Source organism: Alosa alosa, chromosome 18 (genome assembly GCF_017589495.1).
Source record: "Alosa alosa isolate M-15738 ecotype Scorff River chromosome 18, AALO_Geno_1.1, whole genome shotgun sequence".
Classification (NCBI taxonomy): domain Eukaryota; kingdom Metazoa; phylum Chordata; class Actinopteri; order Clupeiformes; family Clupeidae; genus Alosa; species Alosa alosa.
In genome coordinates, this window is record NC_063206.1 from 29,177,397 (window position 1) to 29,238,344 (window position 60,948).

The 60,948-nt window shown below is 40.1% G+C and overlaps 2 protein-coding genes across 3 annotated transcripts in view; both read left to right on the forward strand.

Moving 5' to 3' along the window:
- The window catches only part of LOC125311365 (GTP-binding protein 2-like), a 54,243-nt gene extending 45,626 nt beyond the window's left edge, over positions 1 to 8,617 (forward strand). The window contains exons 7-12 of the mRNA XM_048269319.1: positions 3,935 to 4,154; positions 4,325 to 4,460; positions 4,620 to 4,678; positions 6,019 to 6,190; positions 6,314 to 6,478; positions 6,604 to 8,617. Coding sequence (XP_048125276.1) covers positions 3,935 to 4,154; positions 4,325 to 4,460; positions 4,620 to 4,678; positions 6,019 to 6,190; positions 6,314 to 6,478; positions 6,604 to 6,750 — 899 coding nt within the window. The 3' untranslated portion in view covers positions 6,751 to 8,617. The remainder of the gene's footprint in view (positions 1 to 3,934; positions 4,155 to 4,324; positions 4,461 to 4,619; positions 4,679 to 6,018; positions 6,191 to 6,313; positions 6,479 to 6,603) is intronic.
- Positions 8,618 to 23,301: 14,684 nt separating this feature from the next.
- polh (polymerase (DNA directed), eta) lies at positions 23,302 to 58,289 on the forward strand. Of its 2 annotated transcripts, XM_048269016.1 has the most exons (11): positions 23,302 to 23,861; positions 29,646 to 29,795; positions 30,172 to 30,306; positions 35,338 to 35,567; positions 36,018 to 36,190; positions 54,315 to 54,418; positions 54,517 to 54,636; positions 54,760 to 54,883; positions 55,002 to 55,067; positions 55,171 to 55,343; positions 55,467 to 58,289. In XM_048269016.1, the coding sequence occupies exons 2-11, from the start codon at positions 29,647 to 29,649 to the stop codon at positions 55,855 to 55,857; spliced, it is 1,665 nt and encodes a 554-aa protein (XP_048124973.1). In that variant the 5' UTR covers positions 23,302 to 23,861; position 29,646; the 3' UTR covers positions 55,858 to 58,289. The 2 variants fall into 2 exon arrangements, with proteins under 2 accessions (XP_048124973.1, XP_048124974.1); XM_048269017.1 differs by lacking the exons at positions 23,302 to 23,861; positions 29,646 to 29,795; positions 30,172 to 30,306 and adding an exon at positions 34,605 to 35,121.
- The last annotated feature ends 2,659 nt before the right edge of the window (positions 58,290 to 60,948 follow it).

The window sequence follows — 60,948 nt, forward strand, 5'->3', positions numbered from 1 at the left end:
TACTTGCTATTTACCTGACCATTCAGTATTGTCCAATATAGCATACAGAAGGTGAGGGACATTTTGGGGGAAAAGAAGTGGTGCATTTTATCATTCAAACATGCAACTTTTCATGAAAATTCTATAATCCAAGATGGAGCCACCATATGACGTCATAATATGCAAATTAGATATAAACATTTAATCTCTACATAAACTTTGGGTCATCCTTAATATTTCTCTAATTTACAGAAAGTCTCTATCTCTTATCACTTTTAAGATGTAGCCTTTTGAAATGAAGATGTCAAAATCGAACGTTTCGAGAAAAAAAACTCTGGCGCCTGGCTGGGATTCTATTTATAGCTGGGCCTCAGATTCGGACAAATAAAAGCCAGTATAATTTTGTTTCAATTTAACTCATAAAAGAGCTCTTCTTAGTAATTTATATTGTTGGTTGGTTTAATATTGTTGCCAACAAAGTCATTGTCCTACACCATGAGTCTCCAACACGTTGCTCTCAAGCTACCAGTCGCATGCAGCCTCAGGTTAACCATTTAAACACAATTGTTGCTGCCAGGCATCAGCCTACGAATTTCATAAAAAAGTAAATCATGCATCATTTAAAAAATAACTAAATTTAGGCCATCTTAGACCTCTTTGGCTATACGGAATAAGGTTTCCCTTGCAGCACAGCACACGTTCCATGAATGAAAGCGGATGCCTTATCTCACAATAAGCGGATGGACATCCCGACACTCTTTCATACATGAAACTTAATAGTGAACCATTTTGATAGCCTACCGGTATGCTGCTCCAAACGAAAAGTATAGGCCTATGTCTCACAGTAAAACGCAAGAAATAAAGGCCTATAGCTATATCAAATAGGCTACAAGCCATGGTCCAAATAAAGGTGCTGTGCTTTGCCCAGCCATAAATTCAGGATTCACGATAGTCTGTCCCCTAAACATACCTCACCCGTTATCTAGACATGCATGAAAACATTTGAAAACAAAACTCACTGCCATGTAATATTTGATCGCTGTTTTGCTACTAATTCACGTGAATACGCACAGAAAGTGAAAGTAGGCCTACTATGTTCACGTCCGCAATCGATTATAACGTCCCTCAAATGGAGAACACATCCATGTTCTCTCGCGTTATATTATAGGCTGTCATGCTTCTGTGTTTGCGGTTCCTGATCGCTAAACGTTTGTTTTCCTTTCCTGTCGATAGCGGTTGATGTAGAAGCATGTAATAGGCTATAATAATTTGACTTTAGCTGTGACAAATCCTGCTGAGAGAGAGAGCAAAGAGAGAGAGGCACCCCCAAAGTGGTTGTACCTCTGCATGGGGTTCAATTGAAGTCATAGTTCCCCGCATTCAGGCCGCTTCCATTATTAGATTAACGCCAGACAGCTGTAAAATGTGTGGGAATTCCATTATGATGGCGTTCGCGGGGACTTTTATTAGTATGCTCAATAGGCTTCTTAGTAATAACATCCGCTAATCCTGCGCTGAAATTTAGGCCCTGGTTTTAAATGCGATCTTTTTTTTTTTTTTCGCTTCTCGAGGTGGCCTGCCGAGCATTTGTTCTGCTGCCAGTTTGTGCCAATATGCTATATCGTCCAAAATGCTTGATTGCATTGCATTCTCCACATTTTTAGTTAAAATTTAATGTACCACATCAGCATTTTTGTTCAGTGAATCTTTTGTAAATTGTTTTTACAATAGCGCCGGGCACTTGTCAGCAGCCTTCGGCTTGCCTCAGTTTGCCATTATTCACTCCTTCGTCTTCATTAACATTCCCTGTAGAATTTCAATATTTTTTTTGTGTCCAGTTACATAGTGTGTCCAGTTTTGGTCTTGGATTTTGTGAAATAAATTTCTAAATATCACCTGCTTGCTGCAGCTTCGGGTCTGCATGTCCTTTTAAACTTTCTTTTCTCTCTCTCGTGAGCTGTACCACATCAGCATTTTTGTTCAGTGAATCTTTTGTAAATTGCTTTACAATAACGTCGGGCACTTGTCAGCAGCCTTCGGCTTGCCTCTTGCCACTATTCACTCCTTCGTCTTCAACATTCCCTGTAGAATTCTCAATATTTTTGGCCTCAATGTGTCCAGTTACATAGTCTGTCTGTTCTTAGTCTTGGATTTTGTGAAATAAATTTCTAAATATCACCTGCTTGCTGCAGCTTCGGTCTGCACGTCCTTTTAAAACCGCATATTTTTCTCTCTCAATCTCAAGCATTTAATCTGCTGCCGGCTTGTCTCTCCACATCGTCCAAAATGCTTGATTGCATTGCATTCTCCACATTTTTAGCTAAATTTTCATGTACCATATAAGCATTTTTGTTCAGTGAATCTTTTGTAAATTGCTTAACAATTACCGTCGGGCCTATAGGCCTATTGCCTGGCTTGCCTCAGCTTTGGTCACGTCCTTTTAAAACCGTCTTTTTCTCTATCGTGAGCATTTAATCTGCTGCCAGCTTGTGACTCACATCGCCCAAAATGCTTGATTGCATTGCATTCTCCACATTTTTAGCAAAATTTTTCATGTATCATATCAGCATTTTTGTTCAGTGAATCTTTTGTAAATTGCTTTACAATTACCGTCGGGCCTATCGCCTGGCTTGCTTCAAAACTGCATTTTTTTCTCTCATGAGCATTTAATCTGCTGCCAGCTTGTGACTCCACATCGCCCAAAATGCTTGATATTCTCCACATTTTAGATACATTTTGGTGTACCACATGGTATTTTCTTTCAGTGAATCTTTTGCTTCGTCTTCATTAACATTAATCTTTTTGGCCTCAATAATCCAGTTACATAGTCTCTGTTTTTGGTTTTGGATTTTGTGAAATACATTTCTAAATAAATGTGACCTATAGTCCGGTGCGACTTATATATGTTTTTTTCCTGTTCATGACGCATTTTTTGACTAATGCGACTTATACTCAGGAGCGACTTATAGTCCGGAAAATACGGTATTTCAGTCATCATGGTTTTAATTGGTGCTAGTAGTCTCACAATTAGTGAAATGGAGATTGCCTGAGTGTGGCGAATGTGTCTAGTATAGTAGTATAAAAACACCTGTGTCTGGAAGGTCCAGTCACTGGTTAATTTTTAAAAGTATTTCTAGCTACAATTCCATCATGAAGACAAAAGAACACTGTAAGCCAGGGGCACATTTGAATTGAGTGAATGTGAGCCTCCCCTTAGGGTAAATAAGTACAGCTTTTCCTACTGTTTAGTTTTATCTTTTTCTACTCAACTACTTGAACTGCTCCATTTCTTATCCTGGACTGCGACTTACTGGATAGAAAAGGCAACAACAGAGTAATTATGTGAATAACAATCTACAGCATGTGTGAATGGCTAAAAAAAGGAGAAATCATGGGGGGTATACCACACATTACTTTGGTGTTAGGGTACTGCACATGTCATTGACCGTGAGTGGAAACTTCAGTCATTTGCATTTATCATGCTAAAAATCTGACACCAGGCACTACGCTGATGCCTGTGCCAAAGTGAGAGACGTTGAACTAGAAAGTCTATAATGTTGGTTTGGCTCTTCATGGATTCACTCATCTGCCAAAATTGTTTTTAAAATGTTCATAGCAAAAAATGGATGCATGTGATACATTTAGATTAATTATTCACAGAGTATGTAATTCATTTGATTATTTGTTTTAATCGCTTAACAGCCCTAAGAAAACACAAGCCATTACCGCAGGTTTGCTAGGAGAAGTCTGTACAAGTTGATTACCGAATCAGTGCAGCACAAGGGACTGTCAATGCATACCAAAGGAGGAGAGTTCGATAATCAACTTGTACAGACTTTCTTCTCACAAGATGGTGACAACTAAAAGAACAATAGTAAGGTAATGCACTTATTTCACTATATGTTAGAACAGTGCTACTAACTACTAACCTATTCTTTCTTTTTTTTTTTAACAGCTGGCACAACAAGGGAGCATCTGGGCTTGGCCATGGCACTGAAGGTCCCAATCTTCATTGTCGTGAGCAAAGTGGACCTGTGCACTAAAGGAACAGTAGAGCGTACTGTCCGGCAGCTGGAGCGAGTGCTCAAACAGCCTGGGTGCAACAAGGTGCCCATGCTGGTATACAACTCGGATGATGCTGTCACAGCAGCTCAGCAGTTTGCACAATGCCCTAGGTATGTAAAAATTCTTTATATCACCAGCATTCCTAGGCTCACTTGGCTAAAATTAGTAACAAAACAAAGAAAAGCTAATCCCAAGTGATCCATGATGATGACAGTAAGTTTTCCTTCCTGTATTACCTTTTTACAAATCTGTATGTTGATTTATTGTGTTTGTTTTTCAGCATAACGCCCATTTTCACCTTGTCCAGTGTGTCAGGCGAGAACCTGGACCTGCTGAAGGTTTTCTTTAACATCCTTCCTCCCCTCAGCAATAGTAAAGAACAGGAGGAGCTAATGCAGCAGCTTACTGAGTTTCAGGTAGAAACAGCCACCACACAACAACAGACCTAAATGCTTCCCTTCTGTCAAAAATATGTCTGTAGAAATATGATTGAGTAATTGATTCAAATTGTCCTCATCATGCCATTGCTTGATTTGTTTCACAAATACATTTTTAAAAGATGCATGATTTCACAGGTGGATGAGATCTACACAGTACCTGATGTGGGAACAGTAGTTGGAGGAACCCTCTACAGGTAGGCCACAACTGTATACCGGAAGAGAATCTACCTGGAAAGCACAAAGCACAGGATGATGGATCGACCTGTGCAATTAATTTAATTTAATTTCAATTTCGATTTCGTATAAAAACAAATCAAAAAAACAAAAAAACAATTATTTTGCCACGTTCCATTAAGAAATGGGGTTTTTGGAAATAGATACAATTTCAACTCATACAGCATACTGATTCACGCTGCTTTTTTTTTAGCCCCACATTCGACACGCCCCTTCCCTCTGTGCACAGGCCAATCAGTTTTGGGTTGTGTGTGCGTCTGCTCCTGCAGTCGGTAGCATCATGAACCATGCCAAAAATTTTAACTAGCGCATTCTCTTCTACTGTAAGTTTGTTACTATCACTGTCAAACGAAGCGACCAAACTACTCGGAGAACTTATGGCAAGATGGCTAATCTAATGTTAGAACATGCCTATTTTTTTCTTTTTTTTTATTAGCACATTACAGCTTGTCTATTCGCTTTTACTAGTGCAAGAGGATAACATTAGGCAAACGCGAACGCTACAGTCAGATCATTGTTTGCTCCTTCAGTCCCTCCCAATGAATTATGAAATGTATTTTCCAAGAGGATAAGCCTCTCGGTTAGCCTACATTTTAAGTTGCAAACTTTGAAAATCCGTGGGGACACTAAACACTCCAACCAGCGTGACTAACTTATATTAGCTATCCAGCTATCAACCTGTGGTTTCGACCAGTGCTGCTTTGGCAGGTGAAGCAGAGAGCCAAAATTCAGATAACTGAATGAAAAGATTCAGAAGAGGAGAAAGAGAAAAAATGCTAATATGCTATTACGGAGAGAGAGGGCAGCAGCGGCAGATGCCCATGTAGGAACCCCCCTGTTAGAGCTGTCTTTTTTGGGCACTTGTCCCTTTTGCCCCAGCCCACCCTGTACTTGCCAGAGATGTAGGCAAGCCTACACAGAAGTAGTATTCTAAAGAAAAAAGCATTTTTATCAGATCATCAGCGAACATGTCATTGGATTTAATCCAAAATGTATACCACAGTATGTAATCACAATGTAATACATCTGCTGTATAAGCTGTTATAAGTAGAATTTAAGACTTATTTTAATTAACTTCACTTGGTTTCCTTATTTTCCTTATTATAGCCCCCCATGAATAATCGTTAATCGATAATTGTGATTACAATTTTGACCAACATAATCGTGATTATGATTTTTGTTATAATTGAGCAGCCCTAATACTGGATACTACCACTGGATACTTGTTGACATCTAACCTGTATTCAGTGGCATCTGGATACTAACACTGGATACTTGTTGACATCTAACCTGTATTCAGTGGCATCTGCCGAGAGGGTGAGCAGCTGGTGGTAGGTCCAACAGATGATGGACAGTTCCAGAAGTTGACTGTATGCAGCATTCAGAGGAACCGCCTAGCTTGCAGGGTTCTCCGAGCTGGACAAGCCGCCACACTAGCTCTTGGTGACTTTGACCGTTCATTGCTTCGAAAGGTTGGTTTCCTGCCATGGTCCATCATGCATAAATATTGTAGTTGTATTAATGCAGCATATATATGACTGTATCTTTAAGCAGGCTGATTCTCAGAGCTGGAAAAATCTGTTTTAATTCCCCAGGGTATGGTGATGGTGAGCCCAGAAATGAATCCCACAATCTGCTGGTTGTTTGAAGCAGAGATTGTTTTGCTATTTCATGCAAAAACCTTTCATAGGGGCTTTCAGGTGACGGTGCACGTAGGCAACGTCCGACAAACCGCCACAGTTGAAGCCTTGCAAGGGAAGGTGAGGCCTCATCATATTACCCTTGCTGCATTTTTCATGAGTGACAGTCTTCACCTTTTTCTTACTGCATCTTCACTTTCCTATTTTGTCTCAGAAGTTGTCTTGTTCCTTTTCCTGTTTCACAGGAGGATTTGCGCACAGGTGAGAAGGCGGTGGTGCACTTCAGGTTCATTAAGCACCCAGAATACCTGAAGGTTGGTGCTAAACTACTTTTCAGAGAGGGAGTCACCAAAGGTATTGGCCAGGTTACAAGACTACATCCTGTGATTTAAGACCAAAAACAACTCAAAGCCATACCTACCTCAGGTGATTTTGCTGTGGAATGAAACAGGTCAACTCACATCAGATCAGAAGAACAGGGTGCTGCAAGTTAGAGACTTCCAATGGTCCTCTTCTGGTTCTCTTTGTGTTTATCCAAAGTTTTCGATTCTTGTCTATTGTCACATTGGCCCAGAAAATGGACCTGTTCATCTGTTCTTTCTCTCTGTTCTTTCTTAAAATACCTCATATCTAGTTACTAAAATAATTATTATTAGTTTGCTACATTTTGAGGTACTTTTTAAATCTTACATTGGTGCGTACAAAGAACTACTTCTGTTAAAAAAAATATCACCACAATGAGGTTGAATTAAGGACATGTAAGGTTGACTTAGTGCACAAAGATCGTAGCCACCTCTGAAAAATGTTTGGAATGATTACACATACAGCTGACTCATAGGCTACACAATATCAGACTTGAAAGGAAATGTAAACATGCATTTGATTACTTAGAAAATGCACTAAAATGAAAAAGAAGAGGCTTTACAAAACCAAGATTGGTAAAACAGGTTGGTGTGAAAAGCAGTCTATTCCCATGGCAGCTACCCATTCCCCAAGTTTAGAGAGAGAGGAGACAACCAGGAAGGCACGCATGTCCTGATCTATGTCTGAGTCCTACCAGTTTTATTTATTTTTCAGAACATAAAATGCCTGAGTAAGATACATGCTCTGTTGTCCCAAAAAGACCTGACAATCGATTGTTGAAGGGGTGTCTATTCCCCTGCGCTATACTGCTAAGTGGCAGTTTGAAAGACTCAATGTGGCTGTGGCTTGGAAATGGAATGTTTGGCTGAGTGTCGACCATCATAAATGCACAATTGCTGCTGCACTGCCTTTATTTTCATGTCCTTTCTTTCCTCAGAGAGTTTGGGGTCACACCTGTATTTAGTTGTGATGCCATATGCATATCTTCAATGCATACCATTTCGTTTGCCTTAACTCAAGTGCTTTCCTTTGGATTTCCTCAGGATTTTATAGTTCATTAGGAAACTGATTATAGTCTTACACTCTAGTTAAATATGTTTAGAGTTTTTTATTAGAATCTAGTAGCTTCACAACACAATAGGTCCCTAAATGCACTGCTTTTTAATCGATAATGAATATTGTATCCAAACCAGCCATTCAGCAGTTTTCAAGTATCACTTTGTATTGTTTCTCTCCTGTTTTTTTTTTTTTTTTTTTTTTTTTTTTTTTGCCATTTCATTTTTGAGTCATTTTTGCTAATATTTTGTCAATTAAATGATCATGGGGTTTATTGCAGTGCCTAAGTAAGACGTTTAGTTATGCATGTTCATTCACATCTCGGTGTTGTACACCTCATTGAAAAACTGACCTGGTGATGTAATGTTTTAATACTATGCTAATTATAGAAGTCATTTCATGCTCTCAGAAGCCACCAGGTTTGTCTAAAGTATATCAGCAAGGTTTTTCTGGTCTAGTTCATCAGATTCAAAGCTCTGTTTATCATATTCACTCTGTAGTCAATCATGCATTATTGTTTGTTGTGGTTCTAGTTCAGTGGGAGAGAGTACGTGTTTGCACGTGTGTATGTATTTGTGTGGTGACCGTGTATTTGAACCAAAACTTTTAAATCTAGGAACAAAATCTTTACAAGCATTTATGACATATTTGTACACTTTTATAATAACTTCTAGAGTAGATATTTGGGGTTGTCATGGTCTTTTGACCAGTGTGTCACTTTCTATAGTTTGAAGCTTTTTTCCCTTCTCCTTTTAAACAGTGTACAATTTTAATCTACACAATGGTAAAATACAATATGTATATTATGTTATGTATAAATAAATATACATCATAATGGTGTATGTGTGTTCATCATTTATATGTACCTTTTCTTGGTCACTGCTGTTTTTATTTCATGCCATCTGAAAATAATTTTATTTTCATACTTTCCCTTTCATTTATATGAGAATTTGGGTCTAAAATCTAAAACCCAATTTTCTTTGCCAATCTTCTACCCGATTCACAGCTTCCTGTACCCTTTTTATGTTTAAATTAGCCTTTCTACCCCTTTACCATAGACTGACATCATCTGCAGTGACCAATTTCTGGATCCACACTGCAAAACTAATGTATGCATTTCATAAGATCAAGAATGGAATATGGAAGTTTGGTGTACCAGCCAGCTTAAACAAATGAGTATTTGTGTCCAAACTTTTGACTGGTAGTGTAAGTTGGGAAAGAGGTGTGGCAGAATTATTTAGTTTTGGAAGGACTGAATCAGTGGCCAAAAAAAATGAGGGTAGATGATTTTGTCCTGTAGGCTGTTGTGGCCGTCGGTTCCATTGCGGAAAACAGAGGTTCCTAAAGTTGATTTAGAATTACTTTGAATGAAATCAAATAGTATAGATCTGGTTATGGAATTTCATTGTCATGTAAGATTCAGATTCCTTTTATTGTCATTGTAAAAGAATACAATGACATTTCATTGCACCAAGTGAGGATGGATCTCAAGCAATAAATAAGTAAAAAATAAATAAACTACAGGTGCTGGTCATATAATTAGTATATCATCAAAAACTTGGTTTATGTCAGTAATTCCTTTCAAAAAGTGAAACTTGTACATTATATTCATTAATTACACACAGACTATATAGATTATAACTGACAACTAAGAATATTACTTAAGACCAGTACAAAAAAGTTTTTTTAGAAATGTTGGCCAACTGAAAAGTAAGCATGTACAGCACTCAATACTTAGTTGGGGCTCCTTTTGCCTGAATTACTGCAGCAATGCGGCGTGGCATGGAGTCGATCAGTCTGTGGCACTGCTCAGGTGTTATGAGAGCCCAGGTTGCTCAGATAGTGGCCTTTAGCTCTTCTGCATTGTTGGGTCTGGCTTATAGCATTTTCCTCTTCACAATACCCCATAGATTTTCTATGGGGTTAAGGTCAGGCAAGTTTCCTGGCCAATTAAGAACCATTAATTTATTCATTCATTCAATCTTTATTTATTCTCAGAGGTTCATTGAGGGTAGTCCTCATTTTCAGTGAAGCCGAGATTACACAGTAATAATGGAATAACGAGATATAGTATAAAATTGTGGAAAATAAAACAAATAATAAGAACCTACATACCATTATAAAGGAGGAAGGGAAATAAAAATACAGAAAATATTAATAATAAAATAACATTTACATAAAACCGGTACAATTTGACATAGGAAGGTTTGTGATTACAGATCTGAATTGATTATAGGAAAGTAGAGTTCATTTTTATGTTACATTCGAGATTATTCCAGGAAATAGGGGCACCATAACAAAAGGCCGACTTTCCCAACTCAGTGTGGACATGAGGAGTCTTAAGCATCAAACAGTCATTTGATCTGGTCTGATAGGGACCAGAATTCCAAACAAGCATGCTTGAAATATAACCTGGTAATTTTCCAACTATACTTTTGTAAATAAAGAGATACCAATGATTTTGTCTCCTTTCAGTCAAAGATGACCAACCCACTTTACCATAGAGGACACAATGATGAGTGCTATAGCCATCACCAGAAATGAACCTCAGGGCAGAGTGGTAGACTAAGTCCAGGGCTGTAAGTGAGCAAGCAGTAGCATTTCTATAAATAACATCACCATAGTCTAAAACTGACATAAAAACTGCTTCAACAAGTTGTTTCCTACATTCCATAGGGAGGTTGGCTGTGTTTCTGTAGAAGAAACCATTTTTTTGTCTCAGTTTTTTGAGAGAAAGTGGAATAGAACATTAAATATTCCAATATGTGGTTTAATGTTCTGCATTTCTCATTAGTGGGTCACTTTGATACTAAAAGTATGATTCTATGTAATGACTGTATGATATCTGTACTGTCCCTGTGTATATCTGTGTGTGACTGTGTTTAGAGATAAGCAAGAATATTATGACTTTGCAGTGTTTCACTGTTCTGCATGGCTGCGTCAGTAGCTATCTGCTCCGGATTGCCAGGTTGCCACTAATCAGAAGTCCACGTGACATGGGATGACCAACGCCATCTCCTGTCAGCCTGGAAAGATATTTAAACTCTAACTATTTCCTTGTCTAGTTAGAGCAGCTGATGGATCTTTAGGTGAAGTCATGCTGTCTCTCCCTTGATTTTTTAATTGGATGGCTATATGGTAATTAAATGTGAGTTTGTCATCCAGCCATATACCAAGATATTTGTAATAAACTCTATCAATGCTGGAACCATTTATAGTGGTTATTTGCAAACCATTAACCTCAATGTTCCTTGCTCTAGTAAATAGCATATATTTAGTTTTCTTTTCACTTAGTACTAATTTAAGATTGAGAGCTTATTGAAGAACATTAAATGAAAGCTGAAGATTATCAATGGCTAGTTGAACAGAGTCAGCAATACAATACAAAATAGTGTCATCAGCATAAAGGTGGACTTGATAACCATTTAAGGAAGAGACAATATCATTAATATAGATGGTGAAGAGAACTGGGCCCAAAATGGACCCTTGTTTGGACATTTCCTGACTTCACACACTGAAACCTCTGAGATAAATAATTCCAAAACCATTCACATACCTTATCATCCAAACCAATATTATGTAATCTTTGTAAGAGTAAGGGATGATCAACTGTATCAAATGCTTTTGACAAATCAACAAAAAGGGCAGCACAGTGCTTCTTAACGTCTAAGGCAGATATTATATTATTAGTAACTGATGTGGTTTGTTAAAAACCCAGATTGTTGTGGATCTGATGACTTGAGTTGGAGATTGGACGGTAATTATTCAAATCATCCCCCCCCCCCTTTGTGCAAAGGTGTCACATGGGCTAGTTTCCATGCACTAGGAAATATGCCCATCACAATGGAAAGATTAAATATATGCACTATATGCTTTGTGATAATAAGAGCAGACAATTTAAGGAAAAAAGGATCTACATGTAAATTATCTTCTCCAGTAGCACTCCTAGTTTCAATAGCGTGTTATGCCTCAAACACTTCATTTTGAGAACCATGGATACGATCCACACCAGTAGACGACATGGCACCCCAAACCATCACTGACTGTGGAAACTTTACACTGGACTTCAAGCAACGTGGATTCTGTGCCTCTCCTCTCTTCCTCCAGACTCTGGGACCTTGATTTACAAAGGAAATGCAAAATTCACTTTCATCAGAGAACATAACTTTGGACCACTCAGCAGCAGTCCAGTCCTTTTTGTCTTTAGCCCAGGCAAGACGCTTCTGACGCCGTCTCTTGTTCAAGAGTGGCTTGACACAAGGAATGCGACAGCTGAAACCCATGTCTTGCATACATGTGTGTGTGGTGGTTTTTGAAGCACTGACTCCAGCTGCAGTCCACTCTTTGTGAATCTCCCCCACATTTTTGAATGGGTTTTGTTTCACAATCCTCTCCAGGGTGCAGTTATTCCTATTGCTTGTATATTGTTTTCTACCACATCTTTTCCTTCCTATCGCCTCTCTATTAATGTGTTTGGACACAGAGTTTTGTGAACAGCCAGCCTCTTTAGCAATGACTTTTTGTGTCTTGTCCTCCTTGTGCAAGGTGTCAATGGTCGTCTTATGGACAACTGTCAAGTCAGCAGTCTTCCCCCTGATTGTGTAGCCTACAGAACTAGACTGAGAGACCATTTAAAGGACTTTGCAGGTGTTTTGAGTTCATTAGCTGATTAGAGTGTGGCACCAGGTGTCTTCAATATTGAACCTTTTCACAATATTCTAATTTTCTGAGATACTGAATTTGAGGTTTTCATTAGTTATAATCATCAAAATTAAAAGAAATAAACACTTGAAATATATCAGTCTGTGTGGAGCATTAGCATTACCCGCGGCATATTCTAGTTTTTACTGATTCAACAAAGGATCCAGAAACAGGTGCTACAGGATCAGCTTTTATAATCTAAGTTTGGAATGTGGAAACATACAAAATATGGAATGTGGAAATTGTATTCACAGTTGAACTGTAGCCTGTGCTATACCAAAGGGAGTACAATGGACAGAGGCGTTTCAAAATCAAGTGTTGGTGTTGTGACGACCCTGGTTGGTGTTGTGATGGCCCTCACTCTGCTTTTTTGGCGTGCCTGTGCCTTCTCTCCCTATTTATCCCACTGAGCAGGTGACGGTGGTCAGGTGCGCCTGATTGACAGGGGTATAAAACTCCTTCAACCACGACAGTCAGGACTGCTTCCTTCCGGCGTTTGGCTTTCTTTGTCTTGTTTTATTAAACCCCTAGCCTAGAATTCTAGACGCACCCTAGCGGCGGCAAATTAATTTGCTCAGCCTGTACGTCTAGTATCGAACCATAGGGATTTCTATTGGCTTAGCACCGTGGATGTTCTCCAATCACAGCGCTCTATTTTGTTAGAGAGTCTTAAGGCGGGCTTAACAGGATAACGACAGTCCCTGCGACTGTGAACAACAAGGAAGGTGGCTATGGCTAACGAAGAGCGGTTGTTTGAATTGGCGTTGGCGTCAACTTTGGAGGAGTTGGACTTGTGCTTTTCTTTGAAAGTTGAGCAACACAATGCACTTAAGTCATTACTTTCGAAGAAGGATGTATTTGCCGTTTTGCCGACCGGATACGGATATGGTCGTAGCGCTGGCCTATTGCATGCCTAGGCAGTTTGAAAGACAATTCTCTGCCCGCCCCTTGGATTAAGCGAGGTGAATGGTTCGATGCCAGACTATACATCTCAATGATATAGGATGGCCCCGCCAGGCTATTAAACCCCTATACCAACACTGCATGACATTTTTGGTTCCTTTCATTACACTACTTTATCTTTATTATGTAGTCTGTTAATATTACCTTTATTATTTAATAAATGACTTATTTAGTTTGCTTTCTTGCAACATTGACATGATTAGGCTATGCATTTGATTTAAATGACCAGGCTGCCAGTCGAGGCAAAAGCCAAATATCCAACATCAGTTGCAGACTCTTTGCCTGCTCGAACCACAATACCCGATGGCTTCATTTTGTCTCCCTGCAAATGTAGCCTAGGTTTAACCGGGTTTAACAAGCTGCAAATGCACACTGGGTGCAGCAAATATTTCAGCTATCCACAAGTTTCTTACATCCCATATGTCTACTTAATTTTAGTAATTTTCGTTGGCTAGCCTATTGCGTAATACAACCTGTCCAAATATAGCATTTAGGGTTCATTATTGGTGTAGCCTAAAGTGACTCAATATTGATTCGCATTGTTTATCATCACATATGAACATCACATTAAATAACCTAGGACTTCAGAGACAGGGCAAACTTCTACCACCATTCCCAAAATGTTATCCCAACCAATTTAATAAATTTGCGCTTATAACGAGGTGAAGCACGTTCCCGAACAACTTCTTTTCCTCTGAGGGAATGTCCAATCTTCATCAACGACATACCGTTGTACCTTACGTTGTGTCCATTTGACAGTATTGTCTTAGATACTTCCCCAGTTCCTGATTCAATCTTTCCGTCTGACCATTAGATTGAGACTTGTAGACGCTGGCAAAAGGCCCTCCACACTCGGGAAGTAAATTGGGGGCCCCGATCGGAGACAATGTCCTCCGTAACATTCCGCCATTTCCATGGCGCTGCAGTGCTAGGATTTTTTTAAGCAGTGGGGGCAGGCCTGTCCAAATAATTGACATAACAACTTGCCGTAAATTGTCAGTAGGCTATCCTTGCCTATCGATTAGGGTAGGCCACTCTAAAGCACGTGTAGGCTAAGCTGTCTGCTTAATTTGATCTTGACATATAGGCTAAGCATTCTGTCTAGCTCATTTCATTAAAAAACTAGATGTACCGCATAGCGGTACAAAATATGACCGCCGCTCAGTCCTGTACATCCGTTCTGCGAAAATAAATCACACTAATCAATTTGTCTCCATCTTTTACTCCATCCCCCACTCTTGAAACTTTTGTGTATGCTTGTTTGGCATGCCTGTGTGTGTGTGTGCGGCTGCACAGAAAGTAGCCTACTGGCGCTGAAAAGGTGAATAGATTGTAGAATAGCCAAAGAAGTTGTAGCATTGTTATAAAACCTTTAAAATCTCTAAACAATCACAAGTAGGGCAGTTCATCACAGTTCATCCATTGCAACTGGATTGATGAAAGGTCACTTACACCTGTAGGCTACATTGTATTTGGGAAAAGCAAAAGGTATCAGCATAATGTTATATTTGTATTTATTTATTTATTTATTTATTTATTTATTAATTAATAAACAAAAACATCTCTGTCAGTTCCATGCCGTTTTCAACAGCTATCAAAAACAAAGGTCATTTTTGGATGGATGGGTTTTTTGTAAATGTTTCTTCTTCTACATAAGATTTTAGTCATCTTTAGTTCATGTGATGCTTAATTGTCAATGCACAACAGTAAGTAACAGTAGTCTGAAACGAAATGCTCTTTTACATCTAACCAGTGGTGCAAATAACTGACATGTCCAAATGGGCCTTGATGAAATGCTTCGCTAGACTGTTCATACACATTTTAACGGGCCAAAGAAGAGCTTGAAGAGCTGTTGTCCGTTATTTTTCGTGCAAATATAGGCTGATTCATGTTCCCTTGCATTGTGTAATGCTTCATGGCTTGTCTGGCTTTCACCAGACCAAGCTCAATCTTTTAAGAAATCAAAAAATAAATAGCGGGCAGATCAGGCTGGGTTCACCCAGCCTAGTCCATAGGCGCCCGATATTGTTTAATTTTCTGATTGAGATATCCACGCTCTGGCTATTCTAAATGCAAAAATGCATCAGGGAGTTATGACAAAACTGTAACTAACAAACTAGATCCTAATAGAAATCTGTTAGCTTCCCTTAGCTAGGTAGGCCTATTTACAACATAAATTGTCAATATGCTAGCGACACAAATAAAATCTCCTTTGGAAACCAATGGCTTACGCCTTACAGTATCAAGCGGACTTAAACTGCCATATCGTGGCGAAAAGTTGTAATAAAATTCACGCAGCTCCATGAGTCAAGGAAAGCGTGAATGAAGTAGCCACTTCTAAATGGGACCCACTACACAGTAGCTTAAGGTGTGTTGCTAAAGCAGCCATAATGAAATGAAGGTGTCATTGTTTGGATACTTCACACACATGTGCTTTTTAATCTCACAGACTACAACTACCAAGTTGGAATCAAAGCACATCGATTCCCCTCTCACACCCTGCACGCACTTAAAACAAATAAACAGCGTCTCAGTCTCCATGTATAGGCAAAACTGTATCAGACCGGTGCAACGTTGGTAAATCTTCCATTGCACAGAATGATTTTTGTAGCACGTGCAACAAATGACAGTCGAAAGATACAATTACATTGCTGCTATCAATTTGCTTGGTAGCCTATAACCGCATTTATAGTTTTCTACAAATGCAATCAAATTGGCCTCCATCACTCAACCAACGCTAACGGTAACATTATTGTACCTAGGTCCTTATTGATATTATAAGATTAGCATTACCTGCAGTAAAAACCAAGCATGTCGATAAACATTCTCAGATTTATTTCGGCTTCAAGAAGAAATGGGAATTACATTTCATGTGAACATCGTCCTATGCTTATTAGATGTTCTCTGCTGTAAACTACAGTCCTTGTAGGAAGTTTTTCCAACCCACTTTTAACTTCCAACAAAATTACGTCTCACTGCAACGATGCGCCATCTAGTGGACAAACGACTACGTATCGCCAATACTGGAAATGCAGCCATGATGATGATGATGAATATTTGGCTTTCTTGTAATCCTACTGAATTTGTAATTATGTATCGGCTGTTCTAATACCGATAGTATGTGCATGCCTGTGTGTGTGTGCATGTGTATATGTGTGCACCGCCATATTACAGGCCAATGAGTGTACAGTCACTAAATGTACACATAACCTAAATTTTTTAGACCCCCCCATGGATGAAATTCTACGAAACTTGGCATACCCCCAGAGAATGCCAGGTCAATCATACACATACAATTTTTTGTGCAGTTGTGAACATCTTAACTGAAGATAGGGGCGATTAAAGCAGAATGATATTGCATTTTAATTTTTTACCAGGGGGGTGCAAATCACAAATGAGTGATTATGGGCCAGGTTGATGTAGGCCCTTGAGACCAACATACCATAAAAGATTCTTCATCCTCAGTGCCACGGTTCAGGTAGTTATTTAGGAAGAACTGCTTTTTTTGCGGTTCGGGGGGCCCAGCACGGGAGGGGGGGGGAGTGGCCCCCGGGGACGAAACAGAATTTTTCCTTATATAAAAAAGTCTACTGGGGCTACATACCCACCAAATTTCATGTGCACCGGTGTTTCGGTGTCCCGGGTATCGTTGACCAAAAATTCAGGAAGTAGATGACGGAAAAAATAAATAAATAAATAAATAAATAAATAAATAAACGTTTCCGTGTCATACAATACAACTATTTACTTTAACATCATTACATCTATTACTCCATCTATAGACTATTTACAATTTGTATTATATTAGTGACTCACTTACTGTTTTTAATGTTTCCAGATGTTTGATATCAGGACGTGAGCTGTCAGAACTGACAAGTTGAACGTTGTCTTATTAAAACGGACCCACTGCGGTGACGTTTTTGGTGGAGGTGTTGTTTAATAGTGACTCAGAAGAAAGCAAACGTTTGGACAATAAGCACATCAACACACTATGTGGAATTAAACTGGACAGCCCCAAACCTCTGAATAGTTCTGCTTGTTGTTAAATTGCAATGTTAGCGGCCACCAACGGGGGGTGCATAATGTCGGCAGGATCATTTAAAAGGCAACTGCGACTATTGTGCGTCTGCCCCATTTCTGATACCGTGGGGGAAGAAAATTAAACCGTGGCGGGCCGCCACTACCAAATCAACATAGAGGAAACACTGCGCTGGGTAAACCAGGCAGAGGGATTAACTGGCACATTTTTGAAAAGCGATTAACAATCACAAGAATGGTGGTAAAAACTATTGGACAGAGGGAGGTCAGTTACGAAGTCCACACTGATATGAGACCAGGGGCAGTGTGGTACCGGGAGAGGTTCCAACATACCTTTAGGGAGGTCTCGCGAAGCACAAACAGGACATGACAGTATATAGTCTCTCACATCATCCTTTAGAGAACGCCACCAGAACCATCAAGAAATCAGCTCAGTCGTCCGGGTGATTCCTGGATGACCCGAGCTGAGGGAGGAGTGTACCCATTGTATTAATTGAGGTCTCATAGTAGCAGGCACAAATACCTTTTGGGTCGGGGTTTCGGGTGGTGCTGGTTCTCTTTGAAGAGCCTCTTGTATTTGGTCCTCAATCTCCCATCGCACATGAGCCACAATGCAGGATGGATTGGCTCTGGGGTTGACCGTTCAAGTAGACAGGGCATCCGCCTTCCCATTCTTTGAACCTAGGCGAAAGGTAATAGAAAAGTCAAACCGGATAAAAAACAAAGCCCATCTTGCCTGTCTGGAGTTGAGTTTCTTTGCCTCATGGATGTATTCCAGGTTCCGATCTGTTATCAGCACAAAAGGGTGCTCTGCCCCCTCCAGCCAGTGTCGCCATTCTTCAAGAGCCAATTTCACCGCAAGTAGTTCCAGATCACTGACATCATAGTTTCTTTCTGTGGGAGACAACTTATGGGAAAAGTAAGCACACAGAAAAAGCTTGCCAGGATTGCCATGCCTTTGAGATAGTATAGCACCTACCCCTACCTCAGAAGCATCCACTTCAACAGTAAACAGGATTGAGGGATCAGGTTGTTTAAGTATGGGAGCCGAATAAAACAGGGTTTTCAATTTGTCAAATGCCCTCTGAGCTTCCTCATTCCATTTCAAAACCCCCTTTCCATTCATAATTACCCCTTCTGTTCCCAGGATATACCCAAGAAAAGCAATGGTTCTCGGGTGAAACTCACATTTCTCAGCCTTTGCAAATAGTTGATGCTCTCTGAGGCGCTGGAGAACCTTTTGGACATGTTGAACATGCACTACTGGATCAGAGGAATAAATCAACAAATCATCAATAAACACAACCAAAAACTGTCCCAAAAAATCTCTAAAAATGTCATTCATGAAAGACTGAAAAACAGCGTTAGTAAGCCCATAGGGCATTACTGTGTATTCATAGTGTCCCCTGGTGGTAACAAAAGCCGTTTTCCATTCATCGCCCTCACGGATTCTGATGCGCATTTGTTCTAAAGCAGCAGGGATCAAAGGCAGAGGATAGCGGAATTTCACTGTGCTGTTGTTGAGGGCCCTGTAGTCGATACAAGGACGGAGGCCTCCATCTTTCTTCAATAACAAAGTATTATCCGGATGCGGCAGGAGAAGTAGATGGTCTGATGAAACCTTGGCTCAATGCTTCATCAACATACTTCTCTAATCCTCAGTTTCTGGAAGAGACAAAGGGTATACACGGCTACGAGGTAGTGGAGCCCCAGGTAACAAATTGATAGCACAATCCCATAGCCTATGAGGTGGTAATTCAGTTGCTCTAGATTTAGAAAAAACATCAGAGAATGTGTGATACTCAGATGGTACCAGTTGCATCGGCTCCGGGAGAGGGAAAGGCTCAGGCTCAGGAGTGGACAGAGCAGATAATACAGACGCTCCAACAGGCCGTCGTTCGCACAGCAAATTGTCAATGGAAATGGACATTCGTATGTAGCGATCCAGATTACGCACATCAGCACAATTCAGGATTTAACCCCCGACGATATATGGTCAGTAATGCTATTTCATCTCATCCGCTGCCTGCAGCTAGCGTCCTGAACATTGCATCAAAAAACCCTTGCATTTATTCGGATTGCCGTCATATTTCTCAGGCAAGGCAATCACTGAGGGTGGCGGATGGCTTGGACTTACAGGTGAAGGAGATTCAGGTGGTCGGAGGTTTGTCCGCATCAGATCCACAAGCTCCTGTAACATTCGGACCGCATTTGACGCTTGCGCCGGAATTCCTGCTGAGTCTGTCATTTTGGTTGGTCCGGTTTTGAAATTGCAACAAATTTCTACATGGTCTCAACTTTGGGCCAAAATTATAATGTAGGCATTCTCATGTAAACTATTTATAAATGTCAGTACAAACATTTTTGTAAATGGCTTGACCAGAGTAGGCCTATCCCACCATCATGGTTCTTATATTGCCAAATTCCAGACAATCACCTACAAATATCAATATATATTTCTACTGGCATGCTTCCTAGTGACATTAAGACAAAAATATAAAGAAAAAAAATGATGACGCAAATAATTTTTTCTTGAAAACGTCAGGTAAAACAGGTATTATACAGTACAAATTTCTTAAATTCCTGCCCATTCGCCACTAGGCTTCTAGCATTCCACTGTAATAATGGTTAATGGGATTCCTGTCATCTTTCAGGCTGTGACGGTTCACCATTTCCTCTGTTAGCTTTTTCATCACCTCTTCCACAGGCACACTAGCCATGTCCAAATGTGTCTTTGCAGCTTGTACAGTAGTATTATCTTGATGCGATCTGAATGCATAGTTGCCTGGGCAGAGCAGTTAACAGCTTTAATTATAAAAGCTAGAGAATCTCTTATCCACCTGCATTGTAGGCCTATCCACTCTTACTGGGGAGTCGTCCCTGCCTTGTCCTCATGCATTGATGCCTCTTCCTGATTTACCCTCTGATTGGTTGCAGGCCCCTTTTGCTTTGACCTGTTTAACAGCCTCTGCATATGACACCTGGTTAACTAACCTGTATCTTTGTACCTCCTGTTCCTCCTGCTGTTTAACACAACCTTGAAATTCTGTGCTGTGAGCCCCACCACAATTGCAACATCTGGGCTGCACTCCCTCCCCACACTGCCCATAGTCATGATCTCCTCCGCATCTACAGCATCTCCTTGCCCCTTTACAGACCTATGACCTTGTTGTTGCTAATATACCTCGCTGATACCACCTCTTCAACAGCTTCTCTAATCAACTTAGTTAGACGCATTGGATTGGAAATGTCATGTTTAGAGATATCTACATGTTTAGAGATATCTACATTGAAAACACTTTGAACTTGTCTTCCTCAATTCTTCTACCTTTACTAGGCTTTCCCCACCACCATCACCACTTTCCCTTCTCTTTCGTGCCCCTCCGCGCCCACCTAGACCCTGAGATTCCTCCTCCATATCACTTTCAATATTTCCTGTAGAGCCTGGCATTGCGATCAAATGAAAGAAATAAAGGAAAAGTGCCGGCCAGCCGAAGGCCGTCGAACAGACACCCTCGCTCTACCAAAACAAACAAATAAAGCAAACGAAAAGAGCTCACTGACACAAACTTACGACCTTCCTTTACTACCTGACCTAGGAAGTTGTGCTGGCGTTCCGCGTCGCAAATACAGTTTAAAAGAGAAAGAGGAAGTGATTAGTTGCTGTTGTTGCTATTTTTGGGATTCTGATTGGCTAACGTGGGCTTGAGCTTCTCGTTACACTGCCATCTACAGGTTTGGCATGCTATTGACGGCATATATATACACGGGTTACTGTAAACAAAAACTTTTCTGAAAACTGACAGGTGTGCACAATGTTATTTTTTAAAACGGAGAGGGTGAAATGTCCGTTTAAGAAAATAGCCGGCCACGTGTAAACATAGCCTGAGTTTTAGTAGCACTCACCTGTATCCAGTTTGCTCATTATGTTTGTATTTAAGTCCTTGTCGTTTCAGTTGTATTTGTGTGATATTCTCTGTTCTACGGAAGATGCTCTGTGTGTTCTAGCCAAGTCTTTGTTTTTCATCTCCCCTTCCTTGCATTGTTTGCCCTTTGTGGCCTTCTGAAAAATAATTTTGGTTATAATTTTCAGAGCACCCAAACACCTTGTGGGAATATACAAAGATTTTTTAAATATGTTTTTCCTTATTCTCCATGATCCCTTCTTTTTGAAAACACCAATTTGACTTGTGTTATGACATTGACATTGACATCAATATGTTTTATATAGTCACCACACTGCCACCTGTGGTTGTATAGAGTAACCTGTGGTAGCTCTATACGAAACATATTGATGTCAATGGTGCATTTTGCCCATGTTCAGGGTGGAAAGTGAAAAAGAAAGATTTGCATAAGACAAGTCAAATTGGTGTTTTAAAAAAGAAAAGATCATAGAGAATAAAGAAAAAAATATTTAAAAAATCTATATTCCCACAAGGTGTTAAGGTGCTCTGAAAATGAGAACCAAATGTATTTTTTAGACTTCTAAAGTCTGCTGTTCAGACCCTGAAGGAATTTATTTTCTGTTCATTGTTTTTTGTCGGAGTGTTTCTACTTATCTCAGTGAGGAAAATAAATCAAGAGCCTATGTTGAGTACAAATATGTCTTCTGAAGGCTTAAACAGAGCCCAGCCAAAAACTCCAATAAAATTTGTATCAACTTTGAGGGACAGCTATGACCATGCAGGATTATCCAGACCAAAGCGTGGCGATTTTGCTACATACTATTCCTATTTATGTACCAGCATGCAAAATTTGAGCCTCCTACATGGTTTAGTTCTTAGCTGTGGGCTTGTGAACTTTGACAAAAAAAGAGCCGAACAAAATCGACACCCCCTCCCCTGTAAAACTGGCTGTATCTTGGAAAGTATTGATCTTACATAAGAGTAATTTTACAGTGTGTCTCCTGGGTAACATAGGTACACCTGGTAATTTTTTCAGAATTTTTTGAGACCTAAGTGCGTGGGCCCTGGTTGAATTGACGTGGAATGACCCGACTGCAGATTTTGGCATTGTTTTCCTGAAATATTCAAGGTCGTCCCTGGAAAAGACATTGCCTGGATGGCAGTATATGTTGCTCAAAACCTGTATACATCATTCAGAATTGATTGTGCTTTGCCAAATGTGCCAAAAAGATGCCCATGGCACTAATGCTCCTCCACACCATCATAGATGTTGAGTTACGAACTGAGCACTAAAACAAGTTGGATAGGTTGGATACTTAGATAGGCCCTCTCCTCTTTAGCCCAGATGAGTCCATGATTTCCAAAAAGAAACAGGACCTTTTTTCCCGTTACCTAAGTCCATTTTAAACAAGCTCAGGCCCAGATAAGAGGGTGGTATTTTCTGTATCAATACAATTTTAGCTGTTACAATTTTGGCTGCAGTTTTTTTTGAGTATCAAACTGTGCACATAGACAATGGTTATCAGAGGTTTTCCTGAGCCCATACAATGACAGGTCTGGAAACAAGTCTGGTGTTGATGCAGTGCCATCTGAGGTCCAAAAGAGCACGGCCATCCAATGTGTTTTTCAGCTCTTTCCCTTGTTTGCAAAGATTTCTCTGGATTCTCTGAATGTTTTAATAATATTATGTCCTGTAGATGATTAACTCCCCAAATACGTCACAATTTCATGTTAAGAAGCATTAAAATCACATTGTTTCATCATTTGTGCGCACAAGTTTACACAGAGTGATGAATACATTTCTAAGAGACTGCCTCTCTGGGATGCTCTTTTTCATACCCAATCGTGTTGCCACTTACCCTAATTAGTTGTGAAACATTCTTCCTTTTGTCTTCTTTATCATTACACAACTTTTCCAGCATTTTGTTACCCCATCCCAACTTTTAAAACATGTTGCCGGTATCAAACGTTGTTGGGCAACAACAACCGAACCTGTAAGAAATCTAAAGGACATCAGTGCTCATTCATTCAACTTTCGTCCTATAATCCATGTTGAAGTTGCAAAAACTACAATCAAATCTGAGATTTCTGAGACAATCAGGTGAAAGAAACAAATTTAGCCGTCTAGCTCCATAGACCCCCATTGTTTTTGCACTTGTTCGTGATCGCTCCTAGCGGAACTGCAACAGATTGCAGGTACAAGAGAGCAAAACCCTTCAGTGACGGTTGAAGCTTCGGACGTCATCAGTCACGTGCTTATGCCAATTTGATACAAGCTCTGCTACACTGTGTCGAAACAGTTTGCTTGGCGGGAGTGATAGACTACCAGCTTCGGTGCCTCAGTGAACGTCCCATCACTAGTTTCAGGTTTCACGCTGCTGGCAATATTGGAACTTTCGTTACTGTCGCTAGTTTCACGCTGCTGGAGAAAGGGAGCAGAGAGCTTGAGGAGTCATTTTTCACCTGGATCCGTGTCGGTATGTAACCCCTTCACTAGTTCTCAGTACGAGTTCCCTGCTAATGAAATCGACACGGCAGCGCAATTCTTGAAACCGAGCGCTGCTGTGTTTAAAATAAACAATGTGGTTTAGCATGCTATCCTGTGGGGCGTTAACGTAACAAGCTACGGATTATCGTTCATGACCATCTTATTTGTGATACCGGTGTTGTGTGCCTTCTGGTTTTTCCACCTAGGCTACTGGTTTCCTTGTGCGTGCTCGCCTAGCTCACCACACCAGGAGTTGTCAAACATCTAAAACAATCGTTTTAGACAGATTTGAAGTTGCATTTCATATCAACGCAATGAGCACTGCACTACAACCACTCAGACGAAAGACGTTATATATATATATATATATATATATATATATATATATATATATATATATATAATTGCAAATTATAGCATTAATGGTGCATTAAGCTTTGTTGGGTAACGTTACTTCTGTTGACGTTCAAACACAACAGAGAGCTAGCTCGCTACTCACTCCCAATTGAAACTCACAAACGCGCATGCCGTTGTGCTAGTTTAGGGCTAGTCCACACGTATCAAACCAATCTTTTTTCCTCCGTCTTCCCTGGAACCTTATCAAGAATATTTGCGTCCAAATGGATCCATCTCAACATGACTCAACACGTTACTTCATGTCCTAGGCCTATAGGTGGCACTGTTTCTCTTACAGAAATTGACCAAAGCTTGCACGCTGTAGGCTATACAAACAGACAGAATAGGCTAGTACGAAAATGGCTAGTGCAAGGAAACCAGAATTGTTTGTGTGGACTGATGGTGAACTGCCAACTGTAGTCAACTGTAAAACTAATAAACTTAATTTTTACAGTTTGTGAAGGGTACAGTCCCGTCCTTTATTTGGCTAATGCAGGTACAAATAATCTCCTTTACTTTCTTTGGTTGTATGATAGTCCGCGATTCACATTAGTTTTGGCTATCACCGCAAATGCATAGGCTACTAAACGCTAGGACTGTGTCTCAAATCGCGTACTTCTGCACTTACAATACCTAATTTGAGTGCATGAGGGTGTTCACACTGAAAATTCCAACGACACGAAGGGCGCTGCAAGTTCCCGGATGGTGCACTCATAACGGTCAAAAAGCTGAGTGTGCAACGCTGGACACTTTTCGCCCTTAACGGACGCCATCTTGGCCAAATAGCGGAAGGGGAGGGAGCGTTTTCAAACTCGTGGTAATCGCGGTTGAGAAAGCTGAAGCAGCAGCAGTGGAAAACAGACTTTACGGAGGTACAAGCAAGTTATAACATAAACGGTTCATGTTTTGACACAGTATGACCATGTCACTGTCGAATTGAGGACGCCAATAAAGTTATATTAAAATGTTTGCGATCGTCATTTCCGTGAAGTGCACGGAGTTAGTGTTTGATATGAGACAATACTATTTTGTTAAAATTTGCGCACTCCGCCAGTAAGCACACAGTGCACATAGTGTACTACACAAAAGTGTACTCACGTAAGTACACCAATTGAGACAGACTCTAGGTCTACCCAAGTTAGGCTATTCTGTTGCCACATTTATAATATTGCTATAATGTCTTCGTTAGTAACAGTTAGGGCTGTAATTTTTGTGAAAAAAATCCTGTTCGATTTGTGTATATTGAATCGATTGTAAAATCGATTTTTTTTATGTCTAAAGACGTTTCCATTTTCAACGCCAAATATAGGCCAATCCACAAACAACTAACAGGCATTAGGACCCGAACGTAAAGAGGGCGCTTTGTAGGACAAGCTAGCAATATTTCTGATTATTTATTGCGTGAAGTTTCGGTGCACAATGACAAACAGGAGTGCAACATTCTCGAAAAACAATAAGCCGAAAGTGGACTGCCATTCGTCAGTGACAAACATGACTGCAGGCTTCAACGTCATTAGCTGTGTTTGTGTTTACGATTAGAAATGTCAAACAAATTTAAGCCTCATTAGAACTTGATTGCACAGTTTACATAGCCTACCGCTTTGTTCTTCTCCATAGTTTGATATACCAAAAATCCAAAGTACTTCCACATCGAACTCCTCAAGTTATTAGGGCCTATCATTCGTCTCTCTATATGTCGCACAGGTTGATCGTGTTGTCCTCCATTTTTTGGCAAAACACGAGCAGCACAGCAGCTGATTTCCGTTGCGTTAAATTGGTGGGAATTTTCTTTTTAGCTTTCGCAATGCTTACTGCAGCTCGGAATTCTTTTATATTCTTGTTTGTGACTTTTGTTACAGCTATCTTTTTTATTTGTTTAATTCGTTTAAAATTAATAGTGTAAATATTTGGTTAAAATCAATTTCCCTATTTTAGTTTTCGAAACTTGTGGTGTTTGGTCCAATCGATTGTGCAATCGATTTTCGAACGTAAAGTGACAGCCCTAGTAACAGTCGATACTTTTGCCTGCATCAAATCGTGCATTCGCATTTAGTGCGCATCTACCATATAGGCTTAACATGAGTGTGTATGTCTTTGTATGCTCATATCTGACTTCACTAGACTATGAATGCTTTTATTTATGTTGTAAGACATTTAAAATAAATGAATGACACCGGCACTACGCACAAATTAATTTAAACTTACACCGCACTTCCCTAATAACTTCTGACTAGTTCTCTCGCGTCACCGACGATAGCTAGAAATGCATCAAGAAAACACTGTTCAGTCCACCAAGTCATGATAATGATCTTCTCATGAAGTCATGAGAATGAGTCATGATTGGCGCTGCGCAGCACCAGTTGTGATATTTATCCTGAGTGTAATCGTAGGTAATGTCATGTATGAAAACTAGTACTACTATTGTTAGGCAATACTATAAGTGTCAAGTCCAGGGCAGCTGAGGTGTGGCGATGACATCACTCTGCCGCCGCCCCTCGGAGGTTCACATTTTCACGAAGCAGTGAGCGACAGAATATGCAGAAAGATCTTGCCAAATGCGCGGACATCAGCGGTTCATGTAGGCCTATCATGTGGCATTATCCACACAAAATCCTTTACAAACAGGAACGTGTCAAAGTAAAACAACAAAGGTTTTGAAAAAATCCTGTTTGATTTTTGAGACATAAGAATCGATTGTAAAATCGATTTTTCATGTCTAAAGACGTTTCCATTTCCATTCCATTCCATTGGCCCTTGAGCCAAAAAGTTTGGCCACCCCTGGTCTACAGTGTCACAGTCGGATGATGATTCAGAGTCAGAGGTTTGTGTGGCGAAAAAGGCCCGAACCCACCATTTTCAGGAAGACTGCCTGCGAGAATACAGCTGGTTGAGGAGAAGAACTCCATGAGCTGCGAATGTTGCAGTCGCTATCCCAGAACTGAGGGGAACACGAAGTTTGCCGACAGTGCAGGCACTTTGCAGTTTAAAGACAATACACTAGATAAACACAATTTAAGCCTCAAGCAGAGAATATGCCGTGATATGTTAAAAAAGTGCACAATAAAATGTGACACTGAATTTGAAACGGCAAATTGTAATTTCTGCATCTATTATCAAAGTATTTATTAGTAATATAATGTAAATTGGTAGAAATGTGAATATTTGATTAGCATGTTGATTTACGGTGTGTGCCCCTAAATTTCCTGGTTGTGCCCCTAAAATGTTCAGTTGGGGGCCACTGTGCTCCTAGTGAACACATGTAGTCTGGAGCCCAGAATGATGTCCATGTTAACTGGTGATGGGCCCTGCATGATGTCCATGTTAACTGGTGATAGCCCTGCATGATGTCCATGTTAACTGGTGATAGCCCATGACTTGAGCAAACACAGCGAATGCAAGCCTTGAACAATGCAGATTTATTTTGCCTCACATACCAAAACAGCTACAACAAACTGGCATGACCCCACTTCAGACGTTGTTCATTTTTGGGGACAGAAACACACATTGTGATTATAATGGTCTCTCCACATCGACTCTATCCAGAAAAAGGCCCAGCAGAGGTTATACTTCCTGAGAAGAAAGTTTAATCTGCCTAAGGAGCTGCTGACCACTTTCTACTCAGCCATCATTCAGTCTGTCTGCACCTCCATCATTGTCTGGTTTGGGTCTACCACCAAACGGGACAGGGCCAGACCGCAATGGACAATTAGGGCTGCAGAGAGGATCATTGGAGCTGACCTTCCCTCCATCCAGGACCTGTACCGGGTCAGGAAAAGGGCAGCAAAGTGATCAGACTTAACATCGAGGCAGCTTGATCAGGACCATCTCGAAATTCCCCCACAGCAAATAAACAGAATGTAACAGTTCAACACCGCCCAGAACCAATAAGCAGTCCGTAGTATCTCGTCGGCCCCCTCTGCCACTGGACCTTCACAGCCAGAACAGCGCAACAGTCGGTAACTCTTATGTCTGATAACATTCTCGCTTTACACAAGGTGTGATCTTCCCATGCTACCGTCCATAGTATAACACGGTCCATAATGTTATCCATACAAGATATCAGAAAACAGTCCATGTATGAGCTAGCGTGTATGTTGTATATGCATGTGTGGGTACATAACTGCTGATACGGAGGGCAGATGAGTGCCAAAACTGCAGTTTTGGTACTCAGAAAACTGCAGTTTTGACACTTGTAATGCAGTTATTTTTTTTGTAAAGGCTATTATAATTATGTCTGGGATAGGTGAGTTAGCCCACCAGGAGTGTGTGTGTGTGCGCGCGAGCGCGACAAAGAGAGAGGGATGAGTGTGTGTGTGATGAGTTTTTTTGGTGTATTGCTCACTTGAATTAGTTTACTACTTAGAATTTCCACAACTTAACATCATATCGACTCACAACATTAGTCTACTGCCGTTACAAATACCATACGTTCTAACTAGCTAATACATTAAATCAGGGAACATCAGTGTTTACGTTGCCTTGTCGGCTACGCTTCGTGTGCTGGTGTTAACAACTGGATGCTTTCGGCTCAGATGTTGAATCATCGTTGACGTGCTGTAATGGTACGGTAGTTCTGCTTTGCAGTGGACACATTGCACCTTGTCTTCTTTTCTAAGTTTGAAATGATCCCAAAACTTTGGACATTCTCTGCCTTTTACGGACGGTTATAACTGTCCGTGTGAAGCAATAATCCCTGAGCTGAGTAGGCCACATCATTTTCCATCACTTTTTGTAATCGAATTATTTGAATTAGTCGAGTAATCCTTTCAGTCCTAGCCTAAATGAATTAAATTCCATAGCCTAGGTAGGTTAGCATCACAAACTTGAGAGGTGCAAGTCAGCACATCAACTTAACATTAGCCTACTATTATTTGTTGTGCGGCCATAGCATCACTTAAACTAGCTGCCATGTTTCGCTACTTTTCACATGACAGCTGCAGGTTAAAAGCTGCGTGTGTTTGTGAGGACGAAAGACACATAAGCTATGGGATGCGCCGACTGTCATTCTCTAATACAATTAGGTATTATGACATTTCTAATTTCAGGGTATTGCGATACTTTTGTAGTATTGATGCACGGTGCAACACTAATCAAAGGAGAACAAACGCTTAGTTCATGGAGAGACGGCAGATGCAAGGAAAGTCTAGGCGCTGACCCGTATGACCCAGGAAAAATTTTAGTCACACCCTTAAAAATTTTGGTCACACTCTAGAGCCCTGTACTGCGTAGCTACGGACCAGCTGGCTACAGTTACAAATGCAAAGTCAAGAATATAGCTCATTCTCTTGTCCTTTCAAGTGTCTGTTAACTGTTGGTGGGAAGACATCTTAACAGTATGGTGCTCCAAAATCAATTACAACCTCTCTGTCTTTTCTAGAATGGAGCAGTCAATGGATTATGGGAAAGAAAGAGTTGTTGCTCTGGTGGATATGGACTGCTTTTATGTACAGGTAGAGCAACGGATCAACCCGGAATTAAAGAATAAGCCATGTGTTGTGGCTCAGTACAAGACATGGAAGGGAGGCGGGTAAGATTCTATCATGTCTGATTGTAGTGCATGTCCTCTTGCATAACTAGGGTTGGTCAATATGCATTAACATGCCATGATAAAAAAAGTATCCGTCAACACGAGACATTTACATCGATTGTCTGCCGTTATAATTTATTTGCCTCCGGTGTACTTTGGAGTGGGTAAGACTGTTTTTAGTGGCACATACACATACTGACATACTGACAAACACATACTGATGACTTACGCTAGCCTAACAACTGCAAACTCTGCAATTAGAAGGACTGGATGAAACGTGTTGGAAAAACGGTTTCCACTAATAAATGTCTTACTTGCTAACTTTGAAATGAGGTCCTATGCCCCTTTAAGATCCAATTTTGTCATATTTCTTTAGCATCATTGCAGTGAGTTATGAAGCAAGAGCACATGGGGTCACCAGAAACATGTGGGCAGATGATGCCAAGAAATTATGTCCAGACCTCCAGGTGGCAAGAGTCAGGGAGTCTCATGGCAAGGCAGATCTTACACAGTGAGTTACATTTTTTTTTTTAATCTGCATCACATTATGATGCTATCCAATTTCTGTATGTGAAACCATTTTGCCATATCTTGTAATTGCTCCCATCATGAACATGCTGAACCAAACAACTTGTCTCATGCACATATTTAAGTTACTGCATGCACTGGGTTTTGTACACAAGCATGCATGTTGTACATGACATTTCCTGAACGAAATACCAATGCTTGCAAAGCAAAAAAAAAAAATGTCAGTGTGAACACAAAACCAACAAAGTAGCCTAAAAGATTATAAAGGTTAAGTAGTGAGAGAGCGAGATCTACAGGTGGGTCTCAAAAAATTAGAATATTGGGGAAAAGTTCATTTTTTTTTTCTGTAATTTATTTTAAAAAGTGAATCTTTCAAGTGCTTCGTATAATTAGAATATCATCAAAAAGTTGATATATGTCAGTAATTCCATTCAAAAAGTGAAACTTTGATTTTAACTGACAACTAATGAAAATCCCAAATTCAGTATCTCAAAGTTAGAGTATTACTTAAGACCAATAGAAGAAAAGTTTTTTTAGAAATGTTGGCCAACTGAAAAGTATGAACATGAAAAGTGTGAGCATACGTCTGTACGTGGTGGTTCTTGAAGCACAGACTCCAGCTGCAGTCCACTCTGCGAATCTCCCCCACATTTTTGAATGGGTTTTGTTTTACGATCCTCTCCAGGGTGCGGTTATCCCTATTGCTTGTACACTTTTTTTATACCACATCTTTTCCTTCCCTTCGCCTCTCTATTAAGGTGCTTGGACACAGAGCTCTGTGAACAGCCTGCCTCTTTAGCAATGACCTTTTGTGTCTTGCCCTCCTTGTGCAAGGTGTCAATGGTCGTCTTTTGGACAAAATTGTCAAGTCCGTCGTCTTCCCCATGATTGTGTAGCCTACAGATCTAGACTGAGAGACCATTGAAAGGCCTTTGCAGGTGTTTTGAGTTAATTCGCTGATTAGAGTGTGGCACCAGGTATCTTCAATATTGAACCTTTTCACAATAGTCTAATTTTCTGAGATTTTTGAAATGACCGAATTTGGGGTTTTCATTAGTTGTCAGTTTTAATCATCAAAATGAAAAGAAATAAACACTTGAAATATAATTTTGTGTGGAATGAATACATTATACAAGTTTAACTTTTTGAATGGAATTACTGAAATAAATAAACTTTTTCATGATATTCTAATTATATGACCAACACCTGTATTCTAGAATCATTTTTGGGTTTAATCTTGATGATTACAGCCTACTGCTAAAAATCAGTATCTCAAAATATTATAATGAAGAGGTTAGAATACAGAAATGTCAACCTTTAGAAAAGAAATGAACTAATCTGATTATTCTGACTAATCTGAAATAGTTCTGAAATAATAATTTATACACTCAATACTTGGTCAGGCTCCTTTTGCACAAATTACTGCATCAGTGTGGCGTGGTATAGAGGCAATCCACTTATGGCACTACTGGGGTGAAGCCCAGTTTGCTTTGATAGCGGCCTTGAGGTCATCTGTATTGTTGGGTCTGGTGTCTCTCATTTGCCTCTTGACAATAAACCATAGATTCTCTATGGGGTTCAGGTCAGGCAAGGTCAGACAAGCAAACCAGTTACTAGTAGTTTTGGTACTGTGGGCAGATGCTGAGTCCTGCTGGAAAAGGAATTCAGCATCTCTATAAAGCTTGTCAGTAGATTGAAGCATGAAGTGATCACTCGTGATTGGTTGGCAGATCTGTCACCATTGGTCACCCTGGGTAATTGTGAATGGAAACCTCATATTCATATTCATATTATTATAGGCTATTATGTTGTAGCCTATTATTATCCTATGTAGGCTACTAGGCTACACTATTATTACCATCAAGGACACAAATGAATTTAGGTAACTGGTAGCATTCTGTCTGCATTGCCCTGTAGCTACTTCGGAGTTTGGCTCGCTTCCAGCAGCTGTAAAAACAATCAAGAAAGACAATCAGTACTGCGCGATACACTGTGTAGTCTATGGAAACAACACATCTAATGCACCTGAAAAATAGTCCAGAAAAGCGGATCTTACCCTCTTTCTTCTCGATCGACTCTGAGCTCTGAATTCTTCACAGCTTCCGCCTGAGATGCAAGGTCTCATTGTTTAGGCTACCTGCATAGGCGTGGGAAGTGGGGGTGCTGGGGGTGCGGCAGCACCCCCTGCAGGAAAGCATGCGTATTTATGTGTCATACCACTCACAATCAAAAAAAAGAAGCACTCTGTCCCCCTGTCTATTATTCTATTATGCACTAAAAATGTTACATTAGACCGTCAATGTTGGTGTTCATCAGTTTTATATTTCATGCGTTCACCGTCGATTTCGGTGCGAGGCTACAGCAACTTTGTTACCTTACTAGTGTAGCGGCAGATAGCAGGTGGTTACTTTGTTTGCGTTAGTATCAATCTGTATTTTTTTTTGTAGTGTAGCCATAATTTTTTGACAGTGATGTATGCCTGTGCTGTGTGCCATGCAATGCCAGTATGCTGTCCATTAACAGAGAAAGGCGTTTAAATAAAATACAAAACTTTTTTACAATTTCAACAAAGCCTATTTTTCCTGGCAAACTAAAACCACCCCCACCCCGACTAAAGCACCCCCAATCAAAACTCACTTCACATGGCCCGGGCTGCCTGATGCTCCTGCGTAGGCTACTGTCTCGTAAGGTCTTACAGGCAGCTGGAATACAATTAAACGAAAGCGATATGAATGAATAAATGTAAATCACAGTCAAATTAAACAAGCAAGGAGAAAACAGTAAAAGTGACTTACATGCAATGGCGTCATGACTTGCAGACATAGCTCCGAGCAAATATCGGTCACAGCTTCCGCCTGCAATGCAAGGTCTGGTTGTTTACCTGAAGCTCCTGCGTACTGTCTCGTAATAGGCCTTACAGGCAGCTGGAAAACAATTAAAGGATAATTCCGGTATTTAGCACTTTGAGTCCTTTTCTGGTTTGTTTTGGATGAACTAGAGTGGTGGACACCAAAATTTTGACGATGGGTCTTGTCTCGAATTTTCTGACTCGTTTTGAATCGCCTTTAACTACTTCAGAGTAGCTGCCTATGGGCATGCACAAACATGTCCTTAAAAATGCCCTGCCACACCTATTTCATTACTTTATGGTAGTAATTTCTGAAGTTCTACCATTGACTAACATTTTTTGTGGAAAACATGCCTTGGTTACCTTGTTTCAAACCATTCTAGTGTGGTACTGAAAGCCTGCAGGAAGACTTGGCTCGATTTGCGCCAGTTCTCATTAATATTCAACAAGCTAAGCTGCTTGACTCTGATTGGCAAACAGCTAGTAGTTTTTGTCCATAACATGACAGCTGTTATCAACTGATTTTAGCTTCATGGCATGAACTTAGCTTGGCTAGCGAGTGCTAGCATTGTCCAAATGGGCATTAAACCTGCTAGGCTAGCGAGTGCATTAAACCTGTATAACATAGCACTTCTTTTAGTTGACGATAACGTTTTGCTTACGGGCACTGGTCGTAGACTGTTGCGATGGTAGCCATAGCTTACTGCTCCAGGCTTCAACAGCAACCTTTTTGCAAAGCCTATGGCATTGTTCCAAAAAAATAAACTGAAGCAATTTGATCCTCAAGTCTGGGTTCTTGCATTGTTGAAGTTCTATTCGTGCATAGCGCACAAGCCCGTCAACATTCAGCCATCCTTGCATAGGCCTACGAAAACTGTCACAGAGCTAAACGAATTTTGTGGGCACGGTCTCAACTGGGCGAGCTCATGAATAGTAATGAGCTAAATCAATTCCACGTCAAACTGAAGAGCTTTTGCAATTGGCCTAATTTCTCTGCTTATTTCTTTTCAGTGGCTAGAGCTGACAGAGGAGGTAGCTGTTCATTTTCACATTCACGACATAGCACAAACACATATGGACCTAACATATAAAAAAAAGTAAAAACGGTTTTGTGTGGCAGGGCAACCCTTAACGTCCGTTTTTAAAACTGTGCAACTCACCGAGTGGTTAGTGATGTCCGTTGATGTCCCAAAACAAGTAGCGTAGCGAAATACAGTTTCTGTCCTGTTTTATTTGCCATTTTGTAAAATCCCATTGATTTCTGTTGGAAGACACATTGCTCCTTAACCTGTTGAGGAGTGAATTCTTTAAGACAATGCCATTCCCCAGAGAGTGAATTATTTTCCTGGCTCCTTCTAGAATTCTATGTGAACATTCTATAGTTTCAGTGTTCTTAAAATTGTTTAATGGCAGAAAAGTCCCTGAGGGTAATTGTTGCGTCATGTTATAGAACCTTTTTTGAAAACGTTCTAATCACATATTTGTGATCGTACTCCCAGGGGCCCAGCTGCATCTGATCACATATTTATATTTGTGACCGTACTCCTCAACAGGTTAATATTACTGCGCTACCGGAAACGGAAAGGGGGTCTGTTTACGGTTGTAGTCTTTCCCCCGCAAGACCTACTTACTGTCTTTGCTTCAGACTTAAATATTGAGTGGAAGTTTATAGCATAACCATTTGTAGCATAACCATTGTAATCTTTTTCTTGCAGTAAAGCTACTATATATTGGCAAAATTGTGGTGCCACCTCTGTCCCTTGGTGCCCTACGCACAGTGTGTGATGCGTGTGGTGTTAGGGCCAGCACTGATCACTGTGCTTTTAACAAAACTTTAAACTGAAACTTTCCACCTAAAAGCCACTCACCGTTCCTCTCCATCTTCAGCTAACTCTCCGGCCCGCGGCTACCCCTGATATCTGAATTGGGCCCCTCAGTCAAATAACATGGGTAACATTATGTGATATGTCTTAACCTGTGTTATATAGGGGCCATATTATGTTATTCACCCCTGATATCTGAATGGGGCCCATTAGTCAAATAACACAGGTAAAGCTGTGTGCCATTCAGTTCACTCCTCTATTTGTTTGAGAACAGAAGATGGAAATTTGCTTCTCCTGTATGTATATTGCCCGTTATTTCATTACGATTCAATTTTGCCTTCAGCTACAGGGACGCAAGTGTGGAGGTCATTGAAGTGATGTCACGTTTTGCTGTGATTGAGAGGGCTAGTATTGACGAAGCCTACATGGACCTTTCTGCAAGTGTAAAGCAAAGACTTAGGAGCATAGAAGATGTACAGATTGAGCCACACCTCCTGACGTCCACCTTTGTTCAGGGGTACCCACAGGCTACCACCAGCCAGGATAAGACTGAAGATGCTATGTTGGATAATGGTCTGTCTTGAGTTACAACCAGTTTTCTTGGTGTCATATCAGTTGAAATCATATGATTGAATATCTGCAACACAGTCAGAGAACACAACAATTATTTTGATTACAAATCTTTATATCTTACCTTGCCAATGACTATTTAAGCAGCTTGACACAAGTGTGAGTGGTGTTAGTAAAGGATATCACCACGGCTTACCGAAGGCTTACGGAGTACTGAAGGTAACAGCCGTGTTTATCTTTTGCCAAACCACGACCACAAGTGTCAAATTGCTTTAATACAACAGTTCCATTACCAACTAATTTAGTTTGAAGACACAAAATTGTGTTTTCTATTGCTTTTTAGATTTTTTTAGTTTATCCCCCACCCACGTAAATAGTTCCAATCTTATTCTTCTTTGTGCCTAGTTCTTGAGTTGATGTTTTTGATTGGTCTTGCTTTGTTTGTCCCCACAGATGCAGTCAGATTAAAGGGCCTGGGCCAGTGGCTGGCCTCTTTGCCCCCAACAACGCAAATGGATAGTGCAGACCTGCAGCTGGCTGTGGGTGCCATCATTGTAGAAGAGATGCGGGCTGCTGTTGAGCAGTGCACTGGCTTTCAGTGCTCAGCGGGAATATCCCACAACAAGGTTAGTCTCTTGTATAGTACGCTATTATAAAATACTAGTGCAGTGCCCGTTCAAACATGCTATTCCTGTAGAAAATCTGTAGCCCAGTTACATGTCCTCAGGTAGGCCTGATAGTATATTATAATATAACTAGAAAAGCATTTCCTGAAGGAAATACAGTGCATGAAAATGCAAAAAATATGATGTAAAATATCATACAGAGTAAAAACAAACTATATTGGTTGCTAGGTAGATGAGGTTTAATATAGTTGGAATGACTGACCAGTTAAATAGGTGGATAGTTTATATGGTTAAATGATTTGCTTGGTAGATAAGGTTTAATATAGTTGGAATGATTTGATCGGTTAAGTAGGTGTTTAATTTAAATGGTTAAATTATTTAGGTAGATAATTGACGATAACTGACAGTTGGAATGGCTCTGAAATGTTTGCTAGCAGTTATGCTAACTATTAGAGCCCGACCGATCTATCGGCGGGCCGATATTATCGGCCGATATTAGGCCTTTTCCAAACTATCAGTATCGGCATTTATAATGGCGATAAATGAATATTTAAAAAATAAAATAAAAACGGACGAAACACCCTTCAACCATGTCATGAGTGTTGGCGTTGTATAGTTTGTCCACCAGAGGGCACTCTACACCGTCCCTGCTGGCAACACTCGTGTATAACTCGCCACACATCCTGCAACCTGCTGATCCAGCCAGAGTCGGGCAGAGAGAACCAGCTATCCGCGAGTGAGATCATCAGTGTGTTCATGGTGATTTAGTCACGAGACATACATTTCTTGAAATAACAATTAAAAGAACATCCCCATCAGTTCTCTTAACTCAAATAAGCATGACAAAATTCGTGAAAACAATGTCCAGTTTTGCTGCTGTTAAATAAGCCGAGAGTGAAGCGTAATTAGCTAGTAATTACGTTACGTTGTTACAGTGTAGTTGACTGTCTGTCCTTTTAACTTTTGAAAATGTGACTGAAGATGTATTTCTTTAATAGCATGACAGTTATAGCAGTGAAACGTATCATCTCTCCCTGGCCTGTTATTTTGAAAGCGTATGTTTTACAATTTGCAGTATGACGTAATCCATTGCTAAATTAGGGCTCATCATAGACTAGCTAACCACAAAGCTAGCTAATGCTATGAATATCAGTGGAAGACTGCTAACGTTAACATTAATGAGCTTGGAAACCACAACGAACTTATTCTGCCTAAATAAAGTAACGATTTATTACTAGTATATCTGTAGTTACAGTCCCTGCATTGTAAAATGTAAATTAGACGTGAGAGGAGTGAACATTTAGACATAGAGAAAAAGTATTAAACGTAGCTTGTGCAAAATGTAGCTTGTGCATAAAAGTTAGCTTTTCTTTTACACGTGTGTTAACCCTTTCGTGCCCGTGCCGAACATTCCATTTTTGGTGCTGGATGACCTCCTTACACAAAAAACCTTATTTCTTGAGTATAATACATACCATCAATGGGATATACATACCATTGTAATCAGAAGGGTCAGTTCTATCAAATGATGTAAAATACATATGGTAATGTTGATCTAGTAATGAACAGTCTTCGAAAATCCTCTCCAAATGTATACGAAATTGTTAAAATTTGAATTTCATTAGATAAAAATGAATTTTCATCATATTTCTATACGAGATAGAGAAAAATATAGAGTGTATGACATGTTCAGCAAGTTGTGGGCTATTTAACAAAAAAGACTGAATTGGAATATCATTAACCTTTCAAAAGTTATGATAAATTAAGTGATAAGTGTAAAAAAAGGCAGGAAACGGGATTTAGAATGTTGACAGAATTCACATTCTCTTTCTCACCAAAAACATAAAAGTATGCATAAAAACTAATAATGAAGTCAGACACAATGGTTTAGATTTATTTGGTCCATCAGAATAAACCATTTATTTGTATATAAGCAAATGCTACAGTCAACAATAATGATATATAAAAGAAAAACATGTACCTTACCAGTAATACAGGAAGTAAGTATCCTGTATATTTATTGAAGATCAATTCTGAATAGAGACATAGAATACATTTGATTCAACAACTTCCTTATATAAATTAGTGTAATATGAAAATGATATACATCTATAAAATGTATTATTTATGAAAAGCTAGGAATACAATCAACTTCAACATCACTCAAAAATCAATGTGTCTAAACATTTGAAAGTGGATAACATAGAACAAGCCTGTTGAGAATAAACACATACACACATATACACACAAACTCACACACACACACACACACACACAGAGGAGGATAGGGAAAGGTGGGGTGGGGAACCTGAAGGTTAAACACAGAAGACCTATGACTCATAACGAAACGCATCCCCTTCTGTAGAATGCCAAATCTGACAGCAATTTTGTTTACCAAAAAAGCAGTCACCTACCGCTAAACTCCAGGCCATACAAGCTACTTTAGTGTTATTATGTATTGTTTTTATAACAAAGTCAACAATTTTTCTTTGGCTCCTGCTGTACAGGAATATGTACTTGATGAAAAGATGACAGAGTAGTAGTTGGAGCAGCTGAAGGCGAGGCTGAAATGTTGACGGAAATGCCTGCCAGCTGTTGTGATAGATTTTCACCAAAGTCTTTCTGGCTGTAGCTACCAAACCTAGGTTCAACACCAGATTCTGCATTGCCAAACTTGAAATAATAAGAAGCTACTGAAACAGCAATGTCAATGGAGAAAAAGTGTACACAATATGTATTTCTCATTTGGTCAACGCTCCCTGATCCCTTCAGAGACTTGGTTCCCCAGTAGCAATGGATATTAGGGAGGGAAGTGAAGTCCCATGTCAATGATCAATCCCAGAAAACTGTGAAACTCTTCTGGGGTCTCTTCGTCCCATGCCCCTGCACTGTGTGTTTGCATACGACGGCCTACTAAGCACAACCTCCCACCCATTCCGGTTGGTAAAACCACATATGCCTGGGACAACAACATAAAAATCAACATAACAAGTCTATTTCACAGTGTTTTAGTGGCAGTCTACACCACCCTACACACGCCACCTAAATCTATACCTTCTTCCTCCATCCTCACATGGTCTTCAACATTGTGAGCGCAAGCTCATCAGCAGTCAGCTACCTCTTCAGGCCTGCAAGGAGGTCTGTGTAGGTCTTGTCATCCTCCATCTGAAACAACAGTAAAATCATACAAATGTAATACATTTATTAATTTAAAAAATAAAATAACAATAATACAGATGTATGCGTGTGTGCACATACATACACAAGAAGAGGTAGCCTAAACTATTGAAGCATTTTGAGTAACTCAAAAAATATTTAGAAGTATGAAAAGTCATTTTATTACACATGGGTTTAGCTACCCTAAATCTGATTGCCTGGCTGGCATTAAGATAAAGACAGATTACATTTCACCTAGTAACTAACTGATTAAATGCAATAATGACATTTCTGACATAATATGTGATTTCACATCATGTTTTCTATAAAACTACATATTGAGAAGAGTAGAATATCAAGTCATGCCATCTTAGAAAATGTTGAGATAAGCACGTCTGATGTTTGTCATTTAGAAGTTAGCAAGGTAAAACAGTTCACTACAAACTGCCTAGCGAGGTAACAACCCGAGGAGAGGCAATACGTTAATTAGCACCACATTTCTGACAGAATACGTGATTTCACATCTTGTTTTCTACAACTACATATTGAGAGGAGTAAAAATATCGCTCAACTTATTTCATGTAAGAGAAACGAACTTAGAAACGCGGCCCATTGATTTATTCAGCTTTGGTATGCTATACTGACTTGCCAATATAATGCTTACCTAACAAGCAAATTGGTACTAGAAAACAAACTTACTTACAGGTTATATACTAACAGGTTTTAAATGAAACTGTCAAATGAAAATAACTGATATCAAAAGCAAACGAGAATACTGCAAGCAGTTCAGAGTAATGCAGCTAGCTAAAGTTACATGACGATGCACTTAGCCCCGCTATGCCATAATGTTGACGCTTGATGAGAAAGCATATTACTGTCAAATAACATGATTTTATGACTACAAATTAAGATTAACCATAACTAGAAACGATGTAAAATATATATTACCTCAGTTTATCCAGCTGTGTGGTTTCCAGTCGAGGTAAACTCCAACGAAGTGCAGGTGGCATCTGGCGGTCCATGTTAAAATGGACGACTGAAGTGAAAAGTTTTTTTCACGACTCATCTTCAAGTATCCAAAACATTTCGCGCCATAAACCCCTTAACCAATCATATCAAATTGAAGCTTATGTTGTCAGCATTACGGGGAAGATTTCAGAATTAAAATCAGTCATTGGACAGCTGAGATATTAGATGATTGGTCATCGTTAAAATTTTAACGAAATTAGAACGGTCGGGCTTGTAAGGGTTAAATCCAATAACGCCAAGTGTGCGCTTCAGACTGTCGTTCAGCCGCAGCAGAGTTACATAATGGATTTAGATCACTAAATAGTAGGTTTTAGAAGGCAGGCAGCAACTGATGATTGAAAATGGTTTGATGTAGCTTGATGGAAATCATTTTAAAAGTGCAGGTAAAGATTGTAATGACATTGTAATTATAAGGTAGCTTATAAGGCAATAGGGACTAATTATTACACACGCACACTCAAACATTTAAGAGTGACCTTTATCTTGTTTAATGATAATACAAATGATGATGATAGTAATAATGTCATCATTATTTTTTGTAATTGTTAAGTCTTAGTTCAAAGTTATATTTATGAAGCTTCTTGTTGTTATTGTGTTTTTGTTCAAAAAACTAAATTTCATATCTTAAGTTTCTATTTTTATACATTTTATTTATCAGAACTTTAATATATTTCGATGTTCCTCTGTTCCACTGTGACAATATTATTTAAAAATAAACAAGTTTGTTTTTGAAATGCATTATCATATTATTTTAGTCAATACTCATAAATAACTACAAATAACTAATGTTAGGGAAATCTGTTAATGTTTTGTTGCGCGTTTCTGAAAATATATATATATATATATATATATATATATATATATATATATATATATATATATATATATATATATATCGCCGCATATATCGGAATATCGGATTTTTAAATCAACAAATATTTGTATCGTATCGGCCTTCAAAATCCTTTATCGGTCGGGCTCTACTAACTATGTTATCAAAGATAATAATGCTAACCAAGTTACTTAACTTAGTTAACTTAGCTAATGTTTTCATTTTTAGTAGTTATGCTAACTAGCATGTTAGCAATGCTAACATGGTAACTATGCTAACCATGTGACTTAGTTAACCTAGCTAATCATTTTAGTAGCTATGTTAACTAGCATGTTAACAATGTTAATATGCTAACCATGTGACTTAGCTAATCATTTTTAGTAGTTATGCTAACTATGTTAACTAGCATGTTAGCAATGTTAACTATGTTAACCATGTGACTTAGCTAACTTAGCTAATCATTTTTAGAAGTTTTGTTAAAAATGCTAACAATGTTAGCAATGTTAATATGCTAACAATGCTAACCATGCTAACTAGCTACAGTGGGTAGGAGTCATAGTTGATGACAAGTAACAGTTACAATAGCTGAACAGTTAAAAAGTTAAGTAGTTTAAAGGGTTAAATTGTTTAACCATGAAATATTGTAGTGAGGACTTCTAAATAGGGCCTGTTTGTATGCTTAAAGCCTGAGACTGGCAGTTGATCCAGGTGGCCGGAACACCTGCCATAGGATTCTAATTGCTTAACGGCTCTATTGTGATGTCATCAGCCCATGTTAAGTCTATGAGGAAATTTTGAGTAGTTTTTAATTAATAGTTGAAAAAGTATAAAAGTTACAAAGCTGAAAAATACATAGCCCACATGTCCTAAGTAAGACCTACGTAACACAGTTTGAATGAATTTTCTACGTTAAACGGTTGAAGCTGCATTAACTGCGTTAGAAGAAGAAGAATAAGTCAGAAGAAAAAGCCTTGGAATAACAGTACAGTGCATTTTCATGCACTGTAATAAATGCTCCTGTTGGTGAAACGCACCTGAGCAAGCACACATTGCAGTTCCTTGGAAATACTTGTAGTTTATATTCTTCCTTTTTACAGTCATGGAGGTAACCATTTCATTACCTGTTGTACACTGTTCAAGCTGTGTTTGTAATAAATAAATATCTCAATCTCTGAATCTGAAAAAAATATGGTCAGATGCTATTTTATAAGCCTACAATATCCTCCAGAATTATTGGCACCTCTGATAAAGTTGACTAAACACCGGTATAAAAAATAATCTGTTGGTGATTTATTGTAATCTCACTATGAAAAAATGAGGAAAAATCCAACCTTGAAGGGAAGAAAATGTATTTTGAGAAAAAGTAAAATCTCAGTCATCAAATAAATATCTTTAACAAAAACACGTCGCTCACAATTATTGGCACCCCTGCTTGTAATACCTTCTTAAGCCTCCTTTTGCCAATAAAACAGCTTGTAATATTCCCCTATGACACCCCATAAAGTTGGAGAAAACAAAACAAGGGATTTAAGACAGTTCGTCTTAATCTCCCCAGATCTTCCAGATTCCACACTTGTGCATTGACCTCTTTGACTCACCCCACTATTTTTCTATGGAGTTTAGATCAGAGGACTGAGATGGCAACGTCCGAAGCTTGATTTTGTGTTCGGTAAACCATATTTATTTTGATCTGGATGTTTGTTTTGGTTCATTGACCTGATGAATGATCCAATCATGACCAACTTTTAGTGTCTTGGCAGTAGGGATGGGCATAATTAATCGATAGTTGATCATTATGAATTTCGTCGATCACGTTAATTTGTTGTCGATTAAACTAATGCATGTTGCGTTACATAGTGTGTCTTGAAGCAATTAAATGAATCACTGTGTGGCAGCAATTAAGCATTATACCACTCGGGGACAATAGGTCTATTTGACGCTATAGGCTACTCAGTTACCTACGAGTTTCCGTTTTGATTTATGAAGAGTTCACGGTGAAGTGTGGCGTGGGACCATTTTTTCTTTTAAAAAACGATTGTCAGATCTAAGCATTATTATGTTTTTGGTTGTTATTGTTTAACATGATTCTTTTTTATAATTTATTATTTTGGAACAAACGAGGGTCTGTTTAATCTGAACGGCGGCTCGCATTCCGCTGCTTTAGAGCACCGCAGCGTAGCGCTTGATATCTTAAAGTTTAGCCTAACCGAAAGTCCAGTTTAACTGCCACAAGTTATTCTTCTTGTGATAAAGATCTCATGGAGGAAAAACACGCTGTATTTTTGTATTTTCATTGCCTTTTTTAAATTGATAAAAAGTTAAATAAATAATGAATTTTAATATAGGCCTAGAAATATTAATAATTAATCGATAGTCGACCGTTAATTCTCCAGACGATCGACTATGCCCATCCCAACAGATCTCCTTTGAAAATGTTCAGGTTTTTCTTGGTGTTAATGATACCATGCACCTTAATTAGGTTCCCAAGGCCTTTGGGAATAAAAACAGCCCCACAATAGCACAGCCCCTCCACCATTATTCTCATTAGGCATGGGGTTCTTTTCAGTATATCCATTCTTCTATGTATGCCAAACACACCTAAAGTGCTCTGTTTTAATGATCTGAAACGCAAGTATCTTTGCGCAAAACGCAAGTAGCTTTGTGGGCGGATCTTGGGCACTGTTGCTATTTTACAGGCGGGATAAATGACGCATATTTAAAATGGGTGGGTCTGAAGTAGCAGTTTACTCATGGGTGTGGTTTGGGTGAACGTGCAATAAACCAATCAGAGCGTCATCTCGCATTCCCTTTAACAACAGGTGCATTTGTTCCATGGCGGATTGCTATTATGATGGCGGAGAACAGTCAGTTAGGAGCAGTTTGCTATTGATTTTTCTTTTTGACAAAATGTAAATACAGAAATGTCATGAAGACATACTTTCCGATGTTTTGGGCTCACTCTAACTGAATCACTATGAATGCATGGTGATATTTTGCAATGTTCTTCTGTCAGATAACCTCTCCTCTCCCGTGCTGCTGCTTGGGCATTTGGGTTAAATTGCATCGGCATATGCAGTTCAACATCACGTCTCCTTAAGTCTTAATATTTCCTCATTTGTCATCAACACATCCATGATTCATGGAAATGTTGTGTATGCTAGATTTATGCTTATTTTCCCCACATCTTCATTGACACCACAATGATCCCTCGTATTTTCCTTGTAATTATATATGATTTGCAGAAATGGGAACTGCTGCGTCCGTGTATATGAGAGGAGCAAAGTGTATGTGCTTTGTGCACAACCTACATTATGGCCAAGCAGGTGTACGGACGTACGCACTGTGCTTACCATCACGCAACTCAACAACGAGAGACAATTTCCTCTATGTGTGTCTTCACACCAAGTTGACCTACAATAACTTCCCAACTCTGCACAGTATCTCATTAACTGCATGACGACAGGCTATTTACAATATTTTCTGTAAAATAAGTTTGTAAATACGTTCAAAATCAACTTAATGCACGCACAACTTTTGTTTGAGCAGGAGAGAATAACAACACATGGACGCAGCAATTACAGAAATTGTAGGCTTGCTACTTTCTTTTACCATTTATGGTTGCTGGTTATCAGCACACAATAAACTGATTTAAGCTAATTCACTAACTCAAGACTTCAAGGCCATCATGGATATAAAACGTTATTGAAAACAATGAAAGGATGGAGGCAGCAAAGCTAGGAGTTATTTCAGATGGGTAAGGTAGGCAAAATTGTGGTGTTTGTCAAAACATTAGCGTTACAGCTGGAATAATGATTATAGGCCAGGGGTCGGCAACCCGCGGCTCCGGAGCCGCATGCGGCTCTTTGATCCCTCTGATGCGGCTCAGCTTTTGAAATTAATTAATGAGTATTTAATTAAAATTTATTTTATTTTAGTTCGTTCATTTTCAAAATGTAATATTGTAAGTCTATTTGAGTAATTTAGCCTATATAACTTTCCACCTCACTTGACTCCATAACCGTAGCTGCACAATATTGTTACATTCGCTGTTCGTTGCCATGCCAATATCAAACAAAATCACCGATTTCCCTCCATTTCAGTCAATGAGAACACTTTAATTGTTATTGTTGATGTGTGCGCTTGCTGTAGGCTACATAAGGAAAATGTCAAAAAGGAAACGTCAGCTACCACAACTTGCGAGAGTGAACACAAGGCTGAAATGGGAAAGTTTCCATCCGAAGACTGATTCTGAAAACGCGAAATGAACTGCCTGTTATATCGCACACTGCAATGAGTTAATATTGCTGTGTTAACCCTGTTCGGTTCCACTTGCATGTGAGAAATCTTTCTCACATATGAAAAATATAAAGACAAACCTGCGCTTACGTTTAAGGGCAATTCCGCGCAAAACTGTCAACAATGCCATGGTATTTAGTTGCCGTTATGGATATGACCGTTTTGCGTGGAGTTGCTCTTAAATAGTGACAGCCTCAATTCTTGCATGAAACTTCACCTCACTGAATATGAGCCAGCCAGACTCCAAGGCCATCACCAAATCTAATCTCTGGTAGGCCTAATGTGAATTGAATGTTGTGTTGTTAACTATGATGTTACTTTGCATACCAAAGGACACTGGAAAAATAGGGGGTGATGTTTAGCCTACATGGGAAGCCTACATAAGGTATATACTTCTGTCATTCCACTTTACATTTCAAGTTACTTGCACATTAAAACTAGTAGAAAATGTAGGCTAGCTATTTAAAAATCCTCTGTTGAATGAAAGTAACTGTACGTTAAATATCCAAACTTTTTCGGAAAACGGACAAATATTATCAATCTGTGGCGGAATTGTTTTCTGAATCTGCAAAATAGCACAAGGATTAAAGCCCCCCTGTGTAAGAAATTCTCCCATCTAGTGGTTAGGAGTTATATAGCAACCAACCTCTCAAGCGCTGCCTCCTTTAGAACTACGGGAGCCGTCACACATCAAAACTGACACTAGTTCAGGACTCCTAGCACGTCGAAGCATAAACTTCTCTCTGAAAGCGTAACTCTCGCCAGAATGCACCCTAGGGTGTTTTGTGAATGTACACAAGTCAAACTTTTGTTTAAAAGCAAAATTATGTCTGAAGCGCAACTTTCAAGCTTGTCCGTGTTGTCGTTTTTGGGTCAAGTGGAGTTTTGAATGGGAACTATTTTTTGATACATGATCGCGTCAATATCGCTATTTTTAAAACACTAAGAAGGCTCGACACAACATGAAACTTCGATTGAAGTATCATCAGTGTCTCTACACATGAACTCGAGCATTGAGGACATTGTTCGTGTACACAGTGTTCACTAAAAGAAAGGTTTTGAACAACTCACTTGGGTGTTCTACTCGCTGCCATCATGCCAGTCAAGGATTGAGTTGTCCAAAACCTTTCTTTTTTAGTAAACTGTGTGTACACTAACAACGTTCTCAATGCTTAAGTTCATGTGTAGAGACACTGATGATACTTCGATCAAAGTTTCACGTTGTGTCGAGCATTCTTAGTGTTTTAAAATAGCGATTTTAACGTATCAAAATAGTAGGCTAGTACCTACGACTCCCATTCACGAAAGTTTGACTCGGGTAACATTACATTCACAAAAACACCCTAGGATGCATTTTGGCGAGAGTTATGCTTGAATAAGCAATAACATATTCATAACATTTTGTGTACTATTTTATTGCCATTGCTTGTGCGATGCCAATGCAACTCTTTCGGACCAAGCTAGCTAGCTATCGTTAGCACAGTAAACGGAAAGTGAAAGGGAACGGCTAGGTAGTAGGCTACTGCAGCTAAGGACTTTTGTTAAACTATATTGTTGCAAACTAAACTGAAATAACACGTTCAGCAACTTTGTGGTCTATTAGTCCTAGCATAACTATGTTAGCCCAGAGCCTGTTTACGGAGAGCCGGATCACTCCCTATTAACTCCATTGTACCTGCAATATGTTGCAGTTCCGCTAGGGGCGATCACGAATAAGTGCAAAAACAATGGGGATCTATCGAGCTAGACGGCTAAATTTGTCTCTTTCACCTGGTTGTCGTTGAGAAATTGAAGATTCTGCAAGCTCAATATGGATTATAGGTCAAAAGTTGAATGAACGAGTAGTCACGTCCTTTCGATTTCTTACAGATTGGGTCGTTGTTGCCCCCAACACACTAGCTTTCTGCTAATGAATGACGTCATTGACACATTTGAAAGGCTTTTTAGAACAAATAAGTGACTCAACTTACATTGCTGAATGTAGGGAAATTCTGCAGATGAATCCAAGCTAATGTTTTTCTATGCATCCAGACGCCAAAGACTGAGCTGTATTCGCATATTATGTCCCTTGCTGGCCACCGGTATTTTAACATGGCGCATGTACACAGCTAGTCGCCCCTGTGCTATGTAGATTTAAATTAGGATTTCTAAGCCAATTGGTATGCTTCGAAGTGGTGGTGGTGGTGGTAATTAAACATGAATGAGGCCACATTTATGAAGGGTAAATGTTGATTTTGTTAACAAACTGAAAACGTTACACAGGGGGGCTTTAAAGTTCTCTGTCGTACGACGGATTTCCGTCAATTTGATTTTAGAAATGCCATATTTGAGATCGATGCAGATCCGATGAGAAAAAATAAATAAAAAAAGGGGGGGGGGGTCTATCACTTTTTCTTTTGCTTTTCTTAAGGCAACTACAAATATTAAGTCTGATGAATTAATGTGATGTTAAATGTTTAAAGACCTAATGTAGACCTAGTGTTCTTGAACTTTCTGTGTCTCAATCAGTGACAGCGCAAGAAGATACGTCAGCCATGAGTTTCGCTTTGTTTATGTTGTAGCTACACGCTTGTCTAATTAGCCTGTGGAGTGTTTGCTTAAAAAAAAAAAAAACACGTCTGGAGGACTAACGGTCTAAAAGTTGGATTATAGTAAGTATAAGTAAGTATACAGTATAAGTATATACAGTATACTCTTTTGATCCCGTGAGGGAAATTTAGTCTCTGCATTTATCCCAATTCGTGAATTAGTGAAACACACTCAGCACACAGTGAACACACAGTGAAATGAAGCACACACTAATCCCGGCGCAGTGAGCTGCCTGCAACAACAGCAGCGCTCGGGGAGCAGTGAGGGGTTAGGTGCCTTGCACAAGGGCACTTCAGCCGTGCCTACTGGTCGGTGTTCGAACCGGCAACCCTCCGCTTATAAGTCTGAAGCGCTAACCAGTAGGCCACAATCGAGACAGCTGATAAGGTTGGCAATCCGTTTAACTTTTTTGGATACCTTAATTGGCAGGGTAAAACGTCTTCCTGTTTCTGTCTTTCCTGTGGACTTTTCTCACAGGTGTCTGAGAAAACAGTTTAAAAACTAGATGTACCGCAGAGCGGTACAAAATATGACCGCCGCCCAGTCCAGCACATTTTTTCTACAAAAATAAATCACGCTGAAAGGCCTATATGATTCTGTCTCACTAAATTGCATTATCCACACTCAATTCTCACTGGTATCTGCTAGACAACAAGTACCAAAACATGATTAGTTCATAGATTTCACATGTAGAATTCATCTTATACAACCCCACCCCCATCTTGACTGTTCATAATTCTGAGAAATTCTTGAATTGTGTGCATGTGCGCCTAGGCCTTACGGTTCTCAAGATATTCACAGAAAACTGTGTCTGCCCTACCCTCCTTTTGGGGGGGTCCAGTCCAGCGGGGGGCTACAGATCAAAACAAAAAACCATGGTTCCATGCTATCCATGTGGGGTTACATGCCCACCAAGTTTCGTGTACCCCAGTCTTTCAGTGTCCCAGGAATCCTTGTTGGTGTACGGTCACTAAATGTACACTTAAATCATTTTATTGTAAGGCCCCCCATGAACAAAAGTTCACAAAACTTGGCATGCATTCGGAAGGTGTCATAATGATCCTACACTTTCAATTTCGTGCAGTTTTGACCATGTCAGCCAGAGATATTGTGATGAAAACACCTAATTTTTTGCTTTTTAATTTTTAACTAGGTGGCGCTATACATGAAATAAGTGGTAATGGGATGGGTTGACATGCCCCCTTAAGACCAACATACAAAAAAAAGGTGGACCTCCTAGGCTCTACGGTTCTCGAGATATTCACAGAAAACTGTCTCCGCCCACCTACAGGCCAGTTGGTGTATAGTAACATAAATTAATTTATTGTGTGGCCCCCATGAGCGAATTCCACCTAAACTTGGCGTGCATTCAGATGGTGTCATAATGATCCTACACTTCCATTTCGTGCAGTTTTGACTATGTTAGGTCACAGATACCTTCAATTACAACACCTCATTTTTACTTTTTTGTGTTTAACAAGGTGGCGCTATACATGAAATGAGTGGTTATGGAATGGGTTGACATGGCCCCTTGAGATCAACATACAAAAAAAAATGGTCCTCCTAAACCCTACGGTTCTCGAGATATACACCGAAAACTGTGTCTGCCCTACCCTCCTTTCGGGGGGTCCAGTCCAGTGGGGGGGATACAGATCAAAACGAAAAACGATGGTTCCATGCTATCCATGTGGGGTTACATGCCCACCAAGTTTCGTGTACCCCGGTCTTTCAGTGTCCCGGGAATCCTTGATGGAAATTTGGACAAAAAAGAAATCTGACTAAACCTCTTCGCTGCGCGGCGGTCATAATAAATGGATATGGGCTTGACTGTTGGAAGCGAGGGAGAACGGCAAGCCATGGTGTAAAGAAATGCAATAGGAAACAGTTTTAGCACGCCACCAATCAGAAGACCGCCATAAGGTTAATGTTCGTGCTCTTCAGGACATCTTCCCTACCTGGTGCAACTGCCACCACGACAGAGGTAGGCTATGTTTATCTATGGCTTACCGTGTTTGCGCTCAGAAAGTATGCATGTATGTATGTATGCATTTCATAGCACAACACGACCTGTCCCTCACCAGATCGCAACCTCTTGTCAACCTTATACGATCTGTTGCTGAAGACAAAGCGCCATCTCCAGATTGTCATTATCAAATGAACAGACCTCCTGCATGAGCAAACACAGTATTGCTGCTCATTGGAAAACTGAGTTGTCTGTAAAACTCAAAACTACCATGTTTTCATTAAATGCTGATGAGGCAACAAATGGAAATATGGACAAGATCTCGAATGTTCTGATTCGTTACTTTGATGAGGAAATGGGAAGTCTTGCCAACTTGATTTTACTTGGTGTTGAATTGCAAAAAAAATCTCCCCTTTAAACACTTTTGGCCTGAAGTAATTAAATAAGAGTGTAAGTTAAAGCCTTTCTACAATATTGCTGCAGTAGAAAAGAACAGCAATGGCTAGTCAGCAATGGTCAGGGATGGTACTGAAATATTGTTTTGTTCATCAGGAAAACTCAATCTCTATCAAGAACACTCACAATTCGCCTTATTCACACGACACTATTCTCTTTTCGCTGAACCGCCCCCAGGAGCGCAAGTTCATTTAGTAATTTAATGACCTGCATCTGTAGAGGGAAAATTCCGCTGTGCGTTCAATGCAAAATAGGAATGATACAAGCGGCAGTGTATAAAGTCAATTGCGCTATGTGCAAGATAGAGCCCAAAGTGTTTCTAGCCAAAGAACGCAATTTTCATTTCATCTGACAAAAGACCACACTTCCAGACAGTCACCGTACCATTCAGTAACTCCTGCCGTTTACATTGGTAATTAAATGACTGGACAGGCTTTTACCTGGCATGCCCTCTACATCAGCGGTTCCCAAACTTTTTTTTTTCCACGGACCACCTTTTACATCCTGACTCGGTTCGTGTACCCCCACCATCCAACACATAATAACGTAACACATTCTATTGACTCATTCCAGCCATCATGTTTAATTAGCCACCCTACATGATAACAAATAACAAAATAAAAATGTGCAACTGGTCTGAGCTAAAAAAACAGTGTGACATTAGACTGGTTAGATAAATCCACGTGAAGCCTAGGCCTATATGCCTCATCATAATTTCGTTTTCTTCTTTTCTGTCTCGTCCTTTCTTTCATCCCCCTGCGCTCTGGAGCCACCTCCGCCTTAATCATTCTACCCCCATCCCATTGTTACCCGTCTCCTGCTGTTTCTCTCGCTTTTCCTCTTCCATTGCTTTGATTAGGCCTTTTGCACAGTGCCAGTTTTCCATGTTTGCATACCTAGCCTATACTTCCACGAAACTAACGAGCCAGATATTCTGGCTGCCCGCAGGAAATCACGTGCATTGTGGGTAGCTTATTTTTTAATGAAACCATAGCCTACTATAGAGTTTACAAATGATTTCCTTTAATTTTACATTTCCATATCATTATAATCCAATTCGAAATTATGTATTATTTATTAATTAATTAGATTATTAATTAATTAATCATTTTAACACCTTTCCGACATTGTCCTTTTCATCTCGCGTACCCCCTAGTGGGAGCTCGCGGACCACAGTTTGGGAATCCCTGCTCTAAATAATCTATTATCAGTGAGGTCACTTTTGAAGAGTTTTTAGGGGACTTGGTGACCCCAAGATGATACCTTTGTCTGTAACTCTCCAACAGTGGTTGTTTTAACTGTAAATATAGGCATTTTCAACAAAGTACCTAGTTTCTATAGACATTCTCTGACTTACAAATGTCAACACACTAATTTTTTTAAATTTAAATTTAGCGTAATCTTTTGTCTTTCCGATGTTGAAAAATGACTAGAGGATTTAGCTTCTGTGTGACTTTCTTTTTCACTATGGTATGAAAATAAAGAAAGTCCTGAACTACTTCTGAAAGTTCAGACACTCTGATTAACTTAAATAAGTTGAAACTAGATAGGAAAATGCTTTTGTTTATAAGATTTTTCAGGGGTGTCAATAATTGTGAGCAACGGGTTTTCGTTAAAAAAAGTCGTCACTTTTATTTTTATAGCGCATTTAACATGCACAGAGTGCAACACAAAGCGCTCCACAAACAAGACACATAACAAAAAGACAAAAGATGCCGGACGGAGCGACGTAGTCTCCAGCGTACCCGAGACACCTAACGGTAGACATGCAAGACAGACAACAAACAAAAATGAACAAGTAATAAAATAAAAATAAATAAAATCAAAAATAAGAAATTAAAATAAAGAAAAGTCTTTGTTAACTTAGTCCAACTCCGTCCAATGGCAATGACATGGCGCACAGCTGCGTCTTCAGTCCAACCCGGAGGATCCAACGTTAACATAGGCCTAAGTAAGTAAGTAAGTGACGTTAGTAGGCCTACTTGTAGATTGCAGTCTAGAGATCACTAGAAGCATATTTATTCATTACAGTGTGGTGGTCTTTCTGCTGGGCCTTAGGCCTGTCGCACCTCCAACGGTGCCTGTGGTGGACTGTGCATGGCAGGGGTCGTTCACTTCCCCTGAGGCAGGCCTAACCCTGACCGCATACCGCACGGTTTTGCTGCAGGGTCTTCAGCTGGGGACCACCGCTCATTGACTTTTCGCCCCTTAACCCAGAACATCTGGTGGTGGGGCAGTGAACAGGGACGTCTCCCTGACACCCCCTGCAGCAAAACCTAATTGGATGTTACTCCCCAAGCCTTGTCTCGTCGTTTCAGCCAGAGCCAGTGGCTTGCTTTCTCCGCTTCCTCAGAGAGCTCTTTGGTGGATCTGCTCAGTGTGGCTCCACGTAGTCCCAGGTCCTTGAGCAGGCGTGATGTAGTTCTGCCTACAAAGCCTCTGGCTCCCACCTCCACCGGGTACAGCCTCACACTCCATCCACTTTCTCTGCACTCCGCGACCAGGTCTGCATACTTTGCCTTCTTTCTCTCATATGCGGCTTCCAGTCCCTCCTCCCATGGCACTGTCAGCTCGATCAGTATTGCGGACCTCACCGCTGCAGACCACAGCACCACGTCTGGTCTTAAGGTGGTGCTGCATTTCTCCTGTGGGAACTGGAGCTGCCTTCCCATGTCTACCTCCATCTTCCACTCCGCCCCTGGTGTTAATAGCTTGGCGGGTGGTCTCCTGTTGGTATGCACTGTGGGTTCCCCCTGCCTGAGGAAGTGGATACTGCATCGGTTCTCTGATGGACTCTGGTTGTTTGCCTCCTGCCGATTTTTCTCCAGCACCTCTGCCAGCTTGCTAAGCACTTGGTCGTGCCGCCATCTGAGCCGACCCTGTGTAGAAGCTAACTGTCTGAAGTCATGGTCAGATCCCGCAGATCAGCAACTTGGTGGACCCCCAACAGCGACAGCCTGATGCTCTGAGAGACTGCAGAGCTCCCCAATGTCAATAGTAGTTTCAAACGTTAGCAGCTAGAAGCTAGACTGCTCAATGATCAATCCAGACTCCAGGCAAGGCAGATGGCAGCTCACAGGTAAATAGCAGCTCGGCGGCCGCAACAGATCCCTCGCAGAGTAGGCCCAGGTCCAGCTGTCCCGATAGATCTCCTCGACCAGACAGTGAAGTGCAGCACCTCTCACGGATGGATGGATGGAAGGATGTCAGTCCAGGGCAAAAGCTAGTTCTAGCCATAGCAAGCTGCCAATGTACTTGGAAGCAGTAAAAGGGACTAAGAATAACATGACAATTATTGAAAATAACATAAATGAAGAGAGAATACATTTAACTAGACAAATAAATACAAAAAATTAACATGACATTACATAAAATTACGAACATTACATAAAAACAAACAAAAACATGATGCCAGACGGAGCGGCGTGTCTCGCCAGCGTCCCTGTAACTTAGCAATAGTGGGTGGAAGGGTGGATTTTTCCTTATTATTTTCATTGTGGGAGTACAATAAATCACCAAAATATTATTTTTTATACCTGTTTTTAGTCAACTTTACCAAAGGTGCCAATAATTCTGGAGGGTACTGTATTTAGGTCCGTGTCTAGTTAGTTCATTTGAAATTCAATTGAGAATCCAAACTCGAAAAAGGGAAAAAATAAGACTTATTTCTTTATGCTCAGATCAGATCAAAATCAGAAAATAAAGGAAATTGACCTAGCTTAAAGCTGGAAATTGGTCAAGTTAGTTACTACAATCGCAACAAAAAACAATTCTCTCTCTGTTTCTCTTTCTCTCTCTCTCAGGTCCTGGCTAAGCTTGCTTGTGGCCTGAACAAACCCAACCGCCAAACAGTACTTCCCCTCAGCTCAGTTACCCAACTCTTCAGTAGTCTACCCATTAGCAAAATGTGAGTTCTGCATCATTTCATTTATGTCTTTTTTGTACATGGTAAGCTGTGAATGCACAGTTGGAACTGTGGGTAAACCATTTTGTCCTTCCTCATAGTCGTAATCTTGGAGGTAAACTGGGGGCCTCCATCACAGAGACTATGGAAGTAGAGAACATTGGAGAGCTGGCAAAGTTCACTCAGGGCCAACTGGCTCAGCACTTTGGCGTAAAGACTGGGTGAGGCCTTGAGTACAGTTAAATCTCAAGTTAACAAAAATTCTTAATTGAATAGATAATGTTGTTTATTTTGTGCTTGCTTATGTATTGGTTATATTTGAATGTCACATGCTTCTTTTGTAGTCAGTGGCTGTATGACTTGTGTAGAGGAATAGAGTTTGAGCCAGTGAAGCCTAGACAGCTGCCAAAATCCATCGGCTGTAGCAAAAATTTTCCAGGAAAGACCTCTCTGGCCACCAAAGACCAGGTAGCATTCTGCAAGTCTCATCTTTGCAAAGTCCATTGTAACAACATGTGCAAATACCAATATAGCATAGATGGACACTTTTTACCATAACTGTTTGACTTAATCATTTTCTCAATAGGTCCAGCACTGGCTTGAGCAGCTAGCTTTGGAATTGGAGGAAAGACTGATCAAAGATAGGGACATGGTGAGGAAAATTACTCTGACCATGATTTCTTGCCGGAACCATTACAAATGCAGTCTTTGACTGAATCATGTTAAACTCTTCTGCCCCCCCCTCCACCCCACAGAATGGACGTGTGGCTAAGCTTCTGACTGTGGGAGTGAGGCTTGCTGGAGAAACAAAGCCTAGCAGTTACTCTCGTTGCTGTGCTTTGGCACGATATGAAGCCAGCAAGATCTCCACTGATAGTTATGCAATTATTAAGAGCCTGAATTGTGCTGGAAACCACCAGCAAGCCTGGTAAGTAAATGAAAGTACACAGGGAATGGTACCATCAGTATTCAGGATGTTGAGTACTTTCAATTGCTTCTTATTTCAAGATATTTAATCACAACTGATTTGGTTATATTTACTGTTACTCAGGTCCCCTCCCCTCACCCTTCTACACCTCTCTGCCAGTAAATTCAGCGATGCTCCCACAGCTTCATGTAGGGGAATCACCAGGTTTCTGAGAAATGATGTTATTTCCACCCAGATACCTCTTTCATCCCACAGTCCATCTGCTAGCTTGGCAATCAACAATCAACAACTACCAACACCTAAGAGACCAGGAATGATCGAGTCCTTCTTTCAGAATGTTGTCAAGAGAAGGCAAGATCATGTTGAACTTTCAGAGGGTGCTGAAAATGAACTTGAAGACAGTTTACCTGAAAACAGTGCCTCCACCTCATCCAGCATGCAAGTAACATCCTCATTCTTTCAAAAAAAAAAGTGCAGAGAAAAAACACTTCCAGTCTTCCACCACCACAGCTGATGGTTCAGGTGTTGCGTCTTACCAGATGGTGGAGGATTCCTGTCAGAGTAATAAACATGCTGTTTTTCACCCTGATAAAAATACATATACACCTACCAGTGATGGCCTGTGTGGCATGACCGAAGATTCATCTGTTCCGGAGTCTACTTTGAGCCTCTCCTCAGATGACCATATGCCATGTGATCGGTGTGGACAGGAAGTGCTAGCCTGGGAGATGCCAGAGCACACAGACTACCATTTTGCACAAGATTTACAGAATTCTTTTTCCTCCCCATTACCTTCTCTCTCTTCATCCAATCAGATCCCAGCTAACCTGTCCAAAACAAATATTTATCCAAGGTCTAAGACATCACCTCTCGCCACTGGTAGTAGAAAACCTAGCAGTGGTTCCGGAAGACAAGCCAAAAAGCCAAAGCTAGCGGGCACCGTTACCCTCGATTCCTTCTTCAAAAGGAGTTAACTTTGAAAAGTTTTGATATAGACCTTACATTTATTAAATTTTCTATTGATGAGTAAATTAAAGCCAGAAATACAAGATTCAACTCAAGAGAAGCCAACTGTCTCAATGCACACATTTCTCGTATTTTATTTTTATTTACATAAAAGATCCTGTGACTGCAAACTGTGAGCAAAATCACCATACTTGTATGCTAGTTCAGATGAGAGGGTGTTAATCTGTACTTTCAGAAAATTGGTAAATATAATAATGGCTTTACTGGTTGGTGGTATGTTTCCTGAGAAATGATACCCGCTTCCATGGCACCACAGCCTCCCAGTCTGAAGACATTCCAGTTAACAAGCAACAAGTGGTGGTGTTTTTGTGTTGACAACGTTCTGTTGTAGATTTATTAATAGTGAAAGCATAAAATTAGGAAAATTAAAGTTTATTTACTACATTTCTCATTATTGTTGTACAGTAGCGTACACTTTTGATGTAGCCATTACATTCAGAGTATTCTGAAAATCAATACCAATTGAATGAATGAAATGCCAATTCTTCCATTGTGCTGCTTTAAGCAGTGGCATTTGGTGTTAAAGTGGTACCCAGTTAATCTAAAACTGACTGAAAGGGTCATCTTCCCTGTGCATAGTGCTAAACCAGATGGTCCGGGCACGCAATGGCAATTCAGATGCCATTCCTACTGCCAACTGCTGTGCAACTGCGCTAAATGTTACCTTAGTCATATGTTACAATGCTGCTATGCTCTGAACGTGTCAGATTGCTAATTTGTAGCTCTGTTCCAATGTGACTTCATTTAAACTTCTCAAGGAGTTTGGCAAATTGATATACAAACGTAATGCGACCAAAAAACTGGAACTACGTCATAGGTGTGCAATTATCAGGGAAATAATTGATGTTCTAAACACTGCATCGTTAAACTAGACGTTTTAAACACGCAGTTGCCCCTGGGTCCATGATGGGAAATTTAAAATGACAGTTCCCCTGTTACTCCTATCCCTGCTCATTTTTGTTGTGTGTAGGCCTACTGTGTTTGTCATGGCCTAATTTGCCAACATCAAACATGTTTTGTATTCAAATATAAATTCTTCAAAATGGAAACATTGACTCACTGTAAAAGCAGTTCACTCACCCATCCAATTAGTCATCCACACAGGTTACTCCCTAACTGACACACCTCACATGTGTAGCCTACCTCACCTCTCACTCAATTGCAGTTGCTTTATTAGCATGACAGTTGGTGGAACAGTATTGCCCGTTAGCAAACTCATTAAATTCAGAGTGATCACTCTTCACTATTACTTTTCTAGTGTAAGAGAACAAAGTCTACTTTGTTTGTCTTTGGGCTTGTGATTGATTATAAGTGTTTTAAAACTTTTCAATATGTAAAGTATGATATATTGATAAGAATGATGTATTGAAAGCATGATTGATGGCATATTAAGATGTAGGCATGGGCAATAGTGTTGTGTGGGTCAACCCGTTACCCGCGGGTCGGGCGGGGGCGGGTAAGCTGGATCAAAAAATATCGCGGGTGCAGGCGCAGCAGGTCAAAAACTGACAAAGCACTTCTCACAGTTCTCACTTAGTTATTAATAATGTAGGCTACAGAACATTAAGTGCAACAAACCTCCTCCTGCATAAAACAGGTTAAGATAGAAGGTCTTGTAGACTAATCATATCTTCTCTTCCCCTCTCCCTCTCCCTCTCACACAGGTGTGTGACAGAGGGCAGAGGGTGCGCTGCAACCCTCTGCATTTAGTTATAGCCTACGTCTGCATTAAGTAGCCGTTCATAAAATCAGTTCATAAAAATGTAAAGTTTAGGCAACAGAACACATCTGTGTCAATGTGTGGATGCGCGCGCGCGTCCATCCAGAGAGAGAGAGAGTGAGAGTGTTCATGTTAGGCTACATGATGTAGCCTATTACTTGTGTTTTACCTTTGAATACATCAATAAAGAATGAAGGATCTTTCAGTTTGTTTATTTATTCAGTAGGCCTAGCCTATGTCCATAAAGCTAGATTCAGATTCAATTAATCCAACATGCTAGTGAGCCAAGCCTACTGCAACAACTTGCTTTGTTGAAGCATATAGCCTAGTGCAAATTATTTTTCTTGTTTGTTTCAGTGTCTAGTTAATAAGAAAACATTGTCTCTACCTCAATATGGACTACAAAGGATAGCCTAGGCATTGGCTTTTTTTTTTTTTGTCGGGTCGGGTTCGGGTCGTTAATCAGCGCATATTTTTGAGGGTCGGGTGGGTGCGGAAGTTAAAAAACCTTAACCTGCGCAACACTAATGGGCAGGGGTGGGCTAAGCCCATCCAAACTAAGGCTAGATTTACAAATAACGTACAAAAATGCAATGACATACAATTTCAATAGCCTACAATTACATATTGTTAATAGTTATCAATCACAAAAAGCCTTCAATATGAAGAAACATTTGATATGACTCCCAATGAATGACAGCATATTTTATGTGTAGACCCTAATTAATTCCTATAAGTCTATTTTGATACCCATATCTAAGTGGGATTTATTATCCCAGCTGCACCTATAAATAGGGTTCAGTGTCCCGCCGGCGGGACGGTTACCCCACCTCCCCCCAACATTCTAAATCAATTGTATGCACGATATTGCTATGTAGCATAGTACACCATTTGAAAGCTTTGACTCTTCTCTTGGGAATCCAAAAATTCATGTACAATCTGTATAGTGCTTTACATTCTCAGATTAATCTTATTATGTCTCAATTAAATTTGATCCAAAATGCCCCCCTCTGCTTTTGGTGCTACCCTGACCTCTGGCTGCAGTGTAGCTGCAGCACAATAACTAGATGCAACAAATTGGGTACTGAAATATTCACAAGAATCCATAGAAATTGAATCTTCATGTTGTATTATCCAATATTACAGATGTATAGTCTATCTTATACACACTCATTGAACCAACAAAGTAAATGCAAAAATAGACTTTTTTTGTAATTATTCCGTATTTTGTGTAGTCAGTCTATATCAGAACACCTGACATACAATCTAAACAGTCCACAAGAAACCTCAAAGTGTTACCTTTCATTTGAGACCAGGATTATGCGTCTACACAAAGGGGTTCATGTGCAGTAAGCATTTGATTGTCAATATGCATTTTGGATAACCAAAAGTCCTATGGGGAGTTTCCATAGGCATGTTAACAAAATGCATACCTTGGCAAATAATGGTCTAAAGCACTCATATTTTCATTCTGTATTGATCTACAGTACTTTTGCACACAGCTTCACACGACCTGGTGCTAGCGGATGCCCCCTTTTTCACGGCTGTCTGGGGGACTTGTGTGAATCGTGCAGATCCGATGAGTTTTTCTTTTTTTGGGGGGCCCTAAGCAGAATTTGATTTGGGGGCCCCCTCCCACAACGCAGAGTCACCTGTGCTTGGCGATAATTGACAACTTCACACTATAATGTCATATTATAAATTAATACAGTGAGGTTATGTATTAATACAGTGACTGATTATGAACTACTGTCCCCCTGGACACAGATGCATAAGGACTCGGTAGGCTCATTCAGTAATCCATCCTTGCTGACATGCCAAAAATGTTTTGGGGCTCTGCTCTACACTTCTGGCCCCATGTGCTTGGTAAACCAATGTATTAGTTGTTATTTACACCAACCCTGTCACCTTTTAATCTTAGAGGGTACCTACCGGACAGCGGTAAAATTAACGGGAGATCGCCTGACAGGGCGGGCACGTCTTCAAGCAGGTTGCGAACAGGTGATGCTGGGACAATTGTTCATATGCTCCGCACACCGACGTCTTGTCCATTGTGCTACTGCAGCGATGCTGAACGAAGTGCTCCGTGTTACATCCATTATTAGAGTCTCGTGACGCTTGCTTGTAGCGTGTGTGGGTCAAAGGCCCTCGTTTTCGTAAAAAAAAGATTTTTATTTCTCAGGCTGTTGCAGTTGATATCAGTAATTAATATGAATGCCCTCAGTGAACAGAGGGGTATTCCAGAAAGGAGGTTTAACAAACACTGAGATAAAACTTAACCTCTGGGTTGTCTGAACCTGTGGCGACTAAACCCGAGCTGTCTGTTCCAAAACACCGGTTACCAGTTAGTTCAGTCAACCCTGTGTTAGATAACCTAGAGTTGTGCGCGTTCACGGCGAACTTATAAAGACATCATCTATTGAGAGTCGGAACCATGAGTGAAACCGGTGAAAGGAAGAGCACCGTATTTTTCAGAGGCGGAGTAGTCGAGGCTTACGAGGAGGAGAGAACTGTAATAACAAAAAAAAAGAGCAATAAGCGCCTGCGTCCGAGACCTTGCTGGCAGAGAATAGCCTAACTGACCGTGTAAATGCGTATGTTTAAGATGGCCTATTTAATGTCAAAAGCACAATGAAATAATTCACTGGACATCACGTATTGTATTGGCTGCTTTCAATGATGCTTTCTTAAACTAGCCTACCTTGGACTAGCGATTGCAGTGAATAGGCCTACCGGACAGCGGTAAAATTAAAGAGAGATCGCCCGACCAGGCGGGCACGTCATCAAGCAGGTTTCGAACCGGCAATGCTGGGACAATTCATGTGATTAAACGGACCCAGTGTGAATGCGGCCTTAGAC

Coding starts and splice junctions, on each gene's coding strand:
- polh (XM_048269016.1), top strand. CDS start 29,647: ATGGAGCAGTCAATGGATTATGGGAAAGAAAGAGTTGTTGCTCTGGTG. Junction 35,568..36,017: donor AGATGCTATGTTGGATAATG/GTCTGTCTTGAG, acceptor TTGTCCCCACAG/ATGCAGTCAGATTAAAGGGC. Junction 54,637..54,759: donor CACTTTGGCGTAAAGACTGG/GTGAGGCCTTGA, acceptor CTTCTTTTGTAG/TCAGTGGCTGTATGACTTGT.